This window comes from Mercenaria mercenaria, chromosome 15 (genome assembly GCF_021730395.1).
Source record: "Mercenaria mercenaria strain notata chromosome 15, MADL_Memer_1, whole genome shotgun sequence".
NCBI classification, from domain to species: domain Eukaryota; kingdom Metazoa; phylum Mollusca; class Bivalvia; order Venerida; family Veneridae; genus Mercenaria; species Mercenaria mercenaria.
Window position 1 is genome coordinate 14,027,854 of NC_069375.1, and position 72,089 is coordinate 14,099,942.

At 36.8% G+C, this 72,089-nt stretch overlaps 1 long non-coding RNA gene across 1 annotated transcript; it reads left to right on the top strand.

Annotated features, from left to right (window-relative positions):
* Nucleotides 1-30,043: 30,043 nt before the first annotated feature.
* On the top strand, nucleotides 30,044-38,080 carry LOC123545200 (uncharacterized). The gene is made up of 2 exons (XR_008367347.1): nucleotides 30,044-30,308; nucleotides 31,511-38,080. It is a non-coding gene; the product is annotated as an uncharacterized LOC123545200 (long non-coding RNA).
* Nucleotides 38,081-72,089: the final 34,009 nt, after the last annotated feature.

Here is a 72,089-nt window from a genome sequence, read left to right on the forward strand (position 1 = left end):
CTACCCTGATTGTCTCAGTCCAACTGAAGACAATAATGAAATTTCAAATGAGTTCCATAAATATTTACCAAGATAAATCCATTTTTATTAAAATCATGGGAGGTAATCATGCATTGGTATACACATTTAGAAGATACAGAGTACAAGCCTGTACAACAATATATTAGTAAAGTATTCATACTGATTAATGTTCAATCAGGAGTTATCTAATATGACTATTTCTTACCATGGAAGACATAAATAACGTTTCAAACCAATCTCATTAGAAGCTGCCAAGGTGTATTCATTTAGATAAAAAATAAAGGGAGGTAATTTGTCATAAATTTAGTCAAAATGTATCATCACTGATTGTCCAAGTCCATTCTGTTGACATAAATGAAATTTAAGATCAATATCTTCATTAGTTACGGAGATATACCCATTTTGATTTGAAATAAAGGGAGGTAATATGACATAAAATCAGTCCATAGTTATCTACCCTGATTGTCTCAGTCCAACTAATGACAATAATGAAATTTCAAATAAGTCCTATAAGTACTTACTGATATAAATCAATTTTGATTACAATCAGGGGAGGTAATCAGATATAAATAACTCTAGAACCAACCACTGGATCTGACAGATTCATCATGAAATCCAAGATTTATTGTTGTTGAAGATATTTTGGAAGTTTGTATCAAATCAAACCATAAATGAAGTTTCTATATGGCTGCAAAAGCCAAAATAGCAAATTTTGGACCTATAAGGGGCCTAACTCTGGAACCCATGATGGAATCTGGCCAGTTCAAGAAAGGAACCAAGATCTTATGGTGATACAAGTTGTGTGCAAGTTTGGTTAAAATCAAATTATAAACTAGAAATTGCTTTTGTAAAAAAGCACATGTCTCCCCCAATGCAAAGTCCTATAGGCAAGAAGTCAATAGGGGTCAGGAGCGAAAGTCAAAGAGAACACTGATGGTTGGCTGCAATAGGGATCATCTACTTGGCATGTCCAGTCATCCCGCTAAATTTCAACACTATTGGCCTAGTGGTTCTCAGGTCACTTTTCAGGCTCCTGTGACCTTGACCTTTGATCAAGTGACCTCAAAATAAATAGGGGTCATCTACTCTGCATGTCCAATCATCCTATTAAGTTTCAACATTCTAGGTCAAGTTGTTCTCAAGTTATTCTCCAGAAATGATTTTACATGACCAGGCCCCTGTGACCTTGACCTTTAATAGACTGACCCCAAAATCAATAGAAATCATCTACTCTGCATGTTCAATTATCCTATGAAGTTTCAACATTCTGGGTGAAGTGGTTCTCAAGTTATTGATCGGAAATTGTTTTCCATGTTCAGGCTCCTGTGACCTTGACCTTTAAAGGAGTGACCCCAAAATCGACAGAGTCATCTACTCTGCATGTTCAATCATCCTATGAAGTTTCAACATTCTGGATCAAGAGGTTCTGAAGTTATTGATCAGAAATGGTTATCAATGTTCAGGCCCCTGTGACCTTGACCTTTAACAGAGTGACTCCAAAATCAATAGGGGTCATCTACTTTGCATGTACAATCATCCTATGAAGTTTCAACATTCTGGGTGAAGTGGTACTCGAGTTATTGATCAGAAATGGTTTTCAATGTTCAGGCCCCTGTGACCTTGACCTTTGATGGAGTGACCCCAAAAACATTAGGGGTCATCTACTCTTCATGACCAATCATCCTATGAAGTTTCAACATCCTGGGTCAAGTGGTTCTCTAGTTATTGATCGGAAATGGTTTTCAATGTTCAGGCCCCTGTGACCTTGACCTTTGACGGAGTGACCCCAAAATCAATAGGGGTCATCTACTCTTCATGACCAATCATCCTATGAAGTTTCAACATTCTGGGTCAAGTGGTTCTCTAGTTATTGATCGGAAATGGTTTTCAATGTTCAGGCCCCTGTGACCTTGACCTTTGACGGAGTGACCCCAAAATCAATAGGGGTCATCTACTCTTCATGACCAATCATCCTATGAAGTTTCAACATTCTAGGTCAAGTGGTTCTCTAGTTATTGATCGGAAATGGTTTTCAATGTTCAGGCCCCTGTGACCTTGACCTTTGACGGAGTGAACCCAAAATCAATAGGGGTCATCTAATCTTCATGACCAATCATCCTATGAAGTTTCAACATCCTGAGTCAAGTGGTTCTCTAGTTATTGATTGGAAATGGTTTTCAATGTTCAGGCCCCTGTGACCTTGACCTTTGATTGAGTGACCCCAAAATCAATAGGGGTCATCTACTCTTCATGACCAATCATCCTATGAAGTTTCAACATCCTGGGTCAAGTGGTTCTCTAGTTATTGATCGGAAATGGTTTTCAATGTTCAGACCCTGTGACCTTGACCTTTGACGGAGTGACCCCAAAAACAATAGGGGTCCTCTACTCCAGCAGCCCTACAACCCTATGAAGTTTGAAGGTTCTAGGTCAAACGGTTCTCCAGTTATTGCTCGGAAATGAAGTGTGACGTATGTACGGATGGACGGACGGATGGACGACCGGACGGAGTGACCCCAAAATCAATAGGGGTCATCTACTCTTCATGACCAATCATCCTATGAAGTTTCAACATTCTGGGTCAAGTAGTTCTCTAGTTATTGATCGGAAATGGTTTTCAATGTTCAGGCCCCTGTGACCTTGACCTTTGACGGAGTGACCCCAAAATCAATAGGGGTTATCTACTCTTCATGACCAATCATCCTATTAAGTTTCAACATCCTGGGTCAAGTGGTTCTCTAGTTATTGATCGAAAAATGGTTTTCAATGTTCAGGCCCCTGTGACCTTGACCTTTGACAGAGTGACCCCAAAAGCAATAGGGGTCGTCTACTCCAGCAGCCCTACAACCCTATGAAGTTTGAAGGTTCTAGGTCAAATGGTTCTCCAGTTCTTGCTCGGAAATGAAGTGTGACGTACGGACGGACGACCGGATGGACGGACAGGGCAAAAACAATATGTCTCCCCCAGAGGGGGGGAGGGGGGGGGGGGGGGGGGGGGGGGGGGGAGACATAATGAAGCTGCTATTGTGCAGACATTAGGTCAAAACAGCCAATTTTGGCCCTTTCAGGGGCCATATTAACTCTGGAACCCATAATGGAATCCAGCCAGTTCAAGAAAGGAACAAAGATCTTATGGTGATACAAGTTGTGCGCAAGTTTGATTTTAGTTCAAATCACTAAAGGTGATGAATGTACCCCCCACCCCACCCACCCCCTTCATGCACTGACAAAGTACATTGCAATTTGACGCACACAAGATTGCATAATTATGTGGACTGTATGTACATAGACTGTACGTATACAGTATAGTAACAAAGAACAAAGTCCCATATCTATGCAGAATATTTAACTAGAGTTGGTACTGATCACTTGTGTGAAGTTTCATTAAATTGTGTGCAAGGGTTCGGAAGATTAGGCACGCACAATATTGCATATACAGACTGTATGTACAAAGTATGTTAACAAGAAACAAAGTCCCATAACTCTGCATTTTTTTCTGAAAGAACCTAACATGCCCCATGCACAACTACTGTTGTTACTGATCACTTGTGTGAAGTTTCATTAAATTGTGTAAAGAAGATGAGAAGAGATGGTGTGCATAAGATTTTGTCTATGTATATAGTATAGTAACAAAAAACAAAGTCCCGTAACCCTCAAAATTTTTTTCTGAAAGAACCTAACATGCCCCATGCAAAACTACTGTTGTTACTGATCACTTGTGTAAAGTTTTGTTAAATTGTGTCAAGGGGATGAGGAGAGATGGTGCGCAAAAGACTGTGTCTATGTATATAGTATAGTAACAAAAAACAAAGTCCCGTAACTCTGCAATTTTTTTTTCTGAAAGAACCTTACATGCCCCATGCACAACTACTGTTGTTACTGATCACTTGTGTGAAGTTTCATTAAATTGTGTCAAGGGGATGAGGAGAGATGGTGCGCACAAAATTGTGTCTATGGACAGACGGACAGACAACCTGAAAACAGTATACCCATCCTTATAACTTTGTTGTCGGGGGGCTAAATAAAGGTGCTATTGTGCAGACAAGGTCAAAATAGCTAATTTTGGCCCTTTCAGGGGCCATAACTCTGGAACCCATAATGGGCAAACTCACACACAGTAATCTCCCTTGCCACTTCGCTCATTGATCACTGCCAACACAATGCTTTTATCTAATATTCAGCTAAGTGGACTTCTTTTAGTTATATAATTATTTAGTTATTTTTTCCCCAATGTTTTCGAAGTTTACACTTCTTTTAGCACAGGCGAATGTTCCATACTAAAACAAGAGCTGTCTCCATAGGATGACACATGCCCCCGATGGCACTTCAAATGAATAGTTATGGCCGATGTTCGAGTTTAGGACCTTTGACCTACGGAGCTGGGTCTTGCGTGCGACACGTCGTCTTACTGTGTCAAACATTTATGCGTAGTTATTTTAAAATCCATGCATGAATGACAAAGATATGGACCGGACACGCCCATCAATGCACTATCCCTTAATGTCTAAATGTGACCTTGACCTTTGAGCTACGGACCTGGGTCTTGCGCGCGACACGTCGTCTTACTGTGGTACACATTCATGCCAAGTTATTTGAAAATCCATCCATCGATGACAAAGATATGGACCGGACACGCTCATCAATGCACTATCCCTTAATGTCTAAGTGTGACCTTGACCTTTGAGGTACGGACCTGAGTCTTGCGCGTGACATGTCGTCTTACTGTGGTACACATTCATGCCAAGTTATTTGAAAATCCATCCATCGATGACAAAGATATGGACCGGACACGCCCATCAATGCAATAACCTTTAATGTCTAAGTGTGACCTTGACCTTTGAGCTACGGACCTGGGTCTTGCGCACGACACGTCGTCTTACTGTGGTACACATTCATGCCAAGTTATTTGAAAATCCATCCATCGATGACAAAGATATGGACCGGACACGAAAAATGCGGACAGACTGACAGACCGACAGACCGACGGTTCAAAAACTGTATGCCTCCCTTCAGGGGCATAAAAATAATGATTCTGAATGAAAATAGTTATTTATTTATACGACCGGTTAAAGTATCTTGAAATAAAACTGAAAGTAAACTAACAAGTATGTTGACGTTAATCTTTGACGCCGTTCACTATTAAAATGCTGCTATTTGACCCAAGCCGAAACAGATGCCATTGGAGGCTTTTGAATATTTTTTCTGCTGGCCAAGATATGTTATTGTCAAAAGTTTGGTATGTCATATGAATATATAAGTTAATTCTTAAACTGATCATCACGTGATGAACCATGGTCACATGAAATGTTGTGTTGACAGTGTTCAATGAGCGAAACGGTAAAGGAGACCACTGCGTTTGAGTTTGCATAATGGGATCTGGCCAGTTCAAGAAAGGAATCGAGATCTTATGGTGATACAAGTTGTGTGCAAGTTTGGTTAAAATAAAATCATAAATAAAACCTCTATCGTGCAGACAAGAAATTGTTGACAGACGGATGGATGGACGGACTAACGATGGACAATGGGTAATCACAAAAGCCACATGACACTGCAAAATGGCAGAGTCTCCTACCAGCAAATTATTTCTTTATCTAATCTTTTTGACAAAAATTACTTCAATTTGTTATTTGAACAATTATGTGCACGAATATTACCATCTAGATGCAAATAATGCAATATAAAACAACAAAAAAACTATTCTGTTCTGTTCTGTTAACCAATTCTGGTTAAGCAACTCATGATTGAGTGATTTAATCTACTGTATGGGGAAGTAATTGCTGCGGGGAGTTTGAGCTTTCTCAGGTAATACTGTAAATCCGGTATTATTCATGGTGTTTTAATTTTCGTTATTTTTTCGCGAATCGGGTGCATCGATAATTCATAAATCCGCGTAAATTTTCTTCCATAACATACACACATATCAAAAAAAAAAAACATTCGATATACGGTGGTCAAGTTCTGCAATGAATACTAGCAGCCTGTAAGCGATGTTTATTGAATGAACTTCAATTATTTCAATATATTATGAATAAGTATAATAAAAATCTTCGAAACTACATTTTATGTTGAATATGTATACAGAATTAATGCTAGGGTGCAAAGGTTGGATTTACAAGCAGCTGGCAGATATGTATATAACATGATAACATTGTTTTTCTAACAGGTTACAGAGAGTATTTCCTCGATGTACTTTGTATGTGTCAAACAAGCAGAGCGTGTGTTGCCTGAGGGATGATCCATATCATCCTTTATGTTCTGGACAACCTGATTTTTTTACACATTTTGTTTAGATAACAATAGGGATTAGCAGACAATTTATCACACCATTTTACTATATTCTTGTACATTACAATTATTGTGAAATGACTGTAACAAACTTAGAACATTTTATTAGCTATTAAATGTAATAGAAATAATCGCCTATAAATTGAATAAAGGATTAAAATACTATTTTCAATCAATTTAAGGTTTAGGAGTATATCACCAAAACATAGAGATATTTCATAAACGAACAACATCGTTACCAATATTTTACCAGACCATTACATGTTCTGCCGTACTGTCCCATACTGAAAATATTCTGAAAAAGTTGTCCCCCTTTAAAAATGAATGTCATTTGTAAAGAAATAAAAATAAGCAATTGCTGAAAACTGTGTTCCACCTAGTTATGTGAAATTTCAACACTCGCACACTATTACAAATGCATCAAAACAAACATGTGTAACAGTTCCTTGAAAATGGTGAGTTTTTAAAGGCGCTTGACTGTCTGGAAGTGGGGCCTATTGAGACAGACCTTTTTCGGAATTCAATGCTTATATCAGTATACTGACACTTGTTTTGTAGAGTAATATACACCTATCATTACAAAAACAACAAAACAAGTGTCAGTATACTAATATAAACATTGAATTCCGAAAAAAGGACTGCCTAAAGGGGCCCCACTTCCGGGCAGTCAAACGCCTTCAAAAACTCACCATTTTCAAAGAACTGTTACACATATTTGTTTCGATGCATTTGCAATAGCATGCGAGTGTTGAAATTTCACATAACTAAGTGGAACATAGTTTTCAGCAATTGTTTATTTTTATTAGCTCACCTGTCACAAAGTGGCAAGGTGAGCTTTTGTGATCGCGCAGCGTCCGTCGTGCGTGCGTGCGTGCGTCCGTCCGTAAACTTTTGCTTGTGACCACTCTAGAGGTCACATTTTTCATGGGATCTTTATGTAAGTTGGTCAGAATGTTCAACTTGATGATATCTAGGTCAAGTTCGAAACTGGGTCACGTGCCATCAAAAACTAGGTCAGTAGGTCAAATAATAGAAAAACCTTGTGACCTCTCTAAAGGCCATATTTTTCATGGGATCTGTATGAAAGTTGGTCTGAATGTTTATCTTAATGATATCTAGGTCAAGTTCGAAACTGGGTTACGTGCCATCAAAAACTAGGTCAGTAGGTCAAATAATAGAAAAACCTTGTGACCTCTCTAATGGCCATATTTTTCATGGGATCTGTATGAAAGTTGGTCTGAATGTTCATCTTGATGATATCTAGGTCAAGTTCGAAACTGGGTCACTTGCGGTGAAAAACTAGGTCAGTAGGTCTAAAAATAGAAAAACCTTGTGACCTCTCTAGAGGCCATATATTTCATGAGATCTTCATGAAAATTGGTCAGAATGTTCACCTTGATGATATCTAGGTCAAATTTGAAAGTGGGTCAAGTGCCTTTAAAAACTAGGTCAGTAGGTCAAATAATAGAAAAACCTTGTGACCTCTCTAGAGGCCATATTTTTCATGGGATCTGTATGAAAGTTGGTCTGAATGTTCATCTTGATGATATCTAGGTCAAGTTCGAAAGTGGGTCACGTGCCCTGAAAAAACTAGGTCAGTAGGTCAAATAATTGAAAAACCTTGTGACCTCTCTAAAGGCCATATTTTTCATGGTATCTGTATGAAAGTTGGTCTGAATGCTTATCTTGATGATATCTAGGTCAAGTTCGAAACAGAGTCATGTGCGGTCAAAAACTAGGTCAGTAGGTCTAAAAAAAGAAAAACCTTGTGACCTCTCTAGAGGCCATACCCTTGAATGGATATTCATGAAAATTGGTCAGAATGTTCAACTTGATGATATCTAGGTCAAATTTGAAACTGGGTCACATGCCTTAAAAAACTAGGTCAGTAGGTCAAATAATAGAAAAACCTTGTGACCTCTCTAGAGGCCATACTTTTCATGGGATCTGTATGAAAGTTGGTCTGAATGGTCATCTTGATGATATCTAGGTCAAGTTTGAAACTGGGTCAACTGCGGTAAAAAACTAGGTCAGTAGGTCTAAAATTAGAAAAATCTTTTGACCTCTCTAGAGGCCATATTTTTCAATGGATCTTCATGAAAATTGATCTGAATGTTCACCTTGATGATATCTAGGTCAGTTTCGAAACTGGGTCATGTGCGGTCAAAAACTAGGCCAGTAGGTATAAAAATAGAAAAACCTTGTGACCTCTCTAGAGGCCATATTTTTCAGGATATCTTCATGAAAATTAGTGAGAATGTTCACCTTGATGATATCTAGTTAAAATTCAAAACAGGGTCACGTACCTTTGAAAACTAGGTCAATAGGTCAAATAATAGAAAAACCTTGTGACCTCTCTAGAGACCATATTTTTCAGTGGATCTTCATGAAAATTGGTCAGAATTTTTATGTTGATAATATCTAGGTCAAGTTCAAAACTGGGTCACATGAGCTCAAAAACTAGGTCACTATGTCAAATAATAGAAAAAACGACGTCATACTCAAAACTGGGTCATGTGGGAAGAGGTGAGCGATTCAGGACCATCATGGTCCTCTTGTTTCTTTACAAATGGCATTCATTTTCAAAGGGAGACAACTTTTTCAGAATATTTTCAGTACGGGACAGTACGGCAGAACATGTAATTGTTAGGTAAAATATTGGTAACAATGTTTTTCGTATATAAAATATTTCTGTGTTTTGGTGATATACTCCTAAACCTTAAGTAGAAAAAAAGCAATTTGTCATAATAAAGTAACCGATTACTAATCGAAATAACCGTTATGGACCATGTATTTAACAAGTCTTTGGAGTGCATAAATTCAGTACGGTACGGAAGAATGTGCATTAATGTAATCACGACTTCCAGAATTGGAATTTCACTAATATAAAATAAGAACCTTTGCGAATTTAAATTTCTGACCCTCCCGTCGCGAATTCATAAATCCGCGAAATAAATCTGGGTACGGGAAATCGCGGAATAAAGATCATTTGAATATAATGTGGTTTACAGTAGATGTACTTTTATGAGGTTAACAACATAGCATAAAGGTCTCAAAAACAAGTAAATTAAAGCATGCATGAAATTAAAATGATATCTAAACTGTTTATTTCAGACTACAACACAAAGGTCAAGTTCTAGAAGTCAAAGCCAATGTTCATCAGTTAAAGGGCAGGACAGTGACAGTCAATACTGGGTAAAATAGTTTATATTAATAACAGACATATACTATCAGTTTTGTATCCAGGCAGCACAAAGCACCCCTAACACAGGTAAAGAGCCATGCATCGCAAAGTACACGGCTACTAAACGCTAGCGCCGCCACCAAATTGTGGTGATAAGGAAAAGAGCTATCGACATTTCCGTGGTGCAGCTATCGCCCGTTTCTACTTGTAAACACGTGAGTAAAATTTATATTTTATCTTATATTTTTATTGATAGAACTTTTTTCAAAAATCGGAGAATGTAGTTCCGTGTAACAACACTTTTACTAGAGGTTGGCTGTGATTTCATTAGAATAATATGCAAATTTTGGTGTCAGGAGCTTTTCTCCCGAATCTGACAGTGGCACATTTAAATATTGGCCAGTATTCGAACACTATTCCGATGAATGGATTCACTGTAAGAACATACATGCGCATGCAAATGGTGTAGAAATGATAAATAACTATATATGCATACACCATGAATAACAGAATCTCGGGTTAGAAGAAATATACCAGGATTTTTAAAAGTGGTGGCGCTATAACTGTAGTGATGGCGCTGTACAGCAGTGGTGGCGCTGTTACGGCATTCAGTAATACGAACTGCTGACGCATCCGGAACAAAACAAACACCAACATTCTCTAACAGATAATTTTTCTGCACGGAATTATGTTATTAAAGAAAGAAAAACACGATCATAGTTTATTTACCTTTATGAACATTCTCAATCCAAGAAAAAAAAAAGAACAAAATACTCACAGACCCTTGGGACTCTTGTAGTCAAAGTAAATATTTTCCTTTGTTTAAAATGTTAATGTAGAATTATTTCTAACCTTTAAATATTCTACCTAAATACAAACGTAAGTGTACTTTAAATTCAGGTCTTGAAAAATAGTAGCAATACTTTTATTTCAAACAAAGATTTGTGTCCAGGAAATAATCTGAAGATAGTGTAGAATTTATTTATTTTATTAAGATTCTGAAAGTTACTTCCCTTTGTTTTTATACGTCGTTTGCATGTCATTGTAAACAAAAGACCTTACTTTCACAATTGTTTCTGAAAAGTGAGTACAGTACATTTTCAATTCCAATCGATTAAATATGATTGATCAATAGAGCCTAGATGTACAATCTGAATCCATATATATGTAGATTATTTCGCGATCATGTAGGGGTTACTACATGTATTTTGTTGAGTAACGTAATTTAGGTGTAGTATGGGATAGGTTGATAACATCGATTATTGTAGAAATTTCCATGGCTTGCAGTCAGACATTTTCATATATTAAAATTGAATATATCAGCCACTAATCATATACAACAGCGCCACCACTACTGTATAGCGCCACCACTTGAGTGATAGCGCCACCACTTTCAAAAACAGTCGTATTTTAACTTTTTACTGTGTTTTTCGTAATTCTTTGGTGTATGGGAATACGTGTAATTCAATTCTACACCATTTGCATGCTCAGGTATGTTCTTACAGTGTGTCTTATCATCGGAATGGTGTTCGAATACTGGCCGATATGAAAATATGCCACTGTCAAATTCAGGAGAAAAGCTCCTGGCACCACAATTTGCATAATATTTTAATGAAATCACAGCCAACCTGTTGTAAAAGTGTTGTTACACGGAACTACATTCTCCGATTTTCGAAAAAAAAATTATCAATGAAAATATAAGATAAAATGTAAATTTTACTCACTTGTTTACAAGTAGAAACGGGCGATAGCTGCACCACGGAAATGTCAATAGCTCTTTTCCTTATCACCACAATTTGGTGGTGGCGCTAGCGTTTAGTAGCCGTGAAGTAGGTGCACAACAAAAGGAAACTGAAACAGAAAAACATAGCAGACGGGTTGCCTCAAAAATCCAACAAAATAGAATGGAGGGCATGTATTAAAGTCATATAACAGGTTTTCAAAGTATCTTCTTTGAAAATAAAATATAGATTAATTATTGTATAAACAAACAAGATAGATTTTAGATGACTTCATTAAAAAAAACTGGGGTTCATATGCAAGCAGGCTGTATATCTCCATGTTAGAATCAACAAAGACAAAATGAAGATTCCTGGTGGTCTCTATTTACAGGTTTGACTGTATTTACATCATATTGTTTGGCTTTAGTAGATATAGCTATGAGAGGAGAAAAAGGAAGCCTCTAGTAATACTTGTACATCAGGTACAATTTTGTTAACTTAATAAATTAAAGTAAATAGAGTTTGGGTAAGACAAGAGCATTTTGATACAGGATCTTACCTGTCACAAAACAGGAAAGTAGTTAACATTAAAGGTGACTATTCTTAGCTTTTGAAAGGAGATGATTTTTTAAGTATTCCTTGGTATATAAAATAACTGTCCCTTTTGGCAGCCCATAGCAAATAATTCACATAAAATATCTTTGAGTATCATGATTGTTTGGATATTTTTTTCTAAAATATAGACTGTTTTCAACTAGTAACTAGATGTGTATCCATAGGACGATGGTGCCAGGACTTCCTGTCACTGTACATGATTTCATGACCCTACGTAAAACATTTAAAATATGCAACTGGATAAGTGAAATCCTATATAAAACACCAAGTGTGCAAATTCACATGCTCTATATAAAAAAGCCTCTAATGTTTTATGACTCTAAGTCAAAAACTTCTTGAGATACATGTGTCACAAACTTGTGTGCGCTTTATGCATATTTTTGACAATCAAAAGCCATAACTCTGGCCTGACTTGTACCCCTATCAGCCGTTTTATAAGTTCATTAGTCAATCGTATAGTGGATTTTATTTAGTACATAAAAATATGAGGTACAAAGTTCTTTAAATATGATTTATTAATTCCAAAGCCCGAAATTATCCTGAATTAATTAATACATAAAATCTCTCTCTCTAGATGCACCTTTAAAATAATTAATTTTATCTTTCTTAAATTAGTTTATCCATAGTTCCGACATAGTCCTTTAAAATAAAATAAGTTTAATAATAATAATAATTTAGAATCTTAAATGCCAAAAATGAGAGACACCCGTCATTTACAGCTCTGTTTGAAAGCTAAGGCGCTCTGAGACTGCAGCAGAAGTGCTGCCTAGCTGAGGTGCTCTTTACAGCCTACCTACTAAGCCCCTTACAGAGACCAGGGTTATATAGCAAAACCGTAAAGGATGATGTGTCAACTGCTGACCATTTCTCATGCCACCTTAGTGGAGTCAGTGTGTGTGTGTGTTCGGGTTTAACCTCTTTTTCAACAATTTTTCAGTCATATAAACGACGGTGTCTACTTGTAGCAGTGAGCACAATGCCCAACTTTATAGTGCTGCCTCACTGGAATATCACGCCGTAGACACGTGGCATGATACCCCACCCAGTCACATTATACTGACACCGGGCTGACCAGTCCTAGCACTATCCCATTAATGCTGAGCGCCAAGCGAGGAAGCTGCTAGTACCATTTTTTACGTCTTTAGAGTCAGTATATAATATATTCTAACAAGGTATATTTGGAAACTATCCAGTAACATAATAGTGATAAATATCTGCACGCCGAATAGATACCACTGTGGCATTTCTCGTACTTCATCTAAAATTGCTGACCCCTAAATTAGTCTCGCCTTTACTATAATCGAGCTACCTTAAAGAAAATGAATATGATTTCAAGTTTAGAAAATAGTTAAAATCAATTAAAACTCTCCTTAATTATTACTATAACGATACAGTTATAGTATTATAGACTTACAGAGATCTGGAACAAAACCGAAGGTGCAAAACTTCACATGCTCAATAATATTCCAATGATGTTTCATGACCCTTATTTTTTAATATGTGCATGTCCTTTTATGCATATTTTTGACTTGATCAATGGCCATAACATAAAGCTTTCTCCGAGCTCCTCACAACGGTTACCTTCCCTTACATTTTTTATAACAGCTGCATTCACAAAATAACACGTGACGATGAGAAAGTCACATGACACTGCAAAATGGTGGAGTTCACTTACCAGAGCTGTCAGTCAGACCAGCAAATTATTTATTTATCTAATTTTTTTGACATAAATCACTTCAATTTGTTATTTGAACAATTATGTGCACAAATATTATTACCATCTACATGCAAATAATGTAATTTTGAAACCAAGAGGGCCATCATGGCCTTATATTGCTCATCTGAGTTTACTTGGCCCAAATTTCATGAAGATCCACTGAAAAATGCAGCTCCTATTGTATACACGAGGTTATTCTTTGATTTGACCAAGTGATCTAGTTTTTGACCCAACATGACCCATATTTGAACTGGACCTAAATTTCATCAAAGCAAACATTTTGATCAAATTTCATGAAGATCCTGCCTAGTTCTTGACCCCAGATGACCCCTATCTGCTCCTATTGCATACACAAGGTTATTCTTTGATTTGACCAAGTGATCTAGTTTTTGACCCAACATGACCCATATTTGAACTGGACCTAAATTTCATCAAGACAAGCATTCTGATCAAATTTCATGAAGATCCAGTGAAAATGCAGCCCATATTGCATACACAAGGTTATCCTTTGATTTGACCAAGTGACCTAGTTTTTGACCCAATATGACCCATATTTCAACTTTGATTTTACTGGTTGACCTAGTATTTGAACCCAGATGACCCCTATTTGAACAATAGACAAACACTGTGATGAATTTTCATGAATATCCAGTGTAAATTGCAGTCACTATAGCATACACAAAGTTTTTCTTTGATTTGACTGGGTTACCTAGTTCTTGACCCAAGATGGCCCATATTCAAACTTACCTAGATTTCATCCAGACAAACATTGTGATCAAATTTCATGAAGATCCAGTGTAAAGTGCAGTCCCTATTGCATACACAAGGTTTTTCTTTGATTTGACCTAGCAACCTAGTTTTCGCTCACAGATTACCCACAAGTGATTTAATGTACTGTAAGGGGAAGTAATCACTGTGGGGAGTTGGAGCTTTCTCAGCTCATAGATGTACTTATATGAACTAAAGGTCTCGTAAACAAGAAATTAAAGCATGCATGAACTTATAAAAATATTTAAACTGTTTATTTCAGACTACAACACCAACGTCAAGTACTAGAAGTCAAAGCCAATGTTCATCAGTTAATGGGCAGGACAGTGACAATCAATACAGGGTAAAATAGTTTATATTAAAAACAGATGTATGCTATCAATTTGTGAAAAGTGAAAGGTAATTTGTTTGTTTGTGTTGGGTTTAACGCCATTTTTCAACAGCATTTCAGTCATGTAATGGCGGGCAGTTAACCTAACCAGTGTTCCTGGATTCTGTACCAGTAAAAACCTGTTCTCCGCAAGTAACTGCCAACTTCCCCACATGAATTATCAGAGTAAGAAAGGTGAAAGGTGAAAGGTAAGGGTAGATATCCGGGAAGAACAAAGCACCCCAAACACTGGTAAAGAGCCATACATCACAAAGTTAAGGCCCGCAACAAAATAAAACTGTAACAGATAAAGAGCTTGTAGAACACTAAATGCCCCCTTGATACATACAGTAACCCCACAAGGAACAGAAATTATTAGGTCATCACACAGGAAGTTTAACGTACTGACCTCAAATCAATAATTATGTGTCATTTACCAGTCATAAGTGACCTCCGTATCAAATGTGAACTTAGACCAAAGCACTCTCTAGTTATTAAGCAAAAAAAGTTCTACTCTTCTGGGTCAAAGTGACCTTGACTTTTGACCTACTGACCTCAAAATCAATAGGGGTCATGATCAACCTCCCTATTAAGTTTTGTGATCCTAGGCCCAAGCATTTTCAAGTTACCGTCTGCGAAAACAGTTTTACTCTTCCAGATCACTGTGACCGTGACCTTTGACATACTGGCCTAAAATCTATAGGGGTCATTTGCAGATCATGATCAACTTCCTAAATCCTAGGCCCAAGCATTCTCATGTTATCATCCAGAAACCGTTTAACTGTTGTGGGTCACTGGGACCTTGACCTTTTACCTAAAAATCAATTAGGGTCATCTGCTGGTCATGATCAACCTCTCTGTCAAGTTTCAGGATCCTAGGCCCAAGCATTCAGAAGTTTTTGTCCAGAAACTGTTTAAGTGTTCCAGGTCACTGACATTGGCAATAAACCTACTGACCAAGGGTCATCTGCTAGTCATGATCAACCTCCCTTTGAAGTTTCATGACCCTAGGCCAAAGCGTTCTTGAGTTATCATCCTAAAACTGTTTAACTGTTCCTGGTCACTGACCTTGACCGTTAACCTACTGACCCCAAAATCAATAGGGGTCATCTGCAGATCATGATCAGCCTCCCTATTAAGTTTCCCGATCCTAGGCCCAAGCCTACTCAAATTATCGTCCAGAAATGGTTCAACAGTTCTGGATCACTGTGACCTTGACCTTTAAAGTACTGGCCTAAAAATCATTAGGTGTTATCTGCTGGTCATGACCGACCTACGTATCAGCTTTCATGATCCTAGGCCTAAGAATTCTTGAGTTATCATCCATAAACCGTTTAATTGTTCCAGGTCACTTTGACCTTGACCTTTGACCTACTGATCAATCAATTAGAGTCATCTGGTGGCAATGACCAACCTCCCTACTAACTTTTATGATCCCAGGCCCAAAAATGTTTGAGTTATTATCTGGAAACCGTTTAACTGTTCCGGGTCATTGTGACCTTGACCTACTGACCTCAAAATCATCAGAGATCATTTGTTGGCCATGACCAACCTCCCTATCAACTTTCATGATCCTCGGCCCAAGCCTTCTTGAGTTATCATCCGGAAACCATTTCACTGTTCCAGGTCACTGTGACCTTGAGACCTTTGACCTCAATATCAATAGGGGTCATCTGCTGGCCATGATCAATCTTCCTGTCAACTTTCATGTTTCTAGGCCCAAGCATTCTTGAGTTATCATCCGGAAACTGTTTAACTGTTCTGGATCACTGTGACCCTGACCTTTGACCTACTGGCCTCAAATATCAATAGGGGTCATCTGCTGGTCATGACCAATCTCCCTATCAACTTTCATGATCCTAGGCCTAAGCGTTCTTGAGTTATCATCCGGGAACGGACTGGTCTACGGACCGGCAGACATACTGATCGACCGACATCTGCAAAACAATGTACCCCTCCTTCTTCAAAAAGGGGGGGAAAAAATATAGCAGACAGGCTGTTTCAACTAGATGCCCAGGGGCAATATGTCGAGCCTACCTACGACTGTGACCTTGACCTTTGAGATAGAGTCAGTCTCATTGCGTTAAACATTCATGCAAAACATAAACAAAAGTGCCAGAATGTCACAATATACGCCCGTCACAGCAAATTTCTTTACTCTAGTACCTGTATTTGCAAATGGAATTTTAATTTTGTGGTTGTTTAGTTACCATTGTAATTCTTTTGTTTTTCTAAGTCCACAAAAAAACTCCTTACCAGGTAGAGATACCTTAAAATACATAATAATAATAATAATAATAATATGTTATTTATAGTAACAACTAAGGGAAGTTAATCTTAAACAAAAAACCCCCAAAAAATCCAAAAAAAAAATTGTCAGTCCACATAAAAATCCTTACCAGGTAGAATTTGGTCAAAATACACCTCAAAATTGGATGCAGCATGCATGTTGTACTACAGAAAAGTGGTCTCGACTTTTCTCTACGACTAGTAATGAAAAAGTTGCAATACTGTATAAGCTATTTATAGTAACAACAAAGGGAAGTAATTCTAAAGACGGGAACTGCACATGACACTTCATCTCATAATGGTGTAGAATTGTGCCAAGTTACATCAAAATCCCTCCCTGCATGAAGAAGTCATTCTTGTATCTGACCTTTAGCCTCTAAGTGTGACCTTGACCTTAGACCTAGGGACCTGGTTCTTGTGCATGACACTCTGTCTTATGGTGGTGAACATTGTGCCAAGTTATATAAAAATCCCTCTATGCATGAAGAAGAAATGCTCCGTACAAAGTTTTCATTCTTGTATCCTTTGACCTCTAAGTGTGACCTTGACCTTAGACCTAGGGACCTGGTTCTTGTGCGTGACACTCTGCCTCGTGGTGGTGAACAGTTGTGCCAAGTTATATCAAAATCCCTCCGTGCACGACGAAAGAAATGTTCCGGACAAAGTTTTCATTCTTGTATCCTTTGACCTCTAAGTGTGACCTTGACCTTAGACCTAGGGACCTGGTTCTTGTGCATGACACTCCATCTCATGATGATGAACAATTGTGCCAACTTTCATCAAAAACCCTCCATGCATGAAGAAGATATGCTCCGGACAAAGTCATTATTGAATTTGAACTTTGACCTCTAAGTGTGACCTTGACCTTAGACCTAGGGACCTGGTTCTTGCGCATGACACTCCGTCTCATAAAGGTGAACAACTGTGCCAAGTTTCATCAAAATCCCTCCATGCATGTAGAAGATAAGCTCCGGACAAAGTCTGTGGACGCCGCCCGCCAGGGGTGTTCTCATAATACATCTTGTTTTTCAAATGGGCGTATAACAAGATTCCTCAATGCATATCAAAGTTATGGGCCGGATAAGATCTGACATGACCTTTGACTTTCAACTGTGACTTTGAGCTTTGAGATAGGAACCTAGGATTTGCGCATGACACTCTGTCCCACTGAGGTTAACATTCATGCTAAATATAAACATGATTCCTCAATGCATGTCAAAATTATGGGCCAGACAAGATCTGACAGGACCTTTGAACTCCAACTTTGACCTTGACCATTCAGATAGGAACCTGGGGTTTGTGCATGACACTCTGTCTCACTGAAGTTAACATTCATGCTAAATATAAACAAGATTGCTCTATGCATGTCAAAGTTATTGTCCAGACAAACAAATATAGACGGACGCATGCACTGACACACGCACGCACATACATGTACACCGAAGAGCCATTTGGACAACTATGTCTTCGCATCCGCAAGCGGATTCGACAAAAATCCAACAAATATAAGCAAAATACAAAAATGGTAATGTGCAGATAAAAGGAAGGGTGTGTAAGTCATATAACAGGTTTTCGAAGTATCTTCCTGGAAAATAAGATTTAGATTAATTATCGCAGCAATACGTTTGAAAAAAGTAGGAGAAAACTAGGGATTTTTCACGCAGAAAACTAGGAAAAAAAAGGAAAATCTAGGATTACTGAGACAAAAACTAGGAGGTATTATCAGATAGTGTTACCTTGCTGCTGTTTTTCTATCCAGTTACCATACATGTAAGTGTTCAGCTGACTGTAAATTTGCTTTTGCAGTTCCTGTATGGCATAACTTAAAAATAGTCCAACCTGGCCAAACTATGTATCAGTGACACCAAACCACTACCGCCAGTAACACAGGCAAGTCAGCTGAACACCTCTACATTGTTTTCTGCAAGAAAATCTTCAAAACACATTTAAAACACAGAACTGAAACTTTCAGACATAATGCTGCAAATGAAAAACTAGGAATACTAGGAGCATTTTAGAAAAACAAGGAAAAACTAGGAGCACTTTTAAAAAAACTAGGAATGGCTGGAGAGCCTGTAATATCGTATAAACAAATAAGACAGCTTTTCAATGACTGAATCTTTTTCACTAAACAAGAGGGTCATGATGACCCTGGATCGCTCACCTGAGTAATATGAGCTGCATGTTTCAAATGTCAAACTGATGTTAAAATATTAAGAAAGCAGGTCAGTAGATCACATTCATGGTCACTGAACGTCAGTTTTAAGATCATTGTGCAAAACTGTATATGTCATCCAAATTTCAAGACTGTACCTTAAAAAACAAGAAAGTAGGTCAAGGTCACTGTCAAGTGACCCCCTAATGACTTGGGGTCATCAGTTAATTATAATAAAACAGTCTAGAAAATATGATCAGATAATTTTTCCTATATAACTGGTATAACAAGTGACCCTCGATGCGGGGCTTCTTTTCACCACAAGGGCATAATTTGAACAATTTTGGTAGAGGACCACTAAGGCAATACAACTTATCAAATATCAAAAGCCTAAGCCTTGCAGTTTCATGCAAGAATATTTTTTCTATGTAAGTCTATGTAGAACTTGGGACCCCCTGGGTGGGGCCTTTTCGCCTCGGGCATAATTTGAACAATCTTGGTAGAGGACCACTTGGCAATGCAATACACCAAATATCAAAAGCCAAGGCCTTGCAGTTTCAGACAAGAAGATTTTTAAAGATTTTCCCTATATAAGTCTATGTAAAACTTGGGACCCTGGGGCAGGGCCTCTTTTCACCCCAGGGTAATAATTTGAACAATCTTGGTAGAGGACCACTAGGCTATGCTACATGCCAAATATCAAAGACCTAGGTCATGTGGTTTCAGACAAGAAGATTCATCAAGTTATTTTTCCAATGTAAGTCTATGTAAAACTTGGGATCCCGGGCCTGAGCCTCTTTTCACCACAGGGGCATCATTTAAACAATCTTCAGAGGACCATAAGATGACGTCACATGCCAAATACTGCGGCTCTATGCCTTGCGGTTTTGGACAAGAAGATTTTTTAAGCTTTTCCTTCTGATTGCCATGGCAATCAGAGTTCTGTGTGGAGTTCAATTCTAGCTTTTCCTTTGATTTGACAGTGACCTAGTTTTTGACCCCACCTGACGCAGATTTGAACTTGACCTATAGATAATCAAGATTAACATTCTGACCAAGTTTCATGAAGATACAGGCATAATGTGGCCTCTACAGCGTTAACAAGTTCTTCCTTTGATTTGACCTGGTGACCTAGTTTTTGACCCCGGATAACCCAATATCAAACTCTCAAAGACTTTATTGACAGTAACATTCTGACCAAGTTTTATTAAGATTGGGCCTAAATTGTGACCTCTAGAGTGTTAACAAGCCTTTCCTTTGATTTGATCTGGTGACCTAGTTTTTACCCCCAGATGTCCCAATAACAAAGTCATCCAAGATTTTATTGAGGGTAACATTCTGACCAAGTTTCATTAAGATTGGGCCTAAATTGTGACCTCTACAGTGTTAACAAGCCTTTCCTTTGATTTGACCTGGTGACCTAGTTTTTGACCCCAGATGACCCAATATCAAACTCGTCCAAGATTTTATTGAGGGTAACATTCTGACCAAGTTTCATTAAGATTGGGCCAAAAGTGTGACCTCTAGAGTGTTAACAAGCTTTTCCTTTGATTTGACCTGGTGACCTAGTTTTTGACCTCAGATGACCCAATATCAAACTGGTCCAAGATTTTATTTATGGTAACATTCTGAACAAGTTTCATTAAGATTGGGCCAAAATTGTAACCTCTAGTGTGTTAACAGTCAAATTGTTGACGACGACGACACCGCTGCCGCCACTGCTGCCGCCGATGTACGACGGACACAGGACAATCACAAAAGCTCACCTTGAGCATTTTGTGCTCAGGTAAGCTAAAAAGTAAGAAGAGTTTGGGTCAGACAAAAGCATTTTCATCCATGATCTTTTGTGTCACAAAGCAGGAAAGTAATTAACATAAAAGGTGACTCCTCTAAATTTTTAAAAGGATATGATTTGTGCATAACACTCCGTCTCACTGAGGTTAACATTCATGCCAAATTTAAACAAGATTGCTCCATGCATGTCAAAGTTAGGTACGGACAAACAAATCTGGACGGACGCACGCATTTCGGTAAGCACTTTCCTCACTATGTCAAGGACAATAACTCTGGTCTGGATAAGTGAAATTCTAAACAGAATAAACCAAGTGCGTAAATTCACATGCTATACAAAAAGCCTCTAATGCTTTATGACTCTATGTCAAAAACTTCTTGAGATACATATCTCACAAACTTGTGTGCCCTTTATGCATATTTTTGACAATCAAGGGCCATAACCCTGGCCTGACTGACAGAGATCTGGAACAAAACCCAAGGTGCAAAACTTCACATGCTCAATAATATTCCAATGATGTTTCATGACCCTTATTTTTTAATACATGCATGCCCTTTTATGCATATTTTTGTTTGTTTGTTTGTTTGTTTTGGGTTTAACGCCGTTTTTCAACAGTATTTCAGTCATATAACGCGGGCAGTTAACCTAACCAGTGTTCCTGGATTCTGTACCAGTACAAACCTGTTCTCCGCAAGTAACTGCCAACTTCTCCACATGAATCAGAGGTGGAGGACTAATGATTTCAGACACAATGTCATTTATCACGGAGAACATACGCCCCGCCCGAGGATCGAACTCACGACCCCGCGATCCGTAGACCAACGCTCTACCTACTGAACTAAGCGGGCCGGCTTGGTCTTTCTGTGTGAAATCTCTAACAAAATCCAAGGTACACAGCTTCACATGCTGAATAATATTCCTGTAATGTTTCATAATCCTAGGTCAAATACTATTTGAGATACATGCAACACAAACTTTCAGGCAATGTTTTGACTAAGTCAAGGGCCATAACTCTGGTTTGACTGTGTGAAATTCAAATTAAAACTCTAGTTGCACAACTTCACATGCTGAATAACAATTCTGTAAGCTTTGATGAGTCTAGGCCAAAAACTATTCGAGATATGCATGACACAATGTGGCAAGGATAGACAAGGGCAACTCTAAGTGCCCACCCACCCCTTCCCCAAAGTTTGGGGGACACAAAAAAAGAGTGCTGTGCACTTGATTTTCTGCAAAAGAACTTGAAAAATTCGGATCATAATGGGTGCTGGGAACATCACCAATTTGATGACATTTTCACAATAAAGAAAAACTTCTGCTGTGTTAATTTCAAAGGAACTTGTATTTACATAATTATCTTCATACAGTAATAATAATAATAATAATAATAAAGACTTTATTTAAAGAGGCAACACAGTCAGGTAACCCGATCTTCCCTGTCAGCCTCATCATATATACAATATTTACAACAGTGTAGACTTTCAAATTAACATAGTAATGAAATATATAATTATAGTCATGACAAAAAGTTATATAATGCAATAAATAATTTGAAATATATGCACACAGGCACTCACACACATATACTCACACATGCGCACACACATGTACAAAATGCACAATTATAACAGTAGAAAATGACACAGATATTTCTATAATTAATAGATGTGGAATTTGCCCCTGAAAACCATTTTTAGACCTGTGACCCTTTCCAGTATGCCAGGTATTTTAGTTTAAAACAACTTAAGTTTTCTGCAGTACGGACTTCAACAGGCAACTCATTCCATAGACTGGGACCTGAATAATCGAGACATTTCCGAAATATTTCTATGTTTGGCTTTGGCAAGTACGTATTTTGTTTTGAATCTAATGACCTTAAGTTAACTTTTTTGACTTTGTGCAAGTATGTGAATTTTGTTTTGAAGTAGTCTGGGCATATGTCATTAAGTGATTTGTACACAATGATTGCTTTTTTATATTTAACCCTGTCAGGAAATTTCATCCAATTTAGTGTAGTAAATAGTTCCTCTGATGGAGTGTCAACATTAGTATCAAGAATACAGTCAAAATAAAATGTATAGGTTAGAATGCTCACTTTTGAGACATTTGCCAAATATTACAGAATTTTAAGCTGATCTTATGATATTCCATGATATCATATTTTTTCACATACCAACCATTCTATTATGCCATTCAATTTTAGTTTCTGATTTCATACTGAAACACACAGCTTGGCATTTATTTCAGGTATGATTAACTTTTCTTCATTCTGGATCATGGTAACTGAAGCATGCTTTTATCATTGTTTACATTAAACACATAATGTACATTAACAGCAGAATCAAATTTCAAATCATTGTATATTATATTTTAAGGCATCCACTTCAAGTGCTCGAAGTTCTCGGTCATCTGTCAGTAATCTACAACCACACTTTGATGACATGAAACTGGTAGGATTTTTTACTGTTGTAGTATTGAAATTTTGTAAAATTGCTCAAAAATTTGAACTCCGAGAAACAAACTAATACTGATATAGAATTTTACATGCAAAATTGTATATGACAGTTTCCTTAACAAGAGACAGGCTGGCATGACAGTTGTATGCATTGTCCTGAGGGTTTATTTACACAAACAGATATGTAAGATCATTATTCTTGCCTCTTTTCGAAATGTTCCAAGGATTTTTAAAATGATATATGACACATGCATCTGTATATATTTCAGAATTCGTATCATCAAACAAGACAAGTTAAATTACCATCAATCATAACTCCCCAAGTACAAAGGCCAGAATACGACAACAGACTGAAGGTAAAGACAAAGGACTTTCTTAATAACAACACCTTTTTCACAAACTACACTTATACCTACTGTAAAGCTCAGATACATTGAATTTGTTGAGAAAGATTTTCTCTTAATTATATCCTAGGTTTCTTAGATCCATGTAGTAAAATGTAAATTTTAAATTAAGAAATAATGTACCTGTGGGAATATGAATAATCATATTCTTAAAGATGATATTGTTTGTGACCTCTGATAATTTAAAGTACTTGTGTTTTCTTTTACTAAAATGCTAATTATGTAATACCAACACATAGCTGGGCAGTTGTAATTTCTAATTTAAAAAGGGGGGATAATTTTGTTAAAATATATGTCAGAGTTATGGAACTTGGCATGGTACAGTGCCTAATGACCATGAAGGCATGTGTGAAGTTTCAACCAAATTAACTTAGTGGCTTCTGAGAAAAAGACTTAATACGAAGACTTAAAGTTGAAATTTCTAAGTCAAAAAGGGGGATAATTTTGTTAAAATGTATCTCAGGTTAATGGAACTTTGCGTGGTACAGCGACTAATGACCACAAAGGCATGTGTGAAGTTTCAACCCAATAAACAAAGTAGTTTCTGAGAAAAAGACTTAACATATAAACTTAATGTTGACGCCACCACCACCGTCGTCATCGCCGCCGCCAGCAGAAAAGCGAAGCCTTAGTCAACCGTCAGTTCCTAATGTCGCAGGCGAGACAAAAACTGTCCTTAAACACTCTAAATATGTTATTTGATAATAACATTAACATCAATTTAACTAGAAACGTCTGTGTTAATAGCAAATTAGTACTTTTTACATAAAACGGCGGCCATCTTGGAAAAAAAAGACGCCATTTTGGATTTTGAAACAGTCTTTTATGTATCAAAAATAGGTTTTGCACACTCAAAACATCTTAAAAGATATTTTTTCCTTCCTTCGAATTGACAAAATGAACTCGGTATAGGTCTGTTTCTGTTAAAAAAACAAGAAAGTAGGTCAGTAGGTCAAGGTCATAGTTAAGTGACATCATATTACTTGAGTTCATCAGGTTATTATAATTAAACAGTCTTGGAAATAGGATCAGATGATTTTTTAAGTTTTTTTCCTATATAACTCACATAATAACTAAGTGACCCCAGGGCGGAGCCTCGATCTTAACTCCAGCGGCATAATTTGAACAATTTTGGTAGAGGACTACTAAACAATGCATCATACCAAATATCAAAAGCCTAGGTTGTGTGGTTTCAGACAAGAAGATTTTTAAAGCTTTTTCCTATATAAGTCTATATAAAACTTGGAACCCCTAGAGCAAGGCCTCTTTTCACCCAAGGGGTACATTTTGAACTATTTGGTTAAGGACCATAAGACAATGCTACAAACCAAATATCAAAGGTCTAAGTGTTGTGGTTTCAGACAAGAAGATTTTTAAACTTCTTTTCCCATATAGGTCTATGTAAAACTTGGGACCCCCCAGGGTGGGGCCACATCTGACCCTAGGGGGATAATTTGAACATTTGTACAAGAAGATTTTAAAGCTTTTCCCCACATAAGTCTATGTAAAATTTTGGACCCCTTAGGCGGGCCCCCTTTGACCCCTGTGGCATAATATCAAGGCTCTAGGCCTCTTGGTTTTGGAGAAGAAAACTTTTAAAGCCTTTCCCCATATAAGTCTAAGTAAAATTTTGCATCCCTCGGGCGAGGCCCCTTTTCACCCCAGGGGGCATTTATGAGGAGATGTCATTTAAAATAAAAGTTTACAGACGGGCGCCGGACGAAGTGCAATCACAAAAGCTTACCTTGTCACTCTGTGACAGGTGAGCTAAAAAGGTTAAGCCAATCATAATGATATAGTGAAAATGCATCAAAATTAACCTTAAACTCTAAGTAAAAGGGGGCATAATTCATGAAAAATTGGGGTCAGAGTTATGCACTTGTGTCACATGATGTGGGTGATCATTCTCACCCATCAGATGTTCGTAAAAATCCCAAGACGAACCTCTGATTTATTTCTGTCGTTTATTTGGTGAGCATGCGCACTCGTAATTACTACCGGGAGAAGTTTCAGCCAATCAATTTTCGCCACTGTTTGGCACGCCGAATTGAAATTTCAAACAATATGTAAGCAAGGTAGTTGCTAACGATGGATAAAGGCGATATTCAATGATTGCAATTAATAAAGATTTATTTCTGTTATTCGATGTTAAGAAATTTACCTGAAGAAATAAGAATATTCCTCGTAAGTCGGCATCGATATGAAAGCACGCGGTCACGCTTTTCACGGACGATTTTGATTGGTTCGCTACATTTTGTCGCGAAACGACTCTGATTGGCTGAAACGTTTTACCTGTAATGTAACCAAACCACAAATATCGGCGAAATGTGCCAGAGGTTCATCTGGGGAACCACAGTAGACCTCTGGTATGCGAGAATGGTGGGTGATAAGGTGGAACATCTACACTTAACAAAATTCCTAATTGGTCAGTTTATATTGTATTACTATTTTGTTAATAATGCATGTATTTACAAGAAATTTCACATACCGACATTTGAATAGGTACTGCAGCTAATTATTTTTATTTATTTTTGGCCGACTCACGGCCAGCGTAACCGCATTATGCGTTTTGACCAATATTGCATATTTTGCACATGCAGGGCACTTTTTAGTGATCATCTTTGACATTTCTGACAAAAGTCCTACTAGAAAAACACATATCATTGTGAAATTGACACAAGAGAAACGCTCCCGGGCTGTCGAAATTTTACAACAAAACTCAAAATCGGTCATTTCAATGAATAGTCCTTGGGTTAAATTTTGCCAAAAGAGCGCGGCTGGTAGAAACCAACGATTGAAGGTTCTTGTAAACAGAAATAAGGTTAAAAATGGAAATAACCATCAAAGTAACAGCTACAAACAAATTACATGTATATAAAAATTATTTTGAAATTGCAAAAATAATTACACACGTGTCGTAAATGTGTCCGGCTAGCAACATTCCGACAGCTCGATGGCGTTGCTTTTGTGTCGATTTCACCATGATATGTGTTTTTCTAGTAGGACTTTCGTTGGTAATGCCAAAAGTGTAAACGAACATGTGCATATTTGTGCACATGCCCTGCAGGTGCAAAATATGTAATGTTAGCCAAAACGCCTAATGCAGTTACTTTGGCTGTGAGTCGCCAAAAATAAATCAATAATTATCTGCAGTACCTATGCAAATGTCGGTATGTGAAATTTCGTGTGAATACATGCATTATTAACAAAATAGTAATACAATATAAATTGACCAATTAGGAATTTTGTTGAGTGTATTTTAAGTTTGAATCGAATCCATTTAGTAATAACTGAGATATAGTGAAAATGCATCAAAATTAACCTTAAATTCTAAGTAAAAGGGGGCATAACTCATGAAAAATTGGGGTCAGAGTTATGCACCTTATATCACATGATGTGGATGATATTGTGGAACATCTATTTTAAGTTTGAATCAGATCCATTTAGTAATAACTGAGATATAGTGAAATGCGATGGGATGGGGTGGGACACGACAGAACTGACTCCTATATAGCACCCTCCCCCCATGTTTGGTGGGGGTATAAAAAGACATATATGCACATGACAATGGTGCCTTGTCGTTGCAAGATTAAGTAAACTTTTATATTACCTTTGCTTGGGGGTGTAAGTGATCAAGAAAAAGAAGGGTATGGTTACTACAACACATCAAAAAACATGTTAAGAAATTAGAAGTGTAAACAAAAGCACTGCCTATGGGTGCATTCGCTCGTCTGCAAATGCTGGACAGTATGTAAGAACAAGAGCTGTCACTATTAGTCAAATGCCCCCAGCATTTATGCCAAGTAATTTTAATATCCCTTCATTGATGGCAGCGTTATGGACCAGACAAGAAACAGACCATGTTAACATTTAACCTCTAAGTGTGACCTTGACCTTAGAGCTAGGGGTCTGGATGTTGCACATGACACATCGTCTTATTATGGGGCACATTTATGCCAAGTAATTTCAAAATCCCTTGATGAATGGCAGAGTTATGAACCGAATGCAAAACAGATCCTGTTCACCTTTGACTGCTAAGTCTGACAGTCTGACATTGACCTTGGAGCTAGGGGTCTGGATCTTGCACATGACATATTGTATCATTATGGTAAACATTTATGCCAAGTTATTTCACAAGAGCTGTCACAGGACACAGCATACTCTACTATTTCGATGCTGGATAGTGTAACTGGGCACATTTGAGAAGGCTGGAGCTTAATGACTCCAATGTGGATGAAGATATTGGACAATAGCTTGAATCTGAGCTATCACTAAAGGTGGTAAATGTACCCTCCGCATGCACTGACACAGTACATTTCAATTTGATGCACACAAGACTGCATAATTATGTGGACTGTATGTATATAGTTATGGTTCTTGGCACAGTCATCTTATGGTGATTAAGAAGTGTGCAAAGTTTCAAAGCTGTAGCTTTTATAGTTTTTGAAAAAAGACCAACCTAAACAAAAAATTTAAACAAGAAACTCAAGTACAAAAAGGGCCATAATTGTGAAAAAATGTACATCAAATTTATGGGTCTTGGCCTGCATGGTCAACTAATGATGGTAAACAATTCTGCAAAGTATCAAAGCTGTGTCTCATATAGTTTTTGAAAAAAGATGGACCTAAACAAAAAATTTAACCAACACTGATGCCGACGATCAAGTGAAGACAGTACCTAGCTCGTAGATTTTTTTCTCAAAAATTCAAAAATTATTTTCAAATTTAACTTGAATTTCAATGTAATGAAGTTAGTAAAATTCAAACTATAGCATATAAAACACTGGTGCCAGAGCTATTGACATTGTGTCATATGATGTGCCAAGGAGACAGAGCAACTATTTAAAGTTTGAATCAAATACATTTTGTAATAAAAAGAGATAAAATTTATAATAATAGTGAAAGTGCACCAATTATTTAACCTGAAATCTGAAGCAAAAAAGGGGCATAATTCAAGAAACTTTGGTGTAAAAGAGTTATGAACTTGTGTCATATGATGGGGTTTATGACAAGGAACAACTATTTTAAGTCTGAAGCAAATTTATCATTTAATATCAAAGATAATTCGAAAGTGCTTCAAAACTCTAACCAAGCTTGGATGTCAGCTCTCCGTAAGTCTGTATAATTGAGTTGATAACATAATTATGTGCATTTCTGTTTGATGTGAACAAACTTTTTCTGACAGAAAAAACAGACAGATTGACAGAAAGGCAAACAAAGTCAAACTATCTTGCCATATACCTGTACATGTCTTTTGCAGACTGCTACACCAAGACCTGGTTCTAGATATCAAAGAAATGTGAACTATATGCAGCAAATTATGGTAAGATTGTTTATTGTAATGAAATACAGGCTATATGCCAACAATGGAATAAAAGCTGAGTGTTTCAGCATAAATAATTTCATCTTTTCATAATAGGAAAATACAGGCACTTAGAATTAAATTGATGGCCTGCAAATGAAAATTTCTTTTAAGTATGAGCAATGTGATGTCAATATCAAATACGATTCTTGTTAATCAAAAAATCTCATTAATTTGTTTTGTCAACAGTATCTATTATGGCAGTCAATCTAAGTGAAAAACATCCAATTCTTATTCAACATGTTGTTTTCCCTAGATTTGTGAAATAAAAAGCACATTTTTTATTTGATTTGTGAACAAGTGCTGTCAGTTGACAGTGCACTCTACTACTCTCAGTGCTTGATAGTATAATATAAGCTATGAGTAGAACTTTAACATTACAATAAGCATACTCTAAGTTGAAAAGGGGCCATAATTCAGTCAAAATGCTTGATAGAGTTGCCTCCTCCTTTTACAGACTGGGGTTATGATGGTAAACAAGTATGCAAAATATGAAAGCAATATCTAAATGGACTTTGAAAATATTTGGGGTGGTACGCAAATGTTAACATTTGTGTGACGCTCATGCTAACGCTCACACTCGCGCTCATGCTGACGCCAGGGCAGGTAGGATAGCTCCCCTATTCTTTGAATAGTCAAGCTAAAAACAGATTTTGAAACGTTACATATTCAAATATTCAGCTTTCGAATCATTATGTATGGAAGTTTTCTATGATGTTTTGGGTATGAGCAATCTTTTATGTTCTGAAGCCATTTATGAATGGTGAAGAGTGTTTTTGTGTACAATAAAAGTATTTCTAAGCAAATTTTCCTTCAATCAAATCTTTCACAAGTAATTTGCTGCTAGTTATGTACTTTCCCTATTTTCAAATAATAGTCATGTTTTTTTCTGATTTCCAGCAACATGACCCAGTTGGATATATAGTAACAATTACAAACAGTTTACAAGCTGTTTTATTCATTGATCTGGACAATTTTTCATCATTTTTCGAGGAACTGCCGTCAGATCTGCCCAACAGTATCTTTATCATTGGCTTCTCTGGGGGAAAAATTGAGTGGAAACCAGTGTGGTGCCCAGTCCTTGAAAAACTTGTACAAAGGAAATTATTCGCTCTTATAAATCATTGTGGAATGGAAAAGGGAGCCACAGATAAAAAGCTTCTAGATATGGTAAGCAATTTATAAGAAGCAAAATAGTAATTGGTGACAACATTTGATATCAAAAGCTGTAAGATTTGATAGTAGGCAGGAAGCAATAATCTGCTGGTATTTGAATGTCATAACGACACTCTTATAGGTCATATGGCAATATCCTGCTTCTGATAGTGGCGGAAGACCCTAGGTTCCCCACCATGTATTAATCTTTTATTAGCCAGCCGGTTGGCTTTCTCAAAATTCCATATCCAAAGTGAGTTTCTGAATCAACAACCTTAACCACTAGACCATAGAGACCCTGCACAAAGTAATTAAGATAGATATTACAAGGTGTTGTGTGTAAATTGGAAGCATTAAAAATATAAAACAAGAGGGCCATAGTGGACCTATATCACTCACCAGAGTTTATCAGGCCTACTGACCTAGTTTTTGACCCCAAATGTCCAAGTTTCGAACTTCACCTAAAGATCATCAAGAGAAACATTCTGACCAAGTTTCATAAAGATTGAGTCACAACTGTGGCCTCTAAATTGTTCACAAGCTTTTCATTTGATCTGGCCTACTGACCTAGTTTTTGATTCCACATGACCCAGTTTCAAATTTGACCTAGAGATCATCAAGACAAACATTCTGACAAAGTATCATAAAGATTGAGTCAAAAGTGTGGCCTCTAGAGTGTTCACAAGCTTTTCCTTTGATTTGACCGGGTGACCTGGTTTTTGACCACACATGACCCAGATTCAAACTTGACCTAAAAATCATCTAGGCAATCATTCTGACCAAGTTTCATAAATATTGGGTCCTAACTGTGGCCTCTACAGTGTTCACAAGCTTTTCCTTTGATTTGACCAGGTGACCTAGTTTTTGACCACACATGACCCAGATTCAAACTTGACCTAAAAATCATCTAGGCAATCATTCTGACCAAGTTTCAAAAATATTGGGTCACAACTGTGGCCTCTAAGAGTGTTCACAAGCTTTTCCTTTGATCTGGCCTACTGACCTAGTTTCTCAACCCACACGACCCAGTTTCAAACTTGACCTAGAATTTATCAAGACAATCATTCTGAACAAGTTTCATAAAGATTGGGTCACAAATGTGGCTTCTAGAGTGTTCACAAGGCAAATGTTGACGGACGCCGGATGACTGACTCCGGACGCCAGATAATGACCGGTCACAATAGATCACCTTGAGCACTTTGTGTTTTTCTTTTCAGGCAGATAGAGTTGACCTTCATTTATCTAAATGTCCGCGCATAACTTTCCTAATTGTATCTGGAGATGGTGGATATTACAGCTATATACCAAAAGCACGGAGACATGTGCAAATAATAAATCCTCATCAGAAAGCTGCCAAAGAACACATATACGATGTGATTATTAACCATCTGATGCACTAAACTTTTCCTAAGATCAACCTTTAACCAGAACTGTCACAATACTAACTCAGGTGACCTTGAACTTTGAAGTACCAGACCCAAAACCTAAACATGTATGCCCCTGCCTAAGATTAATCCATATATGAGGTTTCATTATTACAGGGCCAGTAGTAAAGAAGATATAGTGATATTAAGGGGAAAAATAGTAAAGAAGATATAGTGATATTAAGGGGCCAGTAGTAAAGAAGATATAGTGATATTAAGGGGCCAATAGTAAAGAAGATACAGTGATATTAAGGGGCCAGTAGATAAGAAGATTTATTTTATGCTAACCGATAAAATACTGTGTTTTATCAGTGAGATATAATCCATATCACTCACTGCATATTACTCACTGTATATATAGCTTTGCCGATCTACTTGTACCTTGAGTATGAATTTTAAATTACCGTATTCCCTTAAAAAAGAATGACAACTGTAGCCACGTTTTGTTATTTATAGCACATTTCTTGATTCAAATTATTTTACCCAATGCGAATTTCATAACGCGAAGTAAAATAAAATGGAACTTTATTTCGTGTTCATCTTTAACGTCACAACACGTCTGACGTCATATTCGTTTACGCGCGCCTGTTTCTGGTGCTAGGATTAAAATTTGTTGCAAAATGCATATCTCAACATAATTAAGCATAAAATAAAAAGAAAATTTGTTTGTTTTTTAGTGAATATGGAATAACCTTGCCATAAAACTTTAACCTAAATGAAATAGTGATGCCAATATCAGTGCGAGTACAATAGCCCTTCTTTTTCTTCGAATAGTCCAGCCGAAAATCAAACAAACAAATATTTTACCTTGATTTTGCACTATCACTTCATATATATTGACCTGGAAATTTTCAAACTGATTTTTTGGTGTTTTTTTTTTTTTCAATATTACTGCACTGATTCATTTCAAAATATTTAGCACTCAAAGCAGTTTTCAGTTGTTTCCAGATTTGCTAAATTCAAATTCATGGCAATGTCAAAATCACTAGTGCTTTGCCAGTAAAAGGGGCATAACTCTTTCAATATTCAGTCAGAGCTATGGGGGCTATTTCTTATGGTGTAGCCGTTGATAGTAAATAACTATTTTAAGTTTCAAGCCAATAGCTTTGAAAGTAACAGAGATACTGGACATTGTATAAAACTTTAACCAAAAAAAAATCTAAGTTAAAAAGGGGCATAACTCTGTCAATATTCAATCAAAGTCATGTGGATTGTTTTTCCTGGTGTAGACTTTGATAGTAACAGAGATATCTGACTTTATCAAAAACTTTAACCAAAAAGTTCTAAGTTAAGAAGGGGCATAAATCTGTCAAAATTTTAATTAGAGTTATGGGGATTGTATCTCCTTGTGTAGACTATAAGTTTCCAGTCAAAAGCTTTGATAGTAACAGAGATATTTGACTTTTTCAAAAACTTTAACCAAAAATTTCTACGCAGGGGCGAGTGCAATAGCTCTACATTTTCTTCAAAAAGTCGAGCTAAATATGCAACAGGTCAGGGATATACAGTACTTAACTTTGTCTCCATCTTCATTTTATGACTCAGATGCCATTTTTTTTTTTTTTTTGGTGTTTATCTGACAATAGGCAGGATATGTGATCATGTCCTTATAGATGTATTAACTTACAGATGCAAGGAGTAATTAGAAACTAAAAACAACTCCCAGAAATCTTCATCAACAACACCTTATGTTTTCAAAATGATCAGAACTGTTCTTGTTCTGAAAGAACTTTGTCAAAATATACACAGCTGCCTCTGTAATGAAACCTCCCTGCAAGTCAAAACTAGGATCATAAAAGTTATTACCTCATATTATTTTCTTTTTTTTTAACAAAATTTCTGTCAGCTTGGTCAGTAAATGATGTGTGTTTTTGCAATATCAACCACTATACCTCATATAATGTATGTTTTTCATTTGTTTACTGTAGTTGATATTGTACATATTCCAATTTAAGGTAGTTCTGCAATGTTGATAAACAGATCATGAAACTCAGGTAAAACAGAATAAAGCCTGGATCAGGCATACAGAAAGGAAAAATCATCCTAAATAAAAATGTCAGCATACGCATACATTTGTAAAATGGCAACACTACTTTCTTTCTAAAGACATAAAAATGATTACAAGAATGTTTGCATATGAAATAATGTCAAACAAGCAAATTCAGTGAACTTATATCCTTGCCGAGTATGTTGTTTTGTAAATGAGGGACTACATTTTGAAAGATATTGAAATTATTTCCAGATATACACAATTATATACAAAAGGACAATTCAATCGTTTGTTGGTCCCTGTTTTTATAAAATCAAAAGAGAAAACTTTGCCCTTTAGTGGTCTATATTTGTATAAAATTTTCATGAAGATCTATCAATGGATTACTTTGTTTTGTGGGAATTTATGAAATTTAAAACTATATAATGGCAACACCTCTGCAGTTACTGAAGAGATTCTGATGAATGAACAATGAATTAGTTTATTTGGGAATTTATGGATTGTGAAATGATTATAAAATAAAGAGCAATAACTCTGAAATTAATAAAGTGATCCTAACAAAACTGCACTTGCATCACAGCCTTAACAATGATCTACATTAAATTTTGTGTAAAGTTTCATGCAGATCCATTTATAGCTTACTTCAAAACAGTCAAAACTCCCTATTTTTTTTACCAAATCAAGGGAAAATATGGCTTTACTCGGTCAATTTGGGTTTACCATCGCAATTATTTGTCATATGGCAACTTTCCAGCTTTGATGGTGGAAGAAGACCCCAGGTTCCCCTTCGTGCATTATTTCATCACGGGCGGATATCGGAGTAGAACCACCGACCTTTCATAAGCCAGCTGGAAAGCTTCCTCACATGATCAATTCAAAGCCTTTAGTAAGGCTCGAACCCACATCGATGAGGGGCAAGTCATTTGAAGTACCATGTGGCCACAGACGCCCTGAGGTTTTGAAAATTTAATGGCTTTTAATCAAATTCTTCATTGCAGAAAACATGTGAATCTGAACATGCAGAACTACCTTAAAATTTGTTTGTGACTGAGTGATTCCTAGAAATTTAAAATCATAATATTAAATGTGCACAGTTGCTTTTTTTCTTCTGTAAAAACTTGGTTGAATTTGATATTAAATTGACTTTCATATGACAGACTGCAAATTTGTAATGTATTTCCAATATGCATTTACTTTGTGCAACATATGACAAAGGGCTCAGGATTGAGGGATAAGCTTCAAGTTTGTACCAAAACCTTATTCCTGCTACTTCTTTGCATTATGATTGATGCAAAAACAAAACAAAAAACGTGTGATTTTTTTCTAATTTATTTAATGCATGACTGTGTACTTTTTTGAATAGACACTCTTTTGAGTCAATGGCTAACTTAAAAGCTAGATGTGTTTTCAATGCTCATGCAAAACTGTGCCTTAACACTTTGTTAGACACTAAAATTTTTTTTTTCAAAAGGTTGTAAAATAAGTCATTTTTTGCAAAATGTCTTTATATATAAGGCAATGTTATTTTTGATGTGTGTATACTGTAGTATATATACTTTTGTGAAATTGAGATGAAGTTTTGATCAAGTTCATGTTGGTGCAACAGCATTACATAGTCTTTCATTCTACATAGTATTGTGTGATAATGATATTTAATACATTGTACTAATATGTAATATTCTATTTTGTGATAAGCTACAACTATGTGATATTTTTGGTAAGATAGAACTTCATAACTACAACCTCAATAGCTCAATGGTAAGAGTGCCCATTTTGAGGTCAGGGGTTCGTTTCATGGTCATGTCATACCAAAGACATGTATAGCATTAAATAAAACTTACCTTTATCTTTAGTCAATATATAGTTGTCTTTCTGTATCATGCCAAAAGCACAAAGGCGAAAATGAAATTATTGGTTTGCTCTTGTGTTATTTATAGTGTTGGTGTGCACATTACAGTTGTTAATTTGTACCAATCACATAATATTATGGTCAATTTAGAAGAACATTACAGAAGCAGATTAATGTATTAGAGACTGCAATGCGTCCACAGGTGTTGATTTAATGCTTAATAAATAGACCATTTCACGAAGTATATGCGCATGCGCAAACTGATTACCGTTAATCCGTGAATTAACGTGATTAAACGATAAGACAAAAACTGGGGGCTAAGAGATAGATAGATAGATAGATAGATAGGTTATGTACAGCGTGTTAAGTTTGTTAGGTTCTGTAGTTTATTGACAGGTGTAATGAGCGGGAATTTCAAACACAAGTTGCGTCCTTGATATCTTGTTTAATTAATCAAATACAAACTTTTTACGCAAATGGCGTCGAAAAATCACGTTTAGCCTAAATAATTTTGACGTTGCTGTTTTTACAGCGATTAATTTAGTTTCGGGCGCCCATTTCAATCAAAAAGAAATTTATTTCATTTATTATAACAGGACCGTTGAAACCTATACGGTGATGTAATTTTCAAATATGTACTCCGACTATTCGTCGAAGGAATTCTTACTTTATGCAAAGACCATGCCAAAATCATTCTACAAAATTATTTTTTTCGAACGGAATGACTAAGTAATGTGTAAAAACCATTCCATAGAATTAAAAAAAAGTAAACTCATAATACAAATTTATTTTACTGTAAAATGAGAGATAAAATGCGGGGTCTGCGACTTTTTTTCGCTGTATTGTCTTCAATTTTCCCCTACCATCCTTTTCACGCGAGATTTAGGGAAAAATACTAACAACAAAAATTTCATTTTAAGCGTACTTCAATTTTGTTAGCAATTCTTCGATTTCTTTCCGATTTTTATTGTCACACTTGTATGCCTGAATGCATGTTACACACACAAAAAAGCGTAATGAAAAAATGATACTTTTTATTAAACATTTTACTTGCTCGTTCTCTCCTCCATAGATGTTTAGAAATTTTCTGAAAATGATCCCGAGATGTTTTTAAATAGAATAAGATAACAAAACTCCTTGACTACGTATATACCGGGTTCATTTTCACGCTACAGTGCTAAGAAAATTAGGAAGTTTAAGGAACATTAAACATGTCTTTTTCCCGCATTTTCCAACCAAGTTCATATTGTCTGTTTGTGGAATTTATTAATTTATTCGCAGCCTTTATTTTACGGCTTGTAGCGTTATTAAATAGTGTTGTTTTTTTTTTTTTTTTTTTTTTTTTTTTGTTGTTTTTCGTATTAAGTTTAAGCCCGTTTCAGCTGTTTCATAAACAACTAAATGCAGTTTTCTCCGGAATCTGGAGATGTTAGTTCGGGCCCGATTTCCTACAGCACTGCATGAAGTGGGAAAGATGTAAGTTTCTAACGGAGAGTACCTACTGGTTAGAAAGGTTGTATAAGCAAACCGCCGTAACAAGGTTGTTGAGAAACGGCGTAAACCCAACACAAATAATGGACATCAAATGGATAAGTACAATTTCTATTTCATGTCCGTAAATTTTTACGTCTGACATTAACTTCATGTCGTTTTGATTGTGCATATTTCGACCAACTTTACAAAGACTAGTTTTAAGAGTCATTTGTATCTGAAGTTTCAAAACTGGAATTATTTTAAAATCTGAATTGCACGTATTTGTTAACAATGGTTTAAAATGTTCATTTAAAAAGATAAATGTTAAATTATGGGAAGGACTTATATACCGATGATTTGAAACAAAAAGCAATCAAATATAATGATTAAAATAAGAAAATGAAGTAAGCATGTAATTGTTTAAACGCAAAAGTCCATTGTTTTTTTTTTTTTTTTTTTTTCCTTTTTGTTTTGCCTTTTGTTAGTGCTTCTTTAAAACAGACTCTTAGCGGTGACACATGTTCTAAATTTTTGCATAATATTCACCTTATTCAGATTTGATAAAAAAGAAATACACATACTGATAAAAACGGTGGAAGGTTTTATCTGAGTGTTCGATATGAATATGGTCAAATGCTGACAAAATCATACCATATTTTTACTCTAAACAGTCAGATAGGACTTCAGTTTTCCTATGTCAATATCAGCCGAATCAATAAACCACTGAAGTGAAAAACCTTTTTCACCGATTTATGCATCAGGAAACTTTGTTGCAAAAATCGATAAATAACTGAAGAGCCCCCAGTTTTTCAAATCTCGTTGGGTCTCCAGAATTCTCGCTTAGAGTGCGTCTACCGATCAAGACTTTTCCAATACTTAGACGCTTGCCGTGAAATGGTCTATTGATGGATACTATATACTATATAGATCTATACGTAGTTATCATCCTTCGTTTTAATATGATTGTGATACTGTTTTTAACTGTATAAGCTACAACTGAATAAAAGTTGAAACGTTGATTTATGCATGTAAATAAAATTATCAATGTTCATTTATTTATTTGTTTTCCGTATCTTGACTGAGAAAAACAACAAAAAAAACAACGGCCTTTGTCATTTTATCTAACAGTCCATATTTATTACGATAATTCTAGTTTTAATCAATGGAATATATTGTGTATAATGCCAATCACTTTAAAGCTTCCATTAAACAAACCAGATATTCAAATACCTGAATACTGATTTCACCGGTGGGCTCAGATGTCAGGGTAGGAATAGCTACCGGGCCTTAATAATCATGACCTCTAGTGAACAGCTCAAGCAGTATTACCGGGTATAGCTTGTTTCCTATTCTACAGATATTAAGCTTTCCATGCATGTATGATAATGCATACTTTCCTTCACTTATCTCTTCACAGTAGGCAATAATTCCTTGAAAAATGGGTGAATTTTAGCATTTTGCACTTATTTTTTTCATATTTTAGAACAAAGATAAAGTATAGAGAGATGAACAGCACTGAAATTTGCTTCCAGTGTCCTGATTGTTGTAAAAACTAACTTTGTAAAAACTAACTTTATTATCATTTTTATTTGAAGAAAATCAATTAACAAATGAGAAAATTGTTACTAAATAAACAAGTAATTTTTCGTCAAATAAGTTATTTTTTGACAACCATTTATTATCTAGCATTGTTCACAAAATACAATGGGAAGGAAACTGTAATTAGAATTATGTTGCAACAATAAATTCAAATAATCTTCAAAACTGGTAATAAATAAATTGTAAAAATTAGGCTAAAATGCCATCTGATTGTGATATATTAACTTTCAAAGTTTTATGTTTCGCCAGAAGTTAGAGTCCGTGGACCTTGTGTTAAACAAAAATCTTCCTGTACAATACATTTTCATCACTTCATGAACCACTATATGCCAGGTTATCAGAGGCATGTACAGATGTTCATAAAAGGTGTTTTTTTTATGACATCCTCTTTTTATAAAAGTATATAACCGAACTGCTCTCATTTTATTACTAACAGAAGTATTCTGAAATTAATATTACCTGGCATTGGCAAACTTTTGTACTTGATGTTTTTTTCTCTAAGTTAGATACATTTTAGAGGCATTTTATGTGTTATTTAATGTGATCATATAATTCCCTTTTTATGTAGAGTTCATACACTCACTACCTTACATACACTGGACTCAAATAACTTGAAGACAGTATTCCTGAATAGTTTTCCTTTAAATTGAAGCTAAAGTTGAAAAGATTTCTTGAAGTTCACTTTTTATCAATTTTGCAACATCTTGTCCTACCCTGATCTGAGCCCAACCATTATAGTATTTGTTCCCATCACGAATTCATTGATTTTGTTGGGATTATTTATTTATTTATTTTGTTGGATTTAACGTCACACCGACACATGATAGGTCATATGGCGACTTTCCAGCTTTAATGGTGGAGGAAGACCCCAGGTGCTCCTACGTGCATTATTTCATCACGAGCAGGCACCTGGGTAGAACCACCGACCTTCCATAAGCCAGCTGGATGGCTTTCTCACATGAAGAATTCAACGCCCCGAGTGAGGCTCAAACCTACATCGATGAGGGACAAGTGATTTGAAGTCAGCAACCTTAGCCACTCGGCCACGGAGGCCCCTTTTTGTTGGGATTAACATCGCGCTGACACAATTATAGGTCATATGGCGACTTTCCAACTTTGATGCTGAAAGAAGACGCCACGTGCCCCTCCGTGCATTATTTCGTTATGAGCGGGTACTTGGGTAGAACCACCAACCTTCCATAAGCCAGCTGGATGGCTTCCTCAAATGAAGAATTCAACACCACGGATGAAACTTGAACCTACATTGATGAGAGGCAAGTGATTTGAAGTCAGTGACCTTAACTACTCGGCCACGAGGGCCCCTCTAAAGAATGTCACAGAAAAGGTTCACCCATCCAATCTCTAGAAATCAAGATTATTCTTGTTCTTTAACAGGTGAGTGTTATAAATATGTGGAATAAATTTTTACTTTTACTCTGTCAAGGCAGTATATACAAAACTAAACATACCTTTGATACAGTCCAGTAGATGACACTGCAAGTTGCATCAAACACCGTTCCTTCTACTATGCCAATGTTACTGTATAGAGTTATTAATGTGAGCAGCATTTTCAGCCTTTTAACAAAAATTAACCAATCAAGTAATACCGGTTACTGATAGTAGTACCATGCAGGCCTGGATCCAGGGCCTGGCCAGGGGCCCGTGCCCCCCCACCCCAGAAACTGTATGGAGGCATTGAGGATCTGCGGCAGACCACAAGTTTCATCGAGGCTACTGGTCTGACAGTGCAGTCACATACGAAAAAAAGAAGAAGATACCTGTATTTCAAAATTTTCCGGACGGAGATCCCCCTGACCCCCCAATCAAGAGGGGAGTATCGTACCCCTCCAATACCTCAAAATTTAGAAATAAAATGCACCAGAGGCCACAATTTTATGCCTGTATTTCAAAAATTTCCAGGGGAAGTCAACCTAATCTGTCCCTGACCCCTGCCTAACATGGGCAAAGGCTTCCCTCCAAAACCTTGCGCCTCAGTGTTAATGTCTTCGTTCAAGACTGATGCCCCCAAGTCAAAAATTTCTGGATCCGGCCCTGCCATGAAACACTGCCTGCAGTTGCCAACAATTGTCGGTAAGTATTTGACCTAAGGCAATATGTATGCCCTTACTCATCTACTGATAACAAAAAAAAATGTATATAATTTCAAAGCTACAGTATTCAACAAAAGTAAACCTTAAACATGAGGCCCAAATGGGCTTAAGTCGCTCACCTGAAGAGGACCTTAACTATTTGACCCTAAAATGGGCCAGACTTCCCAAACTGAACAAATTTATGAGAGGACCTTATATTGACGCCATAGACCAGGTTTGATGAAGATCCACTGAGTGGTACACAGGAAGTAGTCATTAAAATGTATATTTACTTTTAGCAAGGGGCCAATTAACTGCCCCCATTTGAACAAATTTGATATAATGATTCTTCAAACCAAGCCTAATGAAAATCCATCCAGCAGCCCCTAAAAGGGGCCAGGTGTCCCCAATTGAAATATTTTGGTAAAGGGACCTATAATAATGCTACACATCAGATTTGATGAAGATCCATCAAGCAGCTAGTATGTCATGTAGAAGTGAACTCCTTGGAAAGCTTTTAAAGGCACAATAACAAAACCAAACATTTAAAAACTAGAAATGTGTCCATGGGACACAGATGCCCCCACAACATGACACCTGAAGCGAAACCCCAGGTGCACAACTGCACAACATTCCTGTAAACTTTGGTGACTCTGGGTCAAATACTTCTGGAGCTACACCCAGCATAACATTAAAACAAACAATTTTTTACTGAGTCAGGGGCCATAACTTCTGCACTACTGAATGAATCTGAACACGAAACCCCAGGTGCACAACTACACATGCTGACCAACATTCCTGTAAAGTTTTGTGACTCTACATCAAATACTTTTGGAGCTAGGCGCGACAACACTAAAATTACCCATTTTTACAAAGTCAGGGGCCATAACTCCTACACGACTGAATAAATCTGGACGCGTAACCCCAGGTGCACAACTACACATGCTGAACAACATTCCTGTAAAGTTTTGTGACTCTATGTCAAATACTTTTGGAGCTAGGCTCGACACAACATTCTCGGAAAGATGGACGTACGGACGGAAGGATGTACGGACGGACAAGGGCAAATTTATATGCCCCCTCCCCCAAAGTGGGGGCATAAAAATGAAGACGAGAAATTTGTAAGTAATATAAATTTGAGTTTTGAATTAAATGTAAATGCTTATATCTAGTTTTTCCATAGAAATATTTTTGGGTTTTTGCAAAAACAATTAGCTTTCTATCTATTGTGATTACTCACCATCGTAGTTCATCAAATTTTGTTAAAAGTAACGTTGGGAAAACATCTCCTAAACAACCAGGCCAATTCTGATGAAACTTCACAGAGATGTTCCTTAAATGGTCTTTTTTAAAAATTGGGTAAAGAATTAATTCCATTCAGAACTCTGCTTGCCGTGGCAAAAGAAAGGAAAAAATTAAAAATCTTCTTGTCTGAAACCACAGGTCACAGAGCTTTTATATTTGGTATGTAGTATCATCTAGTGGGCCTCTTCCAAGATTATTAAAATTATCCCCCAAGGGTCAAATATAGCCCCGCCCTGGTGGTCACATGGTTTATATATATATAGACTGATGGTCCAAGATTTTATTGAGGGTAACATTCTGACCAAGTTTCATTAAGATTGGGCTAAAATTATGACCTCTATAGAGTTAACAAGCTTTTTCTTTGATTTGACCTGGTGACCTAGTTTTTGATCCCAGATGAACCAATATCGATCTCTTCCAACATTTTATAGAGGGCAATATTCTAACCAAGTTTCATTAAGGTTGGACCAAAACTGTGACCTCTTGAGTGTTGACAAGCTTTTCCTTGATTTGACCTGGTGACCTAGTTTTTGATCCCAGATGACCCAATATCAAACTCGTCAAAGATTTTATTGAGTGTAACATTCTGACCAAGTTTCATTAAGATTGGGTCAAAATTGTGACCTCTAGACTGTTAACAGTCAAATTGTTGACAACAGACAGACAGACGCACAAACGGATGGACGACGACGGACACAGGGTGATCACAAAAGATCACCTTTGAGCACTTCATGCTCAGGTGAGCTATAAAGCAAGAACATGACACTTATACCACTGACAATTGAAACAAAGTTAAAATTAACTTTTATCTGCCTCTTGTGCAAAAACAGAAAAATTGCAAAAGTAGGCTTACTGTACTTTATCTATGTTTGATTGAGCTCTAGAGTGACTTTTGGTAAGCATTTATTTGTTTAACGCAAATGTTCATTTTTGCTGTTTGGTTTAACACTTTTCAGGACAACCGTCCTTCAGTAATTTCAGTGCTTTGATTTGTAGTGATATTTGGGTTGTGAATTCCTCTTCAAACAGAAATTATGTCCACTAAATGGAAATGTATGACTTTAGAGGAGTATGTTAAGTGTCTTATGTTACTAGAATCAGGAAAAAGTTAGCGTGTTGTTGCCAGTGAACTGGATGTAGGACGTAGCAAGGTTCAAAATGCATTTAAAAACGAAAGCACGAGATTCTAGACAAGTATGAGGAACAAGATGATGTCCCACTTGAATGAAGTGTTAGTTCTAGTGATGTTGCTCAGTATCTTGAAAAAGATATGACTGTGTGCTTTCTGCAGAATCACCCTTCCTTGTAAGATAAGGTCATGGACTCTGAGAACTTTGAGAGTTAGCGCGGAATAGAAGAGCACAGCGCCCTGCCCCTTTCTCAAAGCACCTTGCGGTTTTTAATAGTGTCCTGTGCCCTTTTGAGTCCAGTAAATATATGCCTTACTGTAAACAATTTCCCATGTGTCCTGTTTATTGTCCTCTCCCGCTGCGAGAGCTGCTTCCGTTATGCCTTTTAGTTCCGCCCCACATGTCGATCAAACCATTATTTTGTTTTACATCTGTCAAGCTAGATGTAGTAAGGGCGGGACTGCGCACTTGCTACACTTGTCTAAAACTCGTGAATTTGATAATTAACACAAAATATTTACGGGATCTTTTTTGGGCATCACCTTAGTAAATAAGCAGAGAAAATGCCAAAGTTGCAAAGAATAATCATGCAACATCGTTATTCTTTCAGTCAACTCCAGAGAAAAGATGATTGATCACTTATTACTTGTTTAAGTACAAAAGTGTACAAGAGTTGTCCCAGAAAATCAAAACTTTTTTATTATTTCGAAAATAAGGCCAGAGTTCTTTGATTTTTCGTTACTCAGACCCGCCGACCCTATTTTCCGTCATTTTCGAAAAAAAATAAAAATTGAAATTTCAAAAATTTCAAAATTATTTTCGGGCGACGATCGATGTTTTGCTGCATTCTGACGACGACGACAACGTCGATATTCGTCAGCGCATTATCCGTCAGTGTCATATAGGCGCAATTTCCGCTCAAATGGAAGCGTCTCCCGTACGTAAACAAAAACTTGAGTGAAATTTAAGATTGTCTTTGAACGATTTATGCGCGATGGAAAAGCGGAATATTTGGTTTGTGATCTAGCATAGACAATAAAACAACGAAAAACAAGTTCTGTAAAGGTTACGGTCAGTAACGGTGTCTCAAAATGTTAGAAAGACATAGATTTACCAGACGTAAATAACAACGGCAACATTGAATGTGAATTTGACATGCCTTTGGCAGTTATATATTTACATGAGAATGACGTACAGGAGCAACAAAGTGCTGCCAAAGGAGTCATCCGTTTCAGATTTTGGGGGCGGGGGTGGGGGGGGGGGGGGGTTTAACCAGGAGGGAAAGGGGCCCAGGCCTGTGATTTGGAGCAAAAACAGCTCGGTGTTTGGGCAAAGGGGAATAAAAAACCTTATGTAAGTCAGTTTTTGGGGAAAACTGCATAATTTAAAAGATATTTTCTGAGGGAAGGACCCTATTATGAAGGGGATAAAACCCTGTGATATGCTTATGAAGACATATATATATTGTGAGGCATGATGCCTCACGGTCTTGTTTTGATGCAATTGTTTTGCATTGTTTTTACGGCCTATCAGTAGTTTTTTTATTTTTCATGTTAAAGTTGTCAGGCTATCTGTCAGCTACTTTTTAATCATAGTTCATTGTTCTGTAACATTTCCAGGCATTGACTGATAACCAGTCGCATTGTTAAATTGTTGTTTACATTTCAAAATGTTAGAACTCTATGTAATGCCACTGTGTCAGTTAGTGAAACTGTAATTCTAGCTTTCACAGGGATTCTCTATAAAAGTACGCAATGTCAGCCTGAGTTATTCAACAGTTCAATCAACAATCACCTGCTGTATTAAATTAAATCGAGGTTTTCATGTAATGTCCATTGTTGACTTTGTAAAACTTCATAAAAGTTTATGTCAGCTGAAATTTTGACAGTTGTCAACCATCTTGGAATTTTGTACGTATGCACCTGGTGACTAAATCTCTGTTTAGACGGACCGAAATCGTTTCCTATTCTGCAGAAATAGTTAACTTGTATTGTCAAGTATTTGATATTTAATACTTGGCATGTAGTGTTGATTCGTAGCGTTCTATATTGTTTTAGTATTTATTTCTGTCCGACTTTGTTTGTTTACACTAGTTTAGAGGTTAAGCTCCGCCTTATTTGCATATAAGGAAATGTTCGTATCCCGAATGACGTCATGGTCGGCCGAAGTAAGTTCGTACATCAACTCGGTTACGGACCTGTCCGGGTATTTCCGACTTTGACCTTATTCAGACTAATTTAGATTCTGGTATTCATCCTCATTTGCATACCATGCATACCACAAAGGTTAATTATTAGAACGCTAGAATCATCACTTTGCCTCCGTCTCTCGTATAGTAAGGCTGTTTGTCAGTTTGTTCTTAGACATTTTTTTTATTTACTCTTCTAAAACCTATACGAATTATTCAAACTTTGAAACTGCACGGTACTTATTATCATTAAATTATACAGTTATATTTATTAGCAGTATTTGGCTGTTTTTTTTCTCATAGAAAACTCTGTAATTTTAGCGTTGGTTCTCGGTCCGCCTGCTACACGACTTTTGTCTGATATTTTCATTACTGATTATTTCATTCAGTTATAATTGTTATTGTTAAGGCTTCTCATAAATAAAAGTTCTTTGAAGCCGAAAGGAACATTGTCAGTATTTTATTTTAAACTTTGAAATAAATTTGAACTCGGGCGCTACCAGCCTTTTAACTTGGGCGCTACCAGCCTTGTCTTGGGCGCTACCAGCCTATAGGGTCGCGACCAGACCCTAGTTTAGTCAACATATTGCTTATCCCTGAACAAGGAATAACCTTGTAGTATTTAAATTGGTGGACTCAGTCCCCTGACTGTAGTCCCCTTGCCCCTGGTTTGTTTATTTTTTTTATATTTTTTGCCCTAACCCAATTAAAGTACAGTGACTGGGGTGGGGGCACTACAATATATATATTACAAGTTGCCTGATTGGAGGTGTTTATCTATATATTCCATTGCATACAAATCCTTTTCAGGGACCTATCTAGCTACTTATGCTTTCAGTCATTTTCTGACCATTGAATATAAAATAAAGAGTGGCCCGACTTTGAATCATGTACCCCTGACCACTGTGGGATCGAGCCCAACTCAGGTCATCATTTGAAAAAGATATCCAGCTGGCTGACAGAAAGTAGGCCATTCTACCAAGATGCCAATTCTTGCCTGAGATGATGCCCAGAGGAGTACCTGGGGTCTTCCAGCACCATTTAAGTCTGGAAAGTCACCATATGACCTATAAAATTGTGTCAGTGTGACTTATAACACAACAAATAAATATTAAAATGTATTAAATAAAGATCTTGGTCAGAAAAGTTTATGAATTAAAAATAAAAGTATGCACATGCTAAAAATGAAACCAGCCGATCAGACCATTGAAAATTGCTATTCAATCATCAATTAAATACTCGTCGGAGATGTTATGACCAAGGGCAAATAGTACCCATGCCCAAAGAGTGATTTTGTTAAAGTTTTTGAAATCATCAATTTTATGTACAAGATAATAAAACACAGAATGGTAATTTTCTTTGTATTACATGTTAAATGCGTATTAAAGTAGTGTTAAAATCCTTTCAGGCAACACATTTGAAGTGATCACTTATCGTCTGTTGTTTTAGTAATTTTACTGCCTTTTTATTTTCATTTTTTTCCCTCCTCCTGTCAACATTTTTCTGCCCAAAATCCGAGTAACAAAAAAATAAAAAACTCTGGGCTAAGTGACGTATCAAATGATTATTTCAACTGGTGTTATTTCAATGTATACTCTACGCGACTATAGAGATTAAAATTAAATATCTGTCATATTATTTGAATATTTTTTAAATAATGAATGGTGCTAGTTGGCACACACACTCAGTTTTCCTCTTACAAAAAGAAGGGCTTCCATTTGAACTCCTGTATCTTACCCAATATACATCTCACAGGATTAAAATTTAAATTGTCGTAAACGGCAACGTGTGGCGCATAATTAAGTTGAGTTTCAAGTCTTTGACGTCACTTATTTAAAGTAGTGATGCAATTTTTAAAGTAATGGTCGCACGCACTTTCAGAAATGACAATGTCACAATTACTTAGAATTCTCATGTGCCGAAATCAAAGCACTGAAAGTGATTTGTTGTGATAGTCATATGTATGAACAATATTTTGTTTTCTATATATAAACTATTATTAATAAGCAAACTTTTTTTCAGACTGTCAGATAAACAACCTTTTGGTCAGATGTCCACCCCAATGTCCTCTAACCAAACTACAGATCCGCAAACACCAACTTCACAGTGGCGTACTTTGGTGGTCATAAGATTGGGATCAGTTCTGAATGGCAAAAGGGACGTCCATGGCTTATTCACAGAGTCGAGATAGTGGAAGAAGAGACTATGAATGTTCAAAGTCATGGGTAGATGTGGGATGTAAGACAGATTGGACAAAGTGAAGGATGATGAGAATAATGCTCAACATAAGAGTTCCCATAGCTCAAGTTTAAATGAAAAAGTAAACTCTATGACAAAGAAAGTGAACTCCCCTACCCAGAAAGCCATCCTGGATGCCATGCATGTACTTCAATTTATTATCCAGAACAGCCTGCCTCTAGATCTCTTCAGTAAAATAACTGATTTGTGTGTTGCAGTTGGATCCAAGTCACTTGGTAACCTACGTTTTGCAAAGAACGGCAAATACACAAGCTGGGACATTGTCAATGAAATTCCTGAGCTTCTCAGCAATGAAATCAGAGAGGAGGTAAAGAACAACATCCACAGTAGCCCTTGTTACTTAACATTTAGCCATATGTTGCAAGTTTGCAAGTGATAATGGAGAACAGAAAACTGCTTTCCTAAGTGGCATGACCCTCAAAAGTGTAACTGCTGATGTATATATAGTTATGTCTGCCATCACCAATGAGGTTGAAAATCATGGATCATTATTGGACAGTATGACTGGCTTTGCTTCAGATGGAGCTGCCATATTTCTGTGAAAAAACAATGGTGTCGCTACCCAGCATATATTACTCACCTGAGTGATATTTTTGTCACTGAAAGTATATCATATGACATACCATACATAATCGCTTATAAGACGCATTTTTAGGAGTCATATTTCCAGTCCAAAGAGTGGGACGCGTCTTATAAGTGCGTACTACAAGGAAATTTAAAGAAAATCTTAAAAAATCTTCGATTTACAGCTCTGTAATCTTTATTTCTGTCACTGCAAACTGCTACTTTCGTTTTTCAGCAGCCACCTGCATAGCAGGTATAAAATCTGTAACGGCACATACCGTATTTCGGCCTGCTACAAAAATCGATATTAATTTATTTTACGATTCAGAAGTATATTTTTTTTTATAGATGTATTTCTTTTTCCTTTTAAAACATCAGGATATTTTGGCTTTAAATTAACTTGTAAACTGTAATGGACATTAACTGACATAGAAATATTTCCACATGTAGCCCGCAAACTGAAAATAATTAGAACCAATTACAGAGAACTGTTTTAGGGTGTTAATTATTAAAAAACACTTGCTATGAAATATTTGATGCTTCAAATCTGCAAATAAACAGCTTTGTAATTAACATTGATTGATGTCAAACTTCAGCATCTTCAAAGAATGGCCAACTGAAATTATTTTGGACTCATCTTCTTTCCAAATGACGGGCATGTAGAGATGCCTAGCTACTCGAAACTCGAACACGATTGGGTAATATATAGAAGTGGGCATACTTAAATTTGACTGGCAGATGTCAAGCTATGATTGACTGACACGTGTCATCATTTGACAGCCCAGCAATAAAATCGGTGATATTATTTCAGCCGATTTGTAGACGTAATTTTGCCATTTCCTAGTAGTTAAAATGTATTTTATTATGTACAAAAAAGGATTTTAAAACATTCTGTTTAGTTTTACGTTTTATAAAACAAGTCTGCAAACACTTGAATAATCTTGGTGAATAACGCCAATCATTTCTAGACGTATTTTTGCCGAATCTTGGTTATTCAAATGCATTTTATCATACATAAAAATACATTTTAAAATACTTCTTATTTTTGTTGAGTAACATCGGCAAATATCATCAAAATTTCGACTGATTTATAGATGTGATTTTGCCATTTCCTAGGAGCTAAAATGACTATTTTATTACATACAAAAAAAGGATTTACATTTTATTAAACAAGTCTGCAAAATATTGAATAATTTTGGTGAATAATGCCAATCTTTTCTAGACTTATTTTCGCCGATTCTTGGTTATTCATATGCATTTTATTATACACAAAAATATATTTTTAAAAATACTTTATTTTATTTCATTGTGTAACATCGGCAAATATCCTCAAAATTTCGGCTGTTTTGTAGATGTTAGTTCTCCGTTTCCAATTCATTTCAATGTATAATTGTAAATAAGCTGACTATATATTTGAACATTTAATGACTGAAGTTTGCATTTTTTTACAAAAATAAATTGGCGATTTCTATCACTTTTTCCCCCCAAAACGCAGACTGTTCGAAAAATATTGCATTTCTACAAATATCTGACATTGTTGATATCAAGTTTGGGGTATATCCACTGACAGATTCATTAGAAGATAAAAGATTTGTTTCATTTTTAGCTGCAGTGATCCATGAAAGGGATCTCAATTACAATCTGAACAAATTTGAGAATGGTTCAATCAAGGATGCTACAGACCAAGTTTGGTTAATATCTATCAGGTTGTTAGTGCAAGGAAGTTTCTTTATTATTAGCTCTAGTGGTCCCTAAAAGGAGCCAAGAAAAACCACTTAAAACAGTTTGAGAGAGGACTACACAAACATAAGCTACAGACCAAGTCTTTTTGAAGATCCATCCTGTAGTTTATGAGAACAAGTTGTTTAATTATTACTAGCTTTAGTGACCTATTTTAACAAATTAGAGAGGGCTTCATATATGGATGTTTTGTTGAAGATCAATAAAGTAGTTCATGAAAGTTGTTGTTAAACATTTATTCCATCTGTTTATAGAGTGAAATTATCGAGTGAATCTTAATCCTGTCACTGTTGTATCAATGCAATGGAAAAGTAAGCTATCTAAGTTACATGCTATACAGGATAACACAGTCATGCATCTCAGTGTCCTGAAATTTTTGAATTCTTTGTCTAATGTTTATTAATATTTTTCCAATACTTTGACAACTATATATGGGAAGCAGAGATTGTTTCCAGCAGTAGCTTTTTCAACATATTTTACCTTGTAAAATTCTGAGTTTTGAGTGGTCTGTTTGTTGACAAGTTTCACCTCCAAAAAATGTCACACTTTACCCGGGGAATCTTGATTTCATCTTTACAAAGTTTTATTTTCAAACTGCTAATCCTTGTAGTAATTATGCATGCTTTTTTCATGACTTGAGGTAAAAAATGCATGGTTTGCATGAGGTACTAGGTCAGTAGTCACATAAGCCTATAATAAAGTCTTTGCGGAGTTATCTCCATTTTTTCCAAATAATTTACCCAGGATCACGTTTTTTCAGCTCAAATAACTCTTTTTCATAAAATGTTATTTTTCAATTATTTTTTTTTTTTTTTTTTTTTTTTTTTGTTGGGTTTATTGTCGCACCGACACAGTTTTAGGTCATATGGCGACTTTCCAGCTTTAATGGTGGAGGAAGACCCCAGGTGCCCCTCCGTGCATATTTCATCACGAGCGGGCACCTGGGTAGAACCACCGACCTTCCGTAAGCCAGCTGGATGGCTTCCTCACGTGAAGAATTCTACGCCCCAAATGAGGTTTCGAACCCACATCGATGAGGGGCAAATGGTTTGAAGTCAACGACTCTAACCACTCGGCCACGGAGGCCCCCAATTATTTTTAGCTCACATGTCACAAAGTGACAGTGTGAGCTTTTGTGATCGCGCAGCGTCCGTCGTCCGTGCGTCCGTCCGTGCGTAAACTTTTGCTTGTGACCTCTCTAGAGGTCACATTTTTCATGGGATCTTCATGAAAATTGGTCAGAATGTTCATCTTGATGATATCTAGGTCAAGTTCGAAACTGTGTCACGTGCCTTCAAAAACTAGGTCAGTAGGTCAAATAATAGAAAAACCTTGTGACCTCTCTAGAGGCCATATTTTTCATGGGATCTGTATGAAAGTTGGTCTGAATGTTCATCTTGATGATATCTAGGTCAAGTTCGAAACTGGGTCAGCTGCGGTCAAAAACTAGGTCATTAGGTCTAAAAATAGAAAAACCTTGTGACCTCTCTAGAGGTCATACTTTTGAATGGATCTTCATGAAAATTGGTCAGAATGTTCACCTTGATGATATCTAGGTCAAGTTTGAAACTGGGTCACGTGCCTTCAATAACTAGGTCAGTAGGTCAAATAATAAAAAAACCTTGTGACCTCTCTAGAAGCCATATTTTTCATGGGAACTATATGGAGGTTGGTCTGAATGTTCATCTTGATGATATCTAGGCCAAGTTCGAAACTGGGTCAACTGTGGTTAAAAACTAGGTCAGTAGGTCTAAAAATAGAAAAACCTTGTGACCTCTCTAGAGGCCATATTTTTCACAAGATCTTCATGAAAATTGGTCAGAATGTTCACGTTGATGATATCTAGTTCAAGTTTGAAACTGGGTCATGTGCCATCAAAAACTAGGTCAGTAGGTCAAATAATAGAAAAACCTTGTGACCTCTCTAGAGGCCATATTTTTCATGGGATCTGTATGAAAGTTGGTCTGAATGTTCATCTTGATGATATCTAGAATAATTTCGAAACTGGGTCAGCTGCGATCAAAAACTAGGTCATTAGGTCTAAAAATAGAAAAAGCTTGTGACCTCTCTAGAGGCCATACTTTTGAATGGATCTTCATGAAAATTGGTCAGAATGTTCATCTTGATGATATCTAGGTCAAATTTGAAACTGGGTCACGTGCCATCAATAACTAGGTCAGTAGGTCAAATAATGAAAAAGCCTTGTGACCTCTCTAGAGGCCATATTTTTCATGGGATCTGTATGAAAGTTGGTCTGAATGTTCATCTTGATGATATCTAGGTCAGGTTCAAAACTGGGTCACATGAGCTCAAAAACTAGGTCACTATGTCAAATAATAGAAAAAAAATGACGTCATACTCAGTTCAAAACTGGGTCATGTTGGGACAGGTGAGCGATTCAGGACCATCATGGTCCTCTTGTTTCAGAATGTGTACTTCGGTGCAGTTAACTACACATGTATCTAAAATAGGCTATGCCTATTTGAAGTTTGCAGTTTTAGTTCCGCTGCCTAAAAGAAGTAAACTAGGACACGTATTAAAGAGTATAAGCTCTATTACAAGCCATATTTTCATGTAAACTTGAGGATTATTTTCCTGCATTCTATACAGTGCTAACCCATTTTCCGTATCTCAACATGGATAGTGGTGGAGGACTAATGACTTTGGACCAAATCAAGGATAACATTAAATCACCTACGTGTTATCTTTAGATCTGTGCTTTCCCAGTTAGGCTAAGTAGGCTGGATTTTTCAAAACTGGCAGCAAAATTTGAATGTCTGAGCAGAAAGAAAACCTTGTCCCTAAAATCAGCATTAAAAAACTGCCATTATTTTAATAACTTCTGTAACTATATTAAAGCAAAAAAGTTCGGAGTTCATCACTGGCAGGGTTTTAAGTGAATATTCTGCTATGGTTTCGTATTCTATATATGTAATACACTGTTTTGCATTAACAAAAATCATCTTTGTGGAGGGGGGAAACAATGAATAGGCCAAACAACTGGCAGAATGTAAAACAGCTGTTGAGTAATAAAGTTGTTTAAAATAAAAATAAAAAACTTAACTGATCAAGAGTTCCCCAATCCCATTATGCCATTAATTACCAGAATACCAATAAATATTAGTCCTTTAAAATCTCATCCCCAGCCTCTGAGAAATATTGACCCCCTGGAAGGTGTCCCTAAGGACTTTCCAACTAATGTTCTTGTTTCTAGGAAGCCAAGTTATTTGGTCATGATAGCAATTACTCTGCCTGTCAGCCTATCCATCCGTCTGTCCGTCCGTCACTCAGTTTGATTTTTGACTTAGGTGACAGTGCACCATTAGTGCAATATCTTTAATCTGTTGAGAAAGTTTTCAAAAATGTCAACTGTAGAAAAACTTTGATAACTACTGTCATTAAGCTATGTTGATGCTAACCACCCTTTGATGATATTGCAAGTAATTTACCTGACATCATTTGACTTTTGTTCCTACAGTAGAATATGTACATTATAGATTTATAAAGCAAAATAGCTTCAATCTGTAGCATCATCATTCAATTTGATCAAGGTAAATTTTACCTTACACCCAACAATTTGCTGGTACCTATCTACAGCTAAGTGGACTGCAATTGTGGTAAGTGCCTTGCCTGAGGTAACACTGCAATGGGAGTAGCAAGGAACCGAATCCAGAGCCTACACTCAAATGGAAAGCGACCTACTCTCTCGACCAATGCATCTGTGTTTGCCAGGCACATGTCAATGGTCATATATGAGCAACTCAATATCAAAAGCACAGTCAAACCCTTCAGCAAGACAGGCTTTTGAACAACTCAACACCAAAAGCACAGTCAAACCCTTCAGCAAGACAGGCTTTTGAACAACTCAACATTGAAAGCACAGTCAAACCCTTCAGCAAGACAGGCTTTACAATTCTGAGAGTCATGACAATGACCACAATGAAAATCATCCTTTTTTCGTCACTTTAACTGCTTTCTATTGGTATGTGCATATTTATGCCTCCCAACTCTTATGTGAGCTCCATAATGACAACTTTGCTTTATAAATCATAATAGAACATAATCTTCTGTGGATTATCAACTGCATTATAAATACTGTAAAAATGTTTTGGCATCATAATGAACAAAGAGTAGATAGCATCAAAAACATAACCATGGTAACTATTCAAAATATCAAATCTTAATTTTTAGCGACACCTTTATAGGCAGGAATTAGAAGAATAATATTTGGAATTTTTGAAGACTAAGTTTCAGTCTACGGTTTTGTAACTTTGACTTTTTGAATCATTTCAACAAAAATTTAATTAGTTAAGTACTGATGGGTCAGTCAATCTGAATGGTCGCCATAAATACTATATACTGAATAACAGTTACTATTCCACATTGTTATACGAAACTTTGTAACTCTATGTAGTTTCACTTAGGCAGCTTTAATGAAATCTGTCCCTTTCCGTTAGAGGCCTCAATCTTTGACCAATTAACATGGCTTCAGAAACTATAATGAATTCTTTTTGTAAAACTAACTGATATTTTTATGTCCTTTCATCTCCATGTTCATTAAGGTTTAAGTAATATGAAATTACCAATTAAGATTATTTTCATCATTTTGGGAGAATTGGGAAAATAGCCTTGTAAATCAACTGAATTTGGAACAAGAGCATCGCCTTGTGGGTGCAGACACTCATCTGATTTTTTTGTCTCTGTATAATAGAAATATTGTCCTACTCATGATTTTCTAAGTCCAAAAAGGGCCATAATTCTTGCAAAAAGCAGGATGGAGTTATGTTTCTTGCTGTACAAAGTCAGCTTATGATGGTGAACAACTGTTGCAAGTTTCAAAGCAATAGCTTTGATAGTTTAGGAGAAAAGTTTACTTAAACATAAAACTTAACCAATAAATCTGATATTTTCTAAGTACAAAAGGGGCAATAATTCTTGCAGAAAGCAGGCTGGAGTTATGTTTCTTGCTGTACAGGGTAAGCTACTGATGATGAACAAGTGTTGCAAGTATCGAGGCAATACCTTTGATAGTTTTGGAGAAAAGCCAACCTAAACATAAAACTTAACCAGGCAAAGCCGACACCGATGCCGACTCTGATCAAGTGATGACAGTAACTCATTTTCATTTTTTTTCCCAAAAAATCAGATAAGCTGAAAAAGTATTTAACCATTTCTTTTACAGATTTTATAACATTTTCAGAACAAACATAGCTCTATACAACATTTAAATAAAGATTTACGCTATGTGTTACAAATTAAATCCTAACCCATCCGCTTAACTCAATAAGTAGAGCGTCAGTCTACAGATTGCGGGGTTGTGAGTTCGATCCCCAAGTGGGGCGTATGTTCTCTGTGACAATTTGAATAACGACACTGTGTCTGAAATCATTCGTCCTCCACCTCTGATTCATGTAGGAAAGTTGGCAGTTACTTGTGGAGAACAGGTTTGTACCGGTACAGAATCCAGGAACAGTGGTAAGGTTAACTGCCCGCCGTTACAGGTCAGAAATACTGCTAAAAAATGGTGTTAAACCCAAAACAAACAAACAAATTAAATCCACTTAAAGACCCAGCTGAAATTTAGTTAAAAACTACACGAACCCCTTGGCTAAAATTGCCTTTAAAATGCCATGATAATTATTATGGTAGTTTCTTTAAAAGCAAAGCCAGTATTTCTTTGCCTTATCCTACTATATCCCTATCAACATAACCAGTTATCAGTTGCTCTTGATTTTATGTAAACAGGCCTGGCTACAATTGTTGAAAGTTCAAGTAGCCACTACCTATTTTAGATACATGTGTAATTAACAGGATCAAAGTAAATACTCCGAAAAAATAACAAAAATATCTTTTTCTAAAAAGGAGTTATAGAAAAAAAAAGAGCCCATGTAAAGTATTTCGAAAAAATGGAGACAACTCTGCTAAGACTTTATTGCAGGCTTAGGTGACTATTGACTTAGTACTTCATGCAAACCATGCACTTTTTCACCTCTAGGCCTGAAAAAAACATGCATAATTACTACAAGGGTCAGCAGTCTGAAAAGAATACTTTGTAAAGATCAAATAAGTTAATGCCTTGGGAAAGGTGCAACATTTTTGTGTTGAAATTTGTCAACAAATAGACTACTTTTTTAAACATCAAAACCCACAGATACACTAGGTGATGAATGTACCCCACACTCGCACTGACACACTACACTGCAATTTGATGTGCGCAATATTGCATAATTATGTGGAGTGTATGTATACAGGCTCTATGCATATAGTATAGTAACAAGAAACAAAGTCCCATAACTCTGCAGAATATTTATCTAAAAGAACGCAGAATGTAAAACATTTTTGTGAAAGATTCTAACATGCACTGTACACAAGTAAGGCTGGTACTGATCATTTATGTGAATTTTCATTTAATTGTGTGGAATGGTACAGGAGATTTGGTGCACACAAGATTGCATATAGTTACAAACATGAGGGCCATGAAGGCCCTGTATCACTCACCTGACCTAGGAATCAGCAAGATTAACATTCTGACCAAGTTTCAGTAAGGTATGGTCATAAGTGTTAACTAGCTTTTCCTTTGACTTGACCCGGTGTCCTAGTTTTTGACCCCACATGACCCAGATTCAAACTTGACCTAAAGATCACCAAGATTAACAGTCTGACAAAGTTTCTTTAAGATATGATCATAAATGTGGCCTCTAAAGTGTTTAGATTTTCCTTTGATTTGACCTGGTGACCTAGTTTTTGACCCAACATGACCCAGATTCAAATTGGACCTTGAGATCATCAAGATTAACATTCTGACCAAGTTTCATTAAGATACAGTCATTAATGTGGCCTCTACAGTGTTAACAAGCATTTCCTTTGATTTGACCTGGTGAGTAACAAAAATCAAAGTCCCATAACTCTTTCCAGTCATTCGCAATTTTTTTCTGAAAGAACCTTACATGTACCATGCACAACTGCTGTTATTATTGATCACTTGTGTGAAGTTTCGTTTAATTGTGTCAAGGGGATGAGGAGAGTTGGTGCACACAAGATTGTGTCTATGGACTGACAGACAGGACGGACAGACCGACAGACAACCTGAAACCAGTAAAACCCCCTTACAACTTTGTTGTTCGGGGGTGCAATTATGTTGAAAAAGCTTAACTACTGGAAAGAGAACAATCTCCCATATAATAGATCTATGTGTCAAAATATGTGATAATATCTAGAAATATGATAAATTCAAAGAAAACAAATTCAGGACTATTAGATGCATAACTGTGTTATCCTGCAATGCATTAACATAGATAGTTCACTTTTCCTAACATAGACAGGATTTGGATCACTCAACAATTTCACTCTATAAACAGACAGTTTCCACTGTGTAGAGGGCTTACGCTTACGGTAAGTCTCTACATGAGGTAGTATCAATTTTGTGACAAAAAACATCATATCCACACTGACATGATTATTACATATACTTTACAACAGAATCAGTATCTGCACTCCTTTTAATAAAATATTTCATTGAACCAAACTTTAACTGCAGCTTATAAACATTCAGTTAAGAAACCAGTGGCTATTATTTACTATGGAAGTTTTATCATGAACTGCTACACCATATATAACCCTCCTCTCCTCTAGAGAAAAAATGTTTGTCCCTTTTACTCATTGGCCAACCCACTTGCATTTGCAAATGCTTAGCCTGACATTTTGAAAAAAAAAATAAAATCAAACAACACTAAGTCATAGGAAGAAAGTGTTGTTTTGCAAGAAAATTTAATAGTACAAAAAAACTTGCATATTACTCTACAAAACGATTGTTAATTTACAGATATACTGTATAGCAGGTTATTTCTCAGGTAACAAGAGCTGTCAGTGGACAGTGCACTCGACTATTCTCGGTGCTTGATAGTATAATATAAGCTATGAGTAAAACTATAACATTACAATAAGCATATTCTAAGTCGAAAGGGGGCCATAATTCAGTCAAAATGCTTGATAGAGTTGCCTCCTCCTTTTTACAGACTGGGGTCATGATGGTAAACAAGTATGCAAAATATCAAAGCAATATCTCAATGGACTTTGAAAATATTTGGGGTGGACGGCAAACTTTAACATTTATTCTAAGTTGAAAAGGGGCCATAACTCAGTCAAAATGCTTGATAGAGTTGCCTCCTCCTTTTTACAGACTGGGGTCATGATGGTAAACAAGTATGCAAAATATCAAAGCAATATCTCAATGGACTTTGAAAATATTTGGGGTGGTACGCAAACTTTAACATTTATTCTAAGTCGAAAAGGGGCCATAATTCAGTCAAAATGCTTAATAGAGTTGCCTCCTCCTTTTTACAGACTGGGGTCATGATGGTAAACAAGTATGCAAAATATCAAAGCAATATCTCAATGGACTTTGAAAAGTATTAGGGGTGGTACGCAAACTTTAACATTTATTCTAAGTCGAAAAGGGGCCATAATTCAGTCAAAATGCTTGATAGAGTTGCCTCCTCCCTTTTACAGACTGGGGTCATGATGGTAAACAAGTATTCAAAACATGAAAGCAATATTTCAATGGACTTTGAAAATATTTGGGGTGGTACGCAAACTTTAACATTTGTGTGACGCTCACGCTAACGCTCACGCCGGGGCGAGTAGGATAGCTCCACTATTCTTCGAATAGTAGAGCTAATAATTCTGTGTTTTGATCCCTAAAATTATGGAATAAATTTCTGTGTGTTTTATTTCTGCAATTTCACATAAAATGAAGCCAGATTCCTGCATTTTTGATGCCCAGGAGAAGATACTTCCCTGCATGATGCATTGCCGTGAGACTGACTAGCACTTGAAAAACAATAAATTAAATTACTGGTAATTGCTTTAAAGTATTGCTTTAAAGTACATATTAAGATATAATTACACGTGAATTGTAAGACATGTATGTTAGCAAACTGCTGTAACATGAAACAAGAGCACCGCCTGACAAGAGCTGACGCTCATCTGACTTTTTTTGTATAATAGAAAAATTGTCCTACCCATGATTTTCTAAGTCCAAAAAGGGCCATAATTCTTGCAAAAAGCAGGATGGAGTTATCTTTCTTGATGCACAGAGTCAGTTTATGATGGTGAACAAGTGTTGCAAGTTTCAAAGCAATAGCTTTGACAGTTTAGGAGAAAAGCTGACCTAAACGTAAGTCCAAAAGGGGCCATTATTCTTGCAAAAAGCAGGACAGAGATATGTTTCTTGCTGTACATTGTCAGCTTATGATGGTGAACAAGTGTTGCAAGTTTTAAAGCAATAACTTCGATAGTTTATGAGAAAAGCTGACCTAAACATAAACTTAATGAAGAAATCTGATTTTCTAAGTCCAAGCGGGGCAATAATTCTTGAGAAACGCAGGATGGAGTAACATTTCTTGATATACATGGTCAACTTATGATGGTGAACAAGTGTTGCAAGTTTCAAAGCAATACCTTTGATAGGTTAGGAGAAAATCTGACCTAAACATAAAACTTAACCAAGATATCTGATATATTCTAAGTCCAAAAGGGGCAATAATTAGCCTACTACATTGAATTCCTGAGAAGTACTGCATTAAGAGGGGCCACACTTTCGGGCAGTTCAACACATCATTTTCCAGTGCTATTTTCAGTAATGTTTATTTTTATTTCTTTACAAAGGCTTTCGTTTTTAAAGGTGGATGACTTTTTGAGAATATTTCAAATTTCCAGCTGTATCAGGGCTCCAGATAATTTTTTTGGCCTATGAGTAATTACTCATCATAATTCTTGCGAATGAGTAAATGGTAAAATCTGAAATTGACTAGGAGTATTTTTACTCCTGAAAAAGTTTAAATGAGAAAAAAAAAACAGAAATGAGTTTTATAACATATTTATTGGGTGTAACACCCATGAATTTGTTTGCAGTTCAGTTTCAATTCAGCATTCAAGTTTTTGCTTCTTTTTATCCATTGGTTTGCTTTAGCTTCACACTCACTGCCAAATCCAATAGATTATTCAATATACCTTTAACAATGTTTTGGGAATCATTTTTTTGTTGGTTTAAAGAATGCATAGCACGTTTATTCACTTCATACATTCTTTGAAAGAGACATGTTGTTTACTCCACACCGGAAGTTGATATTTTAAATCGACACCGCTTTAAAATACACTACCTTACCATAAATATTAATTCCCAACAATTTGATTTACGCACGAATTGGGTGTATAATATAGTTTTACCGAGGTTTATAGAGTACCATTCAATGCCTGTGTACGTTCAATGTGGCACAATGAATGTCGATCGTGCTCTGTTATGTAGAGCATCCAGATGATTCAGATTTTGTTTACCTAGTAAAAAGTCATTGCATGCGTTTCTGTAATTTCATGTACGTTTTTATACGCTAAAAATTTAGCAGACATGCGTATATGCATTATTTCAACGCGTAATTTACGCTAATACGCATCTTATCTGGAGCCCTGCTGTATGAGACAGTACCGGAAAACATTTAATGGGCAGATAGATTGTTGGTAACAATGTTGTTCGTTTATCAAATATTTCTGTTTTGATGATATATTCCTGAACCTTAATATGGCTATGAAATATACGACAAAAACATTTTTAGTATCTAAAGTATTTAACAATAAAGATTGGGTACCCAGCTGGGAAAAATCCAGTGGTTTCCATGGAATGTATGTGATTTTCCATGGAAGTTCAAAACAATGAGTGGTGAAAGGGGGATGTGAATGTAAATGGTGTGAATGACTGGAAAGAGAAATTGCCAACTCTGTGTGAAGGCTATGAACCAAGGAATATTTTTAATATAGATGAAACAAGTGTCCTTTTCAAATCTGGTAAAACAAGAGCTCGTAGAACACGAAATGCCCCCCTTGATGCATTCAGTAATGGCACAAAGAACAGAAATTATTTAGTCACTGTTCACAAAAGTTCTACTGTTCTGGGTCAATGTGACCTTGACCTTTGACCTGTTGACCTCAAAATCAATAAGGGTCATCTGCTGGAAACAGCTGACCTCCCTTTCAACTTTCACAATCCTAGGCTCAAGCATTCTAAAGTTATCGTCTGGAAATGGTTTAACTGTTCTGGATCAATGTCACCTTGACGTCTGGTCTCAAAATCAATAGGGATCATCTGCTGATCATGACCAACCTCCCTATCAATTTTCATGATCCTAGGCCCAAGACTTAGTGTTCTTGAGTTATCCTCTGGAAATCATTTAACTGTTCTGGGTCACTGTGATCTTGACCTTTAACCTACTGAGCTCAAAATCAATAGGGGTCATCTGCTGATCATGATCAACTTCCCTATCAAGTTTTGTGATCCTAGGCCCAAGCATTCTCAAGTTATTATCAAGAAACAGTTTAACTGCTTCAGGTCACTGTGACCTTGACCTTTGACCTACTGAGCTCAAAATCATTAGGGGTCATCTGCTGGTTATGATAAACCTCTCTATCTTCTTTCATGATCCTAGGCCAAAGCATTTTTTAGTTATCATCCAGAAATTATTTAACTGTTTTAGGTCACTGTGACCTTGACTGTTGACCTACTGACCTCAAAATCAACAGAGGTCATCTGCTGCTCATTACTTACCTCCCTATCAACTTCCATGACCCTAGGCCCAAGTATTCTTGAGTTATAATCCGGAAACGGATTGATCTACATACTGACCGACCGACCTACAGACAGACATCTGCAAAACAATATACCCCTCCTTCTTCGAAGGGGGCATAAAAATAACTTTTTGTGCATCTGGATCACAGTGTGTTGGAGGAAAACGTGCCAAAAATTGAATTACAATGGTTCTTTGTGCAAGTATGACAGGTGAAAACTGAAGGTGTTAGTTATAGGGAAATCTGGTAAGCCAAGGTGTTTTAATCATGTAAATGTGGGCACTCTAGCTGCCAGTTACGTACCGTCATAAATAAAAGTCATGAACGAGTAGTTGCTTGTTTGAGGACTGGGTTAAAGTTGTAGACTGGAAAATACCTCAGTAGCAGCATAAGATCATTCTGTTTGTTGACAATGTACCCTCTTTATCCTACCCTTCAGTTAAGGGATGTGAAATTGGTATTTTTACCATATAATACGACATCAATTCTGTTGTGCAGCCCACGGACCAGGGCATAATCCAGTCTGTGAAACTTTTTAAAGCTCATTAAATTGCAAAGTCAGTGCATCATCGCATTGATTGAACATTTACCATTGGGTGGTTCAGAACTTTTGAAGGAAATAACATTGCTGGACACTATCTACTGGATAAACAGAGCATAAACAGTGCTAGCGCTGTAAATCAACATTATCGCCAAATGGCGATAATTTTATTCAAAAGTCGATTAAAACGCAATTTTTGGCGATAGAAAATGGTGATTAATTAATAAAAATGCTACAAAAAATATTGCAAAAAATTGTCCATAAACAGCTGGAACACACATAGTTTTATCTACAAAAACATTCGAAGTCGGTAGCAGGAAGAGTATTTGCCCAGATACATAATTACCCCCTCTAAATGGTGACTTTGACACGCTTAATTGAACACAGTCTGCTGTTTATTAAATGGCCAGTAATTATCGGCAATTAGCGTGACACCTTGTGTCAGTTTTGTTGTTCACAGTTTGATCTCGGTTGGAGATAACACTCGATCTTTAATTAGTATCATAATATCTCTATGATTTTTTATATTTCTTTCATCAAAATAATATTAAATTTATATGTAATTAAAATTGTTTAAGAAAACAAGACACTCGCTCTTTTACAGTATGTAATGGCAATCTTAGATTTTAGCGTAGACAGTAAGCGCTGAGAGTAGTTTCCCTTTACCGAAATGGCAAAAGTCGCAAATGAACTTATTTTGAAGTTGAAAAATTGTCTATACCCGTGAATACTTTGCATTCACTACTCAGGGTCGGTCCGGGGTCATAAATCTGCGCATTTTACGAGAGTATCAACGGTATGTTCAGTGATATGATGAATGTATAATGACATTTATTGAAAATGTATTCAGATTTGCACTAGAAGAAACTTGCAATGAATTTGAATGAAAAAAAAAACAAAAACAGGAGCTGTCACTAATGGTGACAAATGCCCCCGCAGTGCCTTGACCTTTGACCTGGTGACCTTGACCTTTAACGTAGTGACCCCAAAGCCAATAGGGGTCATGTACTCAATAAGTACTATTAGCATGTGAAGTATGAAGGTCCTGGGTGCAGTGGTTCGCGAGTAAAGTGCCTTCATGCAAAAAGTTAACATTGGCCCCTGTGACCTTGACCTTTGACCTGGTGACCCTAAAGTCAGTAGGGGTCGTGTACTCAGTAAGTACTTCAGCATGTGAAGTTTGAAGGTCCTGGGTGCAGTGGTTCGCGAATAAAGTGCCTTCATGCAAAAAGTTAACGTTGGCCCCTATGACCTTGACCAAGATTTTATTAAGGGTAACATTCTGACCAAGTTTCATTAAGATTGGGCCAAAATCGTGACCTCTAGAATGATAACAGTCAAATTGCTGACGATGGACTGACAACGGACAACAGACACAAGGCGATCACAAAAGCTCACCTTGAACATTCTGTGCTCAGGTGAGCTAAAAACCCATTTAGGTCCAAATACTCACTCCATAGCCAAATCCTTGAAACAGTAAGTGATGCCAAATATCTTGGAGTCACTATCTCCTCAGACCTTAACTGGAACAAACATGTTAACCAGGTCACCCCCAAATCAAGTCAAACCCTCAACTTCCTGAAAAGGAACATCCCCACTAATAACCCAAAAGTAAAAGAGTGTGCCCACAAAACTCTAGTCAGACCCAAACTTGAATACTCAAGCTCTGTTTGGAGTCCATATACCAAACAAAATATCCATAAAATTGAAATGGTTCAGCGCAGGGCCGCACGATGGGTTTCAAACGACTACTCCACATACAACAGCGTCTCCCAAATGTTAGTTAAACTGGGGTGGCGTTTGCTTGAACACAGAAGATCTGATGCCAGGTTATAAATGTTCTACAAAATTGCAAATGGACTGTTTGCAGTGCCCATGCCCCCTTAAGTGTTACCCCCTACCCGCTTCACAAGACATATGCACCCCATGTCTTACAAGCAGATCATAACACCCTGCAATTATTACAAATTTTCCTTCTTTCCAGCTACTATTGTCTTATGGAACCAGGTCCCTACCATGGAACAATTCAGACAGGGAGTGACCAAATATTCTTACACAATATGAAGTGAAGAATGCTGTTTTTAATCTCTTTGAACTGTTGATACTCCTCTTTTTTAATAACACTGTATGGCTAAATTCCAACCAGTGGTTGCTGAGAATTATTTCAGACAAGAAATGTACTACAGTATACTACAGTTGAAAAAGCAACTATAGCATACTACTGTTGAATAATCAAAGTACAAGAACTCAAAGAAAAATCATCTGACCAGAACAAGAAGATAATATCTCCTCTTAATATTGAAGCTGCCTATAATATTTCGCTAAATTCCAACCAGAGGTTACAGTAAAATATCCCAGACAAGAATTGTTCTATAGCAGACTATTGCTGAATAATCAAAGTGCAATAACTCTTTTAAAAATCATCCGACCAGAACATGAACATAATATGTGCATCTCCTCTTGATAGTGCAGCTTCCTATTTTTAAGTTTTGCTACATTCCAACCAGTGGCTGCTGAGAAATATTTCGGACAACAAATGCTGGACGGACGGACGAGTATATAAGATTTGTCAAAGCGTGGACAGGTACAAAAATCTTAACCAAGGTGTGAAGCCAACGCCATGATGCGCAGAATAGCTTTACATACTTTTCGTATAGTCTAGCTTAAATCTGTCTATTAGATTATTAGATATTAATTGCTTTTTACTACTGTATTGTGGAAAGAGAAACAATTTTACCTGCCTGTCAGTTTTTTTTCTGATGCATTGTGAATAAATCAATTTGACAGTTTTTGTCTACACTACCAACACATCGTCACCTTAGTGCAAATACTGTAGACACAAATCCTTAAACAAGTGACTGAAATGTGAAAAGAAAGAGAATCTTTTTCCAAACTTCCCAGTCAAAACAAGCCATCAAAACTTGAGTTCCAGGGTCATCCTTAGAGTTGGACTCAAGTGAAGGATCAGTAGATTTTGAAAATAAAATGCACTGAAACAAGAGCTCGTCAAACACAAAATGCCCCCCTTGATGCATTCAGTAATTGCACAAGGAACAGAAATTATATGCTCACTGTAAACAAAAGTACTAAAGTTCTGGTTCAATCTGACCTTGACCTTTAACCTATTAACCTAACGAGAGATCACAGAGTGATCTTGGCGCCCGCCACTAAGCCATTTTTGAATGTTCCAAATTTCAAGGTATAAAGGTCAAAATCAAGGTCAAATTTCATTCCAGTACAAAACACTGTGCATGTGGTCTGAATTTGACAGCTGTGGCTTGAGAAATGTGAAAGAAGGTTATTAGGTCAATTTCAAGATCAAAGTTCATTTCAGTACACAAAACTATGCATGTGGTTCAAATTTGAAGGCTGTTGCTTGAGAAATGTGAAAGTAGGTCACTAGGTCAATAACAAGGTCAAAGTCTGTTTCGGTTCACAAACCTATGCATGTGGTCCAAATTTGAAGGCTGTAGCTGCAGAAATGCGAAAGTAGGTCACTAGGTCAAGATCAAGGTCAACTCATGTCAAGGTTCATCTTGCCACTGAAAACTATACATGTGGTCCAAATTTAAATGATGTAGGTTATGGACATGAAGATTTTAAGCTTTTCCCTATATAAGTCTATATGAACCATGTGACCCCCTCTGGCCATATTTGACCCTAGGGAAATAATTTGAACAATCTTAGTAGAGGAGCACTAGATAATGTCATATACAAAATATCAAAGTCCTAAGCCCTGTGGTTTTGGACAAGAGGTTTTTCAAAGTTTTTCCTAATTAAATCTATATAGACCAATTGTGACCCCCAGGGTGGGGCCAAATTTGACCCCAGGGAAATAATCTGAACAATCTTGGTAGAGGACCACTAGATTTTGCTACATACCAAATATCGAAGCCCTAGGCCCTGTGGTTTTGGACAAGAAGATCAGAAACTGTTAAAACTGTTCCTGGCCAATGTGACCTTGACCTTTTACCTAATGACCGGGATGGGGCCAAATTTGACCCCAGGGAAATAATCTGAACAATCTTGGTAGAGGACCACTAGATTTTGCTACATACCAAATATTGAAGCCCTAGGCCCTGTGGTTTTGGACAAGAAGATCAGAAACCATTAAACTGTTCCTGGCCAATGTGACCTTGACCTTTGACCTAATGACCTCAAAATCAATAGGGTTTATCTGCTGGTCATGACCAACCTCACTATCAATTTTCCTGAAACTAGGCCCAAGCATTCTCGAGTTATTGCCCGGAAACCATTTTACTGTTCCTGGTCACTGTGACCTTGACCTTTGATATACTGACCTCAAAATCAATAGGAGTCATCTGTTGGTCATGACCAACCTCTCTATCAACTTTCATGACCCTAGACCTAAGCCTTCTTGAGTTATCATCTGGAAACCGTTTAACTGTTCAGGGTCACTGTGACCTTGGCCTTTGACATACTGACCTCAAAATCAATAGGGGTCATTTGCTGGTCATGACCAACCTCCCTATTAACTTTCATGATCCTAAGCCCAAGTGGTATTGAGTTATCATCTGGAAAGCGTTTAACTGTTCTGGGTCACTGTGACCTTGACCTTTGACATATAGATCTCAAAATTAATAGGGGTCATCTGCTGGTGGTGACCAACCTTCCTATCAACCTTCATGATCCTAGACCCAAGCGTTCTTGAGTTATCACCCAGAAACGGATTGGTCTACATTCCGACTGACGGACCTACCAACCGACCGAATGACCGACCGACATCTGCAAAACAATATTATACCCCTCCTTCTTCGAAGAGGGCCCATAAAAATTTCCCTTAAATGACAAATAACTTAATAGTGAGACAAATAGTGCTGTCTCCTGTAACTATATATATTAACATTATAAAACAAATATTAGTTTTTTTGTTAGTGTATTACACGTTTTCGTGGGGCAGCCTCCTTGTTTCTGAAAAATCTATTTCTCCAAAAGTAGGGTTCTGGAGTAAATGCTGTTCACTGTGACATTCATGCATAAATTACAGTAGGTGAATCATAATACAACCGGGTGTGTAAGACCAGCTGCTTTTCCCGCACTGGAAAAACAAGGGAAATCCTCTCCAGCATGCACGAACATTTACAGACAAACCTGTGTTAAAGACCACCTCTGAACAGAGACCACCTGGCTCTAAAGACCACATGTTTTATTTCCTATTGTAACATTTACACTGTATTTTAACCTGTGAATAAAGACCACCTTCAAATAAAGACCAAATTTTGACTCTCCCAAGGTGGTCTTTAAAGACAGGTTTGACTGTAATATCCTCTTTAATAAAAGAAAAATTTATATTTTAAACTGCAGGAAAGAAAACTTACCTTTTACTGAAATTTTTAAAAAACCTTTCTTTTTTTTCTTTTAGTAGGGTGCATATTTTGTCATTGCTTTGTGTATATGTGTTTGCTTCTAACCTGTGGTGTTTTCGATTTGACTGCTGCTTAGTTAGTGATCACGTTTTGCTTCTATCCTGGGGCATTTTCCCTTTGACCGCTGCTTTGTTAGTGATCATGTTTTGCTTCTATCCCGAGGCATTTTCCCTTTGACCGCTGCTTTGTTAGTGATCACGTTTTGCTTCTATCCTGGGGCATTTTCCCTTTGACCGCTGCTTTGTTAGTGATCACGTTTTGCTTCTATCCCGAGGCATTTTCCCTTTGACTGCTGCTTAGTTAGTGATCACGTTTTGCTTCTATCCTAGGGCATTTTCCCTTTGACCGCTGCTTTGTTAGTGATCACGTTTTGCTTCTATCCTGAGGCATTTTCCCTTTGACCGCTGCTTTGTTAGTGATCACGTTTTGCTTCTATCCTGGGGCATTTTCCCTTTGACCGCTGCTTTGTTAGTGATCACGTTTTGCTTCTATCCTGGGGCATTTTCCCTTTGACCGCTGCTTTGTTAGTGATCACGTTTTGCTTCTATCCTGGGGCATTTTCCCTTTGACCGCTGCTTTGTTAGTGATCACGTTTTGCTTTTTTCCTGGGGCATTTTCCCTTTGACCGCTGCTTTGTTAGTGATCACGTTTTGCTTCTATCCTGAGGCATTTTCCCTTTGACCGCATTTTCCCTTTGACCGCTGCTTTGTTAGTGATCACGTTTTGCTTCTATCCTGAGGCATTTTCCCTTTGACCGCATTTTCCCTTTGACCGCTGCTTTGTTAGTGATCACGTTTTGCTTCTATTTCGGGGCATTTTCCCTTTGACCGCTGCTTTGTTAGTGACCACGTTTTGCTTCTATCCCGGGGCATTTTCCCTTTGACCGCTGCTTTGTTAGTGATCATGTTTTGCTTCTATCCTGGGGCATTTTCCCTTTGACTGCTGCTTTATGTTCATGTGTTTACATCAGCCATGTGATGTTTCCAGTTGGCTATATTTTGGTTCTCTGATCCACAACTGTATTTTTTGTTTTTATTTGTAACATTAAGTATGTTGCTTTGATAAATGTTTTTCTTCTGTTATAAGGCCCACTATTTTTTTTTCTGTTTGTTACTGATGCCATGTGCTTCTCTATCTAACATTGATTGTGCCATTCATCTAACATAGGCTGTACCTTCACTTTGTCACTGCATGTTTGTTCTGTAAGTTTAAACACAACTTCACTGATTACACCTCACTTCAACTGGACATAACTACTGATACCACATTCTTCCCGTTATACCTGAAAAGAGATAACAATTTCCATGAAACATTGAAATATCACATCAAAAACAACATAAATTTCTTGCTTCGATCTATTTGATATATGCAATTTTTTCCTTAATATATATTAATTAAAATTTGCAATACCATATATAATATACTGTGTAATACCGTATCTATAACTAAGAAATCTTTATAACATGTACATGTAGTAGGGTATAACATAAGGGTGCACTTATACTTCCTTGCTATTGAGCTAGCTTTATAGCATTTTGGTAGAGTGTCCCCCTTATGTGTGATTTGATTTCTAGTCAAGGACGGCTGAAGTATTTTCAACCCATCACATTTGGCACTGTAATGTAAATAACTTACAAGAAGATATGAATGGACACCTTGGAATGTCCTACAGAGGTTCAAACACCTGGAATTCAAGGACGAATTGTAAGATGAAGCGGGTGTATGTAGTAAGGTACTTAGGTAGAATACAAGGGTGTGTGAGAGGTTGTGGGTTTGATTCTCAGTCAGGGCTTAAGTATTTTCAGTCTGTTACATACATACACATTATTTGAACTCTCTTAAGCTGATATCATTAACTGACTTTGCATATTGATATTGTATACTAAAGAAATCTGCAGCCCTAATTTAGCAGCAACCAACAGGTTTAGGAAAGTTTTGTTTGTTTGTTTTGGGTTTAACGCCGTTTTTCAACAGTATTTCAGTCATGTAACGGCGGGCAGTTAACCTAACCAGTGTTCCTGGATTCTGTACCAGTACAAACCTGTTCTCCGCAAGTAACTGCCAACTTCCCCACATGAATCAGAGGTGGAGGACTAATGATGTCAGACACAATGTCGTTTATCAAATAGTCACAGAGAACATACGCCCAGCCCGAGGATCGAACTCACGACCCCGCGATCCGTAGACCAACGCTCTACCTACTGAGCTAAGCGGGCGGGCTGTCTAGGAAAGTGGAATATTTACAGATTTTTCAATCTGTAAATTTACAGATCAAGAGTTTGAAAACTGCTAAAACTATATTTAGACACAAAATCGCAGCTTGAAATTAATTGATTTACATTATGGTATGCATAAATAAAGGTCAGTTGCAACTTTCAGTCATTTCTGTTGACTGATTTTTCTTAAAATGTCAAAAACTCAAAGTCAACAAAAATGGCTGAACCCCACAAATGATTTGTTTGTTTTGAGTTTAACGCCGTTTTTCAACAGTATTTCAGTCATGTAACGGCGGGCAGTTAACCTAATCAGTGTTCCTGGATTCTGTACCAGTACAAACCTGTTCTCAGCAAGTAACTGCCAACTTCCCCACATGAATTATCAGAGGTGGAGGACTAATGATTTCAAACATAATGTCGTTTATCAAATAGTCACGGAGAACATACGCCTCGCCCGAGGATCGAACACGCGACCCCGCGATCCGTAGACCAACGCTCTTACCTACTGAGCTAAGCGGGCGGGCTTCCCCACAAATGACCTTAATTTATGCATGCTGTAATAAAAACCAATTAATTTCAAGCTGCGGTTTTGAGAATAAATGTAATTTCATCAGTTTTCATACACACAATCTGTAAATTTACAGACAGAAAAAGCTGTAAATTTATAGATTATCTGTAAATTTACTGATAATCTGTAAATTTACAGATAATCTGTAAATATTCCACTTTCGGGGGCGGGCAAACCTGGCGCAAGCCCCCTCTAAAACTGCGAGAGCATAGGTAATAAGTGCAAAATATTTTTTTTCTCCCTCTCTACGCTTGCGTACACATATTTTGCCTTTTGTTCTGACTGATAAATATAAAATATGCATTTTTTTTTTCACTTGCTATGCTTGCATTTATAATTTATCTTTTGTTCTGGGTGAAAAACATGTATTTTTTGTCTTGCTTGTAACGTTCAAATACATAATTTGTCTTCTGTGCTGAATGAAAAACACAGAATATGCATTTTTTTTCTCTATTGCACAGGTAATTTGTCTTTTCTTTCTGGTGAAAAAATATGCATTGTTGTCTCACTTGCTATGCTCACACATTTAAAAGCTGACAAAGTTTGCTTGAGCTCCTATAAAGCTCTTTACAATATTTTTATGTTAGTCCTAGGTTAAACCTCCCCAATAAAAAAAACTCAGAAATCGGCCTAAGAATCAGAGATACTTGCGCAAGAGTAAGTTTGACAATTCATAAAATGTGACTATAATTAGCATGTTATTTGTTTTGCTTTTGTCATAAAACCTGTCATTTTTCAATAGCAAAGGAAGTACCTCAGAACGCCCAGAATGCATAAGATGGATCCATTGTTTTCAAAATTTTCCAAGGAAGCATGCCCCTGGACCCCCCTACTAGTCTAAATAATGAGACCTCGGGTAGACCGATTTTACATTTTGATATTTTACGTTGTCTACCTAGAGGCGGATATCGACAGTCAAAAAAATATTAACGATATTCAACTCTCGAGTACAATTATTTGGACTAGACAAGCTTACTGTCGCTGAGTGGCTGCTTTTTAATTTCTGACTTTTGCAGCCACCGCGACAAGCCAAAGTATGTCAAAAACCTGGGATCTGCTGCGAGCAATATTTGCTCGCATCTCAAATACATGAATGGAAATTGTTAAACACTATGAAATATATACCATGTCCACGAAGAAAGACCCTTTTTCTCGCGATCTGCACCAATGATATTCTTGAAATACACAGCATTACTTTATACCGGCCATAAATCCACAGCTATCCCGCAATACTGACCTTGTTTTTCAGCCATGCTATTTTATGATGCGTTGTTTTGATCCTTATCGACCAATCAGAAAACGCGCACCTTACAGCATTTTACATTTCAAGTATTGGAGAATCTGTAGAAACCTGTACGCTGAATTTTCGTTTTTTACGTCATTATGAATTTAAAAGAAATGAACACGAAATATGATTTATACTGTGTTGTTTATTATTTAAAGCGTATGAACAACATACAGAAAAAAATATATATACATAAAGTTTGCCTAGAGAATATAAAAAGTCACTTTGTCTACGTGTGCAAACCTCACGGTGTGTATTTAAAGTTACTGTACATATTTTTTCCAGAACGGCCCTCTCAAACAATTTTCAATTCCCGTGATTGTTTTCATGTCAGTCAGTAAAATATTTTACTAAACTTCTTGCGTAGGCAGATATTAAGACCAGATAAGTAGGGACGACATGTGCGTATTTATTGAAACACTCAAAACCGGAGGAGCTTACAGCCGTGTCGTCCTGGGAAGAAGTAACATGGTTTCAGACTTGAGAAGAGATCACACGACGTTTCACCGTATTACACCTTTATTTTTTAACTAAGTTAGTTTTAAATTTTTGAGAGAATTCAATAAAATACT